Genomic DNA, 72,089 nt, shown 5'->3' on the forward strand with positions numbered 1-72,089 from the left:
ATAGACAGCTTGCTTTCTTCCTGGCTGTATCTCAAAACTCTAATACCTCACCTCGTCTGTCAAGTTTTGTGATTGTCCCACGTTAAAGAACTGTGGTAAACAGAGGTGGAGGTCAAGGGCAAACGTACCTTCTGCCCTTTATAATTTGGAAACCTTGGTAGACGTGTACTAATTAAATAAAATATTGAATTAGAATAAGAATATCACTCACCGCCTTCGGCAAAACCTTGAAAACCACCTTGTTCGCCTGATCACCACACCCCTGCCATGATGGATTTGCTAACCATGCTTGTTTTTATGTATAACATGTACTACATCTCTGCGCTCCAATGTTGTAACTTATGCATATGTAACATGTTTTAATCATTCGTTCCCCAGGTGAAACCAGGCATGTTTCTGTGAGTGAGGCTTTTGATTTTTTCTTTAGCCTTCAGACCAAGGTCTTTGAGATAAATGTATAGCCCAGGTTAACCAGGGAAAGTGTACGATAGTTGTTGGGTAGCATCTTGTCCTTATTTGGTTTTCTGGTGAAGGTCATATACAATGTTTTCATTTCATCCATACATTTTCCTTCGTATTGGACAGAGCTTAAATGTGTGCATTATATCAAAAATACATATGGAACCTTCTTGGCTAGGGGTCTAGCTCTTGCTCAAACTTATTATGGTGTCCCATACTTCCATGATTTTTTTTAAGTGCAATGTTTTTCCCCTTGGCATCTTAACGTTGAAAGAATGTACAAGACATTTTTATGCAAGATAAAGCACGAGATGAGATATTGGGAAAGATAATAAAAGAAAAAAGAAATCATTAAAAGTAGGAATAATCCACTTATTCTATCCTAAAACAATAAGCAGTGAGTACTGAATAGGATCACACGTTCAAGGACCCCACTAGGGTACTATTTGCATAAGGCAGTACCATCCAGAAAAGGGGGCTTTATCAGCACAGCAAATGCCTGATGCATGGAGACCCACGTTTTATAGGAGATTGATCCAGCCGCCCGGTGAACAAGTCTGATGGGATGACTTCGATTGACAGGACCCTAGACCAGCAGCCAGGTAAGGAGCCATTCGCAGATGTTGGCATAGTGGCACCAGTTCAGAGAGATGACACAGGAGAAGCTTCCTTCTATGGGAAGTCAAACCGGTGAGCCATTCACGGGGGCCGCTACTCCTTGATTCCTCTCCAGCTGTTGGCAAGTCTGCACCTGAAATCACCATGGCCCTCAGCACCATCACGAATGAAGATGCCTCACCATTCTGGCAAACAGGGTCTCCACTTAGCAAGTGGTAGGTGGATCACCAGGCTCTGGCACCGTGATTCCTACACTGGCTCCCCGTTCAACCACTACAGCTCTCCAGCTCCCCTTCCTCCTCACCATGTGAGCATTGTTCGGCGTGGAATACTTCAGATACTGCATTTATATCCGTTTTTTTCTTTTTGGTTCATAGAGGTGGACCTAGCTATCAATATGAGGAAAATAATATTTCTATAGGAACTTCTATATTGGGTTGCCACTTTTTTTGGCGGGATCCACATATCTCCATAGCTTCACCAGTGTCCCATTCACTTTATCATTTATATTACTGTCACATTAAGGAAACTTCGAACATAAATTTATCTGTGCAAAGCCTGTTGACTATTTAATAAGCACCTCCCAGTATACTAAAACCTAGGTGTGCCTTCTGCTACTTGATTTCAAGTCAGAATAAATGGGTCTGTGGTCTTCTGACTACATTTCCTAAGCCTGCCCTAAGAGACCGCAGGAACCCTTTCCAGAAAAGAGCACAACGTGACAGGAGAGGGACAGGTTGGGACGGCACATCATGGACCCGAGCTGGAGCAATTAAGCTGGAGGTCTGGGGACCTGGGGTACAAGAGGACTGGGGGTGGTGGCGCAAGGTATCCTGGGGAGTGGGTTGAGGACTGTAAGAGGGTTTGGGGTGGGCCGCAGAGACACAGAGGTGAGGATTACACTGCAGGGGGCAGGGGAATGGGCAGACGATGGGGTTTGTGCAGTGAAACCCCCTCAATTGCGGCTAAACCCCACTTGTTTGATGCTGCTTCAAGTCAGTTTAAAAATTGTGGTCTTATTTTTGTTCAGCAGCCTCCGATAGGGATCGCAAGACATAAAACCGAATTAATGAACTAAATTATCTAAAGTATTTTTCGTTTGTATAGAAAAGGAAACAAGTAGTAACATATTATTGGGCTGATATGTAAAATAAATTCTATGAAGTGAATGCAGCAAGAGGTTAGGGGTAGAAACTTTGGTTTATTCCTGGAGAGAGATTATTTGATTCACAAAAGAATCATTATCAGTAATGGTTACTTATTCTTGACTTAGGCTTTGCTTCTCAATGGTGCACCCTGTGTCTATTTGTACACTGCTGTGGTCAGTGGCATTTCCAAGGCAGTGGTGGTGTGGCGGCTAATTGACTACCTGTGTCTGAGAGAGTGTAGTGTTATTTCCTATTAGGTGTCCATGTAGATTCCTTAATGGCTGCTGCTCTGTGTTGATGCCATCCTGTGCATCAAGATGCACATCTCCCACAGGTTGCAGTAGCTGTAGCATGACATCATTATCCATGCCTTCAGACAGTATCCCCTGTCACCTGAAGGTTAAACATGAGAGCAACATGACAGGTCCTGTGTGACAACAATACACATATGGGGATGCACAACTGATATTTCAGAATTCTTGAAATGCATAATTTAAAGAATTCAGAAATATCAGCTGTGCATCCCCATATGTGTATTGTTGTTCATCTTTCTTGGCGCCATTCAGGATTTGTAGATACATGTGGGGGGTGTACTGAGCATTAGGAATGTCATCTTTGACAACGAATCGTGCTGAAACGCTTGGTCTTTCAGAAGAGGTAGCAGTCAGGATTTTGAATTTGATTAAAGTTACTGAGACCGAGATAACAAACATTAGTAGACCTGAGGAATCAATCCATCAATTGGAGAGATTGATTAGCAGAGAAATTAGCCAAAAGTTACATGTAACAACATTAGCACACTAACATGAAGCTCAGCGAATCCCGAGGGGACTCCGCGTTTCTCTGGGACCGACCCTTTGTAAAGACAACACAGCATTTGTTAAAAGGTGGATTTAAGATCATAAACACATGCTTTGTTTCACCTAATAATTATTTGAAGAGCTAGCAAAGTTCTTAAATTCATTGTAAGAGGAAATTCATCAGATGAAGTCGCGTGTGCCCTCTTTGATGATTCAGGAGGCGATCCAAGGTATTCTTAAATGGTAGGAGTCGAACAAATTAAGAAGGTTTCGCAGGGATATCCTCGACTATAAACTGGAAAGTGTATTCCTGTCAAGAATATTACTAGTCAGATGGTAACCAAACGTTTAGAATGTTTTTGCCTAAAAACAATGATATGATATGAGTCATCTATAACACGCCTGTACACTAGGGGTGACAAGACAAGGTAGGGAGACATAGGGAGGATGAAACAAATGATCTTACTAGGCCATGTGTCATTCAGATTGTGCAAGTGCAGGGGGTGGGAGAAGTGCCAGGGGGAGGAAAGTGGGAAGTGCAATCAGGGCAGCATTGCTCTAAGTGCAGCCGGGGGAGCCGGCTCTGGGTAATGCAAGGTGTCAGGGCACTGTAGGGTTACAGATACAACCCCTAAGTATGCAGAGGCCAGGAGGCAGTGCAGGTGCTCACAGGTCATGGAGGAGCCTGGACCCATGGAGTTCTGAGGGTAGCCATGCAACCAGTTAGTGCAGCAGACAGGTGGATCAACAAGGGAGAGAAAGAGAGAAAGCAGAAACTAAAAGAAAGGTCTTGAGTTGCTTCCGGAACCTGAGGTGGTCCTGCTCGAGTTTGAGAGGGGCAGGGAGGGCATTCCAGAGGGCGACCGCAGCAGAGGAGAGAGATCTACCTCCCACTGTCTGCCTGGAAAAGCATCTGACCATCAGAGAGTTGGAGGCAGCTGAGCGAAGGGCTCAAGAAGGAAGATGTTTAGAAAGAGGGAGTTGGATTTAGTGTGGGCCCCGGCCTCAGAAAGCTTTGTGGGTCTTGAAATTGATCCTTGCAGCCACCGGTAGCCAGTGGAGAGATTTGAGGGCTGGAGAGATATGATCCCTGGGCTTGAGGCCAAGGACAAGTCTTGCAGTCCTGTTCTGCATTAGTTGCATAGGGCGGAGAGTAGAGGAAGGCAGGTTGAGAAAGAGGCTGTTGTAGTAATCCAGCCTAGCGAGAAATAGGGCTCTGGGGACGGTGAGCTTCTGGGGGAACGTGAGAAAAGGAGGAATACCTTCAAGAGTTGTAGCTGGTAGTGGGATTATTAGAGAGGTCAGTAATGTGAGGAGAGAAGAAGAGATTGGTGTCAACAATGACCCTAAGGTTTTTGCTTCACAGGAAGGCGCAGGGAGAGGGCCCAAGGAGGGCGGCCAAAGTGAAAGAGGGAAAGCGGGAGCAGAGGTCCCAATGAGGAGCATCTCGGTCTTGCTGGCATTGAGGCAGAGTTTGTTGAAGATGCACCATTCCTGAATGGCAGGTAGACAGTCAGGAATGAGCGAGTGATGATAGGAGGCAGGGGGGAGCCTGAAGAGAGCTGAGTGTCATCCACATAACACTGAAAGTTAGAGGAGAAGGTAGAGATGCGGTGGGTTAAAGGGGCCGTGTGGATGTTGAAAAGCCAGGGTGAGAGATTGAAGTCCTGGGGAACACCACATGTGGAGAGAGAGGTGGTGGAGAGAAAGAACCCCAGTTGGACCTGAGAGGGCAGGTCCAGGAGTAAGGAGGTCCACCATGAAAGGCCCTGATCTGTGATGCCCAGGTTCTCACAAAGACAATTGAGAAGGATGGCATGATTGACTGTGTCGAAATCAGAGGAAAGATCAAGGAGATTGAGGACTGGGGGAAGGCTGGAGTCGAGATTTTTGAGCAGATCTTCAAGGGTGTTCAGGAGAGCAGGTTCCATGCCTCTGGCTGCTCTGAAGCCAGACTGATGTCCATGGAGGCAAGCAACCGATTCAGTGTGGAGAGTAAGCTGGGAGATGGCCAGCTTTTCCAAGAGTTTGCCCATGAAAGGAGTGATTGAGATCAGGCGGTAGTTTGCCAGAACGGAAGGATCAGGGGAGGGTTTCTTTAGGAGGGGTGAACAAGGGAGTGCTTAAGGGGAGAGGAGAACGTTCCAGTGGCAAAACAGTAATTGTAGAAATCAGCCAAGGCTGGAGCAAGGGTGTCATTGTAGTCCTTGATGGTTCTGGAGGAGCAGGGGAGCACATGCTTGGATGACACCTTCATAGACCAGACTTGTCTAGAAATGTCATCAGGACTCATCACAGAAAAAGAGGAGAAAGGAGAGGGAGAGGCAGCACAAAGGGGGTCAGGAGAGGTAGAGGGAGAGGAACAGGAATGAAAGGAGGCAGAGAGATGACATGATGTCCTGAATTTTAGAGGTGAAGTGAGAAGTCAGAAGTGAAGTGAGAAGTCAGAGCCATGCAAATGAACTGGGGGGGGAACAGGAGAGGTGGAGACTGCAACAGGATTTTACAAAATAACATCTTCAAATTTGAGACACAGTATTTTTTGCAAACAACAGGCACGATGGCCCCTTGTTATGCAAATACTTGAATGTTATTTCTGGAAACAGAGAATGTCTTAAGAAAATGAGATGGATGAAGAATTTGAAGTGCTACTCTCGCTTTATTGATGACATTTTTGGAATTTCGGGAGGTACCTTGGTGGAGTTGTTGCGATTCTTTGAACACATGAATAACCTGCACCCACATATTCAATTTTCGATGGAGTCAAAATTACACTAGAATTCAATTTCTTGATGTGGAGATTTACTGTGGGGTGGGGGCGCTTAATACAATGGTGTATTCAAAACCTACAGACAGGAATAGTATTCTGCTTTCACCCACAAAGGACTTTTGAGAGTATTCCATTTAGTCCGTTGTTGAGGTATAGAATGATCCTCTCTAGGCGTGCTGAATACCAGAAGAAATCTGATGAATTGAAAAACACAATTTAGAGAGAAAATATGATGTACAGGTGATTGACAAGGCTACTCAAAAAGTGGAACAAACTTCTCGTGAGTCATTATTAGTACCAAAAACGAAAATTGGTGGGCCAGAGTTATTTGTTATGACATTCTCTGCACAGAGATTCAAAATTAAGAACATCATTAAACAGCAATGGGATGTTTTGAAATTGGATCCCATATTGGGGTGTAGATTGGTGAGAGTATACATCTCAAATACCTAAGCCCATCCCATATCTTAGTACAATACCCTTTGGGAATTGTCAGCATTGTGGGAATATAATGAGAGATAAATACATTAACCGTACATACACAAGTAAACATATATTCCTGTATCATTCAGTGACATGGGATTCAGTGAACTTGATATATGGTTTGAAATGTCTTTGTGGAATCTATTATGTGGGGATGACGACCAGGAAGGTCAAAATAAGGTAGACAGAACATAAGTACAACATCTGTAACAAAATGAAAAATCACACTTAGCTTTGCATTTTGTGAAAGCTGGACATGCGATCTTCCAGATGAAGTTGTCGTCTTGGAGCTTGTACAAGTGTAAAAAGGAGGTGGTGACTTCAAGATGCTCCAGAAGGAAATGTACTGGATTGATAAACTGGTTGCTATGTCACCAAGGGGATGAATTTGGCTTGGGATCTTGCTTGTTTTTTGTAAGTTATGGATCATGGAGATGCATTACATTCCACATGTCTAAATATTGAGAGGTGGTGAAGAGTAAAGTTGACAAAAGCCTTTATAAACATTTGGGATATTGTAAAAATGGCAAAGTGTCATGTATATACCAGAAGAATAGTGTATACTGTAAGTGATGCTGATTAAATGAACATATGCAGTCATTAATGTGGGAGATTTTGTCAGTGAATGTTTATTACAGAATTGTATGTAAATAACAGAATAACTCTCTCTGGTTTATACATGACACCATCAGAGATTGACTAAGGTTGTTGATGAAATGTGTGATTTATTTTTGTTATGGGATGAAATATTGTATGAGAGCAGATCAGATACTCTTCAACATGGCATGCATTTTATTTCGTATAAGAATTTAGGAAAGTATGTCATTAGGAGTACAGAACTTCTGACAATTGAATTGATTTACCCATATTACTATGAGGGACTGGAAGCATCGCAATATGGTTATCACTAGATTTTACATAGTGATGCATGATCACATTGGTTCCCACCACACCCATGGTCCTTTTGATTAGTCTATAATGTATGTTTACAACCATTAGGATTATTATAAATGATATATGGGGTAGGTGAGTTAACAAGACTAGTTTGTTAGTGTCGTATTGATGGAGACAACGCGCATATGAGTGCAGTGTGGAGATTCATCAAGTAGGCAACCATGAGGTCAACGGAGCATTGCAGGACGTTGTCACAAGATGCGTGATGTCGTCATGGCACGTTCCTGGGCAGATGACCGAGCGGGTCACTTTAAGAACGGCGTGGAGCAGGCAGCTGATTTACCAGCATGTCTGCCCTATTGCTCGTATTGTACAGTTAAGGTAAGATTTAAGAACTTTTTCGGGAGAAGATGGGGAGAAATAGATCATGTGCACTGCTAACATTGCTAGAATAACCATGCCTTTATTTTACTCGGTTTTCTGGTCAGTTTGATGGACTTTTTCACCTTGTGTGATGTGAAACATGTCATGTACCTTCCCTCAATGCGCATATACACATTAAGCTGAATAAGATATGTGTGAGTCTCTCTTTTGGTCTCTGTCATTATCCATGTAGTAATGCCTGGAAGGATTGACGTAGTGTTTTTGCTTGTCTGGTTTCAGGAATTATGTTTTTTTTGTCTAACTGGGGGGCTCAGAATTTGATACAGATCCGTCACTTTACATTGATTCAACTTTTTGAAACTGATTATATACTATTCAGAGTAGCTCTAATCTAGTTTTGTACTTGTCATTTTAGGAGGTATGGTTTTCATCCCCTGAAGAAGGATCTGTGATCCAAAACGCATTGGGCAAGATTTGGATGTAGAACGTATCATTTTTCTGAAATTGTCCTTATACCTAAATGAGAACTTTTGTAAATTGTTATGATTTATATGAGTGTAAGAGTTTGTACAAGAGTGACCTGTGTTAGGGTCTCATTGTCCGTGGAAAATTCAGATGTACATGATAATAATTAATAATTATTATTTTGTTTATTGTGATATAATCCAACATTTGGACTCTACACAACATAACATTCTTAATATACAAAATATAGAAAGTAAAAATACAAATGTGCAAAAATACAGATAAGAATACAAATAAAAGTGTACAGGTAAAAATACAGTTCTGTGCATCACAAAAACATAAACATTTATCACACTGCATCATATGGTGTGATGCTAAACCCTTACAGGCACTTCATCTATATTTAATTCAGCAAACCAGTGCAACAATAAAATAAAAATATATCATTTAAATGTGTCTAAAATGTGATTAGTATGCATTGCACAAATGGACATTTCAATTCCACTGCCAAGTACATTCTACTTCCAAGTACTACCAGACACATCAGGCAATTCAATTCGAACTGTGGATCACATTTATAGAGAAATAAAGGAGGAGGCTCAGGGGAGAAGGGGGGGAATAACTTCTCAAACACCACTGTCTAATTTCATTAATCAGGTAGAAGTGCATTAACATACTGCCAGACTCTAAATAAGGCAAGCTGGACTGAGATAGAATGCAAATTCACACAATAATCCCACAAAAAGTCTGCCTTAATTGCCTCATAGGAGTGGACCAGGCTGCCCAGTGTACACATATATAAAGGCCCAAAGTTCCATGTATTGAGTTAGGACATGTCGTGCTGTCTCCACCTGTTCAGGTTTGCAACATATTCAACAAAACCTAAGTTCCAAGGGTACCTCCAAGCGGGGGCCCAACACTACCATTACTGTTTATTCTGACACCTGCAATATCCCGGTAATACTGGGATATCGGTGGCAGGGAAACGGTAAACCGAGGTTGATGGTAAGCCGCCATCTGGCAGTTGATTTATGCGTAACTTTAGAATTAACTGTCTAACTTCAGGGTGCTGGCAAAGCTGTAAGTAATATGTATATGATAATGTAAATGTAATTGGATATTCAGAAGATTTATTTGAAGTGTAAAGATTGGGGAAGAAAATACATTTATTTTTTGAAATTTCTGTTGAATATAAAGTGTTAAACTCTTTGGGGGTCATTACAAGTATGCCAGTCCAGAAATAAGGTGCCGGTAACAACGTGTACCGGCACCTTACCGGACTGGAATACTCTGAGTCTGCAGGAAGGGGCAGTGAACTACCAACAGGCCTGACCTGCCGGTAGTTCAGGCCCCTACTGCCAGTGAATTCACGGAATCACCGGCACCGTTAACATTGGTGCCCGTGATTCAATGGTTCCCATCCCATGGAGTCCGAATGGACTCCATGGGAATGGGAATTTACCGTTATTCTGACACCTGCAATATCCCGGTAATACTGGGATATCGGTGGCAGGGAAACGGTAAACCGAGGTTGATGGTAAGCCGCCATCTGGCACCTTACCAGCAACCTCGTAATTACCTCCTATGTATCAAGAAGTATTTATGGTTGACCTACCATTAGGAGTGCATATGGGTCTCTCATTAGGGTCTGATGAGATTTGTTTGTCCAGGTCCCATGTGACACCATCTGCAGGTGATGGTGGGTGGCGGGTGTTGCCTATCTAAGTCCTTGGAATCTTTTCTTGGATATGACTCTGGATTACAAGGAATCTGTATAGATTCAAAGACTTAAAAGCAATACCAGTGGCCTTATTATTAAGTGAACTAGAAGAATGGTAAAAACTCTTTCCTCGGTCCATCCAACACAGGTAGAGTTATTCTGCCGTTTACTCACCTCCCATAACTTTATTAAGGTGAAAAACATTTTTAGATTTTCTTCACATAGTTCATATCACAGGGAAACTCTGATGTCTATTTGTAAATTATATTTTATATTCAAGAGTGTAATATGCACATTGTACTAGATTTAAGAATGATTTCAAAGCAAGTAGATAAACAGTGTAAGTGGCCTAAATATCATGTTAATGCATTTGTTGTTATGAATACACCTCTTTAATTATTTAAATTTATCCAGACACACTACACACTGTGTAATGATGAATTTTGAACCTTGCACTGTAGTAATCTATATAGAAGTGCAATAAATATTTACATCGGCCTAACGTTTCAGCTGTTGTGGGAATACTCGTCTGCGCTGCTCACGTTGGGCTAGCGTAGATATGCAAATAACACTGGTATTATCCTTTTAACATTCTAGTTGATGTGAGAGTATGTATCACATACACGCTCTTGCAACGTAATACAAAGAGAACCAAAATACTGCTACAAGATGGAGCCTTGCCGCCACTTCCACATGGCGACGACTTCAGCGTCTCCAGGGACTCATTGAAAGCCATTCCAATAGCGTGGAAAATACATGAATGCACTGACACATGATGTTACAAACTGCGTGAGGTTACTTCCCTTCATGGGTATCCTGAATTTGCGCTTACTGAACTGTCAGCTGAGTGAAGATATTAAGCAACACTGAATGTATGTTCTTGCTTTTTCATCATTTATGGCATTGGAGAAATACAAATTTAATATATCTCTCTCTCTCTATATATATGTACCTCTCGTCCCTTCTCTCTTTCTATACTCCTTCTCGTTCTATCCGTTCTGCAGATCTCTTCCACCTCCCCCTCTTTCTCCCCCCCACCCGTTTCTGCTCCTTCCAACTTCTTGCTCCTCCACTGGAACCGCCTTCCTCTTCCCATCCGCTCCATCAACTCCTATCCCTTATTTGGCACTTCTCTAAAAACCTATCTCTTTCACTCTGCCCCCAGCACCAATTGTTTCCTCTCTCACCACCTAACCCGCCTTCACCCTCTCCTCCTACCTTCTGTCCCTCTATTAGTACTTAGCCTCATCATAAATGTAAATTGTTTGTTGTACTGTTTTCTGGTTTGGATTCATTGTCAAGTATTGCTTGTTGTATTCATGTGTTCCTCTTGTAAAGCGCTTTGGATTAAGGCTCTATATAAATATACAAATACAAAATATATCATTTAATTGGTTTGCCACAATCAACTAGAATCCCGTGCAGTAATCAGAATGATACATTTCTATAACAAAAAAAGATAGCAAAAGTTGGATAATGAGCGCAATGTGTATTCACGTCAGTAGTAGCACCAAAATATACTTATATTATGCTTTCCAAACAGTTTTCGTTAGAGCATTTGAATACTTGTGGGACCCTGAAGCAGGATGAACCCCATCTTGGTCACGCACTTTCAGCCTCTGCACTTTAATCGTGGCTAGCGGTGAGTTAAGCGCTACATCTCACTAAAACTCCAACTACAATGCTATTTTCACTCTGCGTCATTGCATGGATGTCAATTGGGGGTCGCTAGGGGTTGCACTTGCAATCCCTGGCTTTCACCTTGCCACCCCTGGCTTGGTCTTTGAGACCCCTGTTGCTGTGGGCAGACACATTTTCAGTTTTGCTTTACTCTATAACCTTTCTAACCTTTCCCTCATTTAACTAGAAACAAGCCGCATTAGGCTTGTTTCTAGTTAAATAAGGGAAAGGTTAGGTACTGTAACATCTAGTGCTGTTTTGCAGAGCAAGACCTGATGTTGTGGAGTCATGTTTTTCTTTGGTTTACAGCACTGCACCAGGCCGATATGGGAAGAAGGTGCAGATTGTGTGGGGTGCCGAAGGAGAAGGCGCTTAATTCAAATGTATCAGGAAATATGCAATTATCAGCCTCAGAAAAGGTCTATCCACATGTGAAGACATGTGAAAGACATGGGTGGGGGCCTGGTGGAGGCTGCCCCTGGTGGCTGGGGGGTGGGGGTGGTGGGGAACATGAGTTGGACATGGGTGGGGGCCTGCTGGCAGGTGCCCCACAGTGGTGGGGGTGGTGGGAGACATGGGTGGGGGCCTGGTGGAGGCTGCCCCTGGTGGCTGGGGGGTGGGGGTGGTGGGGAACATGAGTTGGACATGGGTGGGGGCCTGCTGGCAGGTGCCCCACAGTGCTGGGGGGCGGGGTGGTGGGAGACATGGGTGGGGGCCTGGTGGAGGCTGCCCCTGGTGGCTGGGGGGTGGGGGTGCTGGGAGACATGGGTGGGGGCCTGGTGGAGGCTGCCCCTGGTGACTGGGTGGTGGGGGTGCTGGGAGACATGGGTGGGGGCCTGGTGGAGGCTGCCCCTGGTGGCTGGGGGGTGGGGGTGCTGGGAGACATGGGTGGGGGCCTGGTGGTGGGTGCCCCTGGTGGCTAGGGGGGTGGGGGTGGTGGGAGACATGGGTGGGGGCCTGGTGGAGGCTGCCCCTGGTGACTGGGGGGTGGGAGTGCTGGGAGACATGGGTGGGGGCCTGGTGGAGGCTGCCCCTGGTGGCTGGGGGGTGGGGGTGCTGGGAGACATGGGTGGGGGCCTGGTGGTGGGTGCCCCTGCACTGCTGGGGGGTGGGGGTGGTGGGAGACATGGGTGGGGGCCTGGTGGAGGGTGCCCCTGGTGGCTGGGGGTGCAGGGGGACATGCGTTGGTGGGCAGTAGTGCAAGTTGACATGTGGGTTGGCTGGTGGGCATGGCCATGGTGGATGGGGTGCCTGCAGGACATGTGCTGGGTAGGCCCCTGTGGTGTGAGCCACCTGCAGGGGCCGTGGAGGGTGTAAAGGGAACACCTGGGAGGACCCACACGTGCAATTCACGTGTGCTGCTCCCCGCGCACCCCTGTAATACACGTACCCTGATGAGATTGCGTGTGGAACTTCCCGCACACCCCTGTAATACACGTACCCTGATGGAATTGCGTGTGGAACTTCCCGCGCACCCCTGGAATACACGTACCCTGCTGATGTTGCGTGGGATACTTCCCCCGCACCCTGAAATACACGTACCCTGATGAGATCGCGTGTGACTTCCTGCGCACCCCAGAAATACACGTACCCCGCTCAATCGCGTATGTAACTTCCCGCGCACCCCCGAAATACACGTACCCCGCTCAATCGCATGTGTAACTTCCCGCGCACCCCCGAAATACACGTACCCCGCTCAATCGCGTGTGTAACTTCCCGCGCACCCCCGAAATACACATACCCCGTTCAATCGCGCATTTAACTTCCGGCGCACCCCCGAAATATACGTACACCGTTCAATCGCGTGTGTAACTTCCCACGCACCCCCGAAATACACGTACCTCGCTCAATCGCGTGTGTAACTTCCCGCGCACCCCCGAAATACACGTACCCCACTCAATCGCGCATTTAACTTCCCGCGCACCCCCGAAATACACGTACCCCGCTCAATCGCGTGTGTAACTTCCCGCTCACCCCCGAAATACACGTACCTCGCTCAATCGCATGTGTAACTTCCCGCGCGCCCCCGAAATACACGTACCCCGCTCGATCGCGTGTGTTGCTTCCCGCGCACCCCCGCAATACAAGTGCCCCGCTCGCACAGGCCCAATTGCTGTATGTTGCCACTTTTGTGATGCGCTGGGACTCTACCGCCTGCCTTCGTGTGGCGGACGTGTTTCAGCTTGTGTGTGTCTTTGGCTGTGCATGGCTTTACCCTATTCGATTCCATGAATACATGTGGTTCGAGTGCGTGTGGGCGTTCCGTCTGCTTCCCTGCAGTGCATCCCCAGTTACGCCCTTATTTTCGCGCGTAGTTCCCCATTCCGCGCGTTACGCCCCGTGTCCCGCCCACTTTCTGGTGTATGCGCCGAGGTTGCGCGCTTTCACTGTGCGCGTCGCGCACGCCTTTCGGGATGTTGCAGTGACTTGTGCGCCATGCACGGGTTTGGCGCACATCCCGAGGTGAACACGCGCAGGGACTTCCATGAATCGCACGCGTGCGCGTGCGCCTATTTTTTTCCGCTTGCGCCTGCTTGCGCCTGCTTGCGCAATGATTTTCGGCGCACGTTTGTTCCATGAATCGGCCCCTTAATGTTGCCAAATAGAAACGTATTCCTTTTGATGCAGTGCACTTCTGCAATAGTACGATGTACCTGCAAATGTCCAGTTTGTGCCGTTTTTCATGTTTGTCAACTCAAATGTGCCCCGGGAGAAATGTTACCACAATCACCATCTTAACCCCTAAACTGCTAAAGCAAAGTACGTTACAGTGGAATGTATTACAGGCCATCACAATGCAGCTGTAATCCAGAAAAGGTAAAAGTCCTAGCTAGCTAAAAGAATGGCTTTATTATGGCTGGCTATGTAAACTGCAGCACTTCCCTAAACAAGTAGTATACGACGCGCTGCATTTATCAGGCAGGACCCATTTAAGATTACAGCCCGCATCACCCATTTGCTGATTTTAATCCATCTATGAATTCACTTGAAAAATAACCATATAGAGTAAATAGCGCAACATAAATAGGATTGCAATTGACTGGGTGATCTACAAGATCAATACAATTTGTCAACATGAAAATTCAACTCAGAAATTGCAACTGTTGGAAAACTCGGACTGGCACAAATCCTGTATTCACAAATTGGTGGCAGTTTAAGATGCGTGGAAAAGAAAAGCACCCATTTGTGCCCATCTCAATATTCACAGAAAAAAAGCACCAATAAAAACCTACAATATTCAGTGAAAATCGGTGTTAAAGGGGCGTTATGGTTACAAGTAAAACCGAAAACCCCAAAAGATTTGCCAGTTATGGTAAACTAAGCAACCATGACTCGCACCGCCACTGTGCACTACTAAGACTAACACCCAGGACATCAAAGATGACATCACAAATGTCATTGATGTCATCACTGATGACATCACATAACTAGGCCACTTGTTTTTGTTCACTGACATATCTAGGCCAGGTGTTTTTGTTCACTGACAGAATATGAAAATTCAAAAGGTGCTATATATCTAGAGGTTAACATTGTCGTATGTTCTTAAAGTACTTGCCTTAGGGTTTGGTCTCAGCTCATGGTGCACAGACACAGGGCACTAACTAGGCTTCAAACACACAATTCATTTGTATACATGAAGATGAACTTTAATGTTATGACATTTTCTGGTGACGTTGTTTCTTTCTTCCTTTTTTTAGTTTCCCTGTATGTGCCTCTGATTTATATGCTTTGTGGGTCTTCATATGTATTGTTTGTACTAACACAAGTATGTAGTACATTTTGAATTGTTTGCTATTATTCCATGTTCAACATTACTCAAAACATTACCAGATTAAAAAATATCGTACTTCTATGGTGCATGCTGCAGCCATTGCCTATGTGTATGTATGATTAGGTTACTATATTAACAACAACACTCCAATATAATGTATTGTTTTGATGAGTACCTTCTTTAATACATTAAGTAGTTCATGATAGGTCTCCCAATCACCTCAGACATCTTGTTACCAACATTATAAACTGAGCCCCTTGTAGGGACTTTTTATCAAAATTAATGTCATATGTGATGTCATCCGTAATTTCCTCAATGACATGTGTGGTGTCATCTGCCCTAGGTGTTGGTTTTAGCAGTGCACAGTGGTGGCGCAAGTTATGGTTGCTTAGCTTACCATAACTGACAAATTTCAGTTTTCTTTCTGGTTTTACTTGTAACCGTAACGTCCCTTTAACAAAGATTTTCCACTGAATTTCATAGGTTTTTATGAGTGAAAATGTTTCATGATGTTACATCACTGTATATAAGTTATCAATAATTCCTCTTTAACATATGTGAAAGAACTGTAAACCTCCTTTAACAAACATATGTTTTGCAAAGCATTCTGATGTGTATCGTTATCAGCAGCGCATGCTGGGGATGCAAGCCATGGTTGAACTGCCTAGGGCATGATGCTCGACCATAACCCCAACCTCACCAAACCACCCCGTTATCCACTGTATCTTCGCACCTTGAAACACTTGTGTATAGGCACGTTATAAATGCCATATCATATCATATATCATATCTACCCTGCTTCCTAGTTCAGTGTCCACTATACCCTCAATGTGACCAATGGCCAGTGCTCATGGCTTGCAGCCATGGCCAGTCCCCAAAATCCATGAGGCATGGGCTTTCGCCATGCCACGTTCCCCAACAGGCAAATCAGAGTAGAGATTTGTCCTTGCTGAGGGTCAGGCCCACTGCCCAGGCAGCAAAGTCATACCACTATTTTTTGTACTTACTTTATGACACTTAAAAAAATTAAAACACAGGACAGATTTGCAAAAGCATGCTTTCAGGTCCTTGCTGATGCTCCCCCCGGAGGCTTGGTGCAATCTCATCCAGCACTTAGGGATGCAGCCGCAAGCAGAATGTGTGTTCCCATTTAAACCTACGGCTTTGGCCATGCCGCACGCCCCAATAAGCAAATCAGAGTAAACATTTGTCCTTGCTCAGGGACAGGTCCATTGCCCAGGCACGAAAGTTATATCACAATTTTCTGTACTTACATTTTGACACTTTAAAAAAATAAAACACAGGACAGATTTGCAAAACCATGCTTTGAGGTCCTTGCTGATGCTCCACGCGAATGTCAGATGCAATCCTGTCCAGCACTTTGGGCTGTAGCCACGAACAGAATTTCTTTTCCCATTCAAACCTAGCCCGATTTCGAAAACCTTTCTCACATAGCCGGTCCTTGTTGGCCATGCCCACTTTTACCCCAATGCCGGTCCCTCGTGATCATGGCCAGTAGCCAGATTGTCCGATTCATGGCCTTTAACTATGGCCACAGGCTATACCTCAGTCACCAAAGGTAAATCACAATTTTTAGTACTGTACCTACATTATGACACTTTTCAAAAAATAAAAAAAGGGCACATTTGCAAAACCATGTTTTTGGGTCCTTGCCAATGCTCCTTGCACGAGTTTCCTGCAAATCAGTCCATGTTTTATTTTTGAAAAGTGTCAAAATGTACGGACAAAAGTACTCACATAACTTCGCACCCACTTCACAAAATCCATTCAGACTTTGCACAAACATTCAAGGTTGTGTCTATCATCTTTCTGAAAACTTTTGTGCAGATTCGTCAAACAGCAACAAAGTTATAAGCCATCTAAAAATATTGAGACCCCCCTCTAATGTTGCCCCCTCTTGACAAAATCCCACCAAACTTTGCAAAAACATTCAAATCTGGGTCTCGAATCTGTTTGAAAACATTTGTACAGATTCATCAAACGGCACCAAATGTATAAGGTTTTCATATATTTTGGGACCCCCCTATAATTTTGCCCCATCTTGGCAAAACAGCACCATACTTTAAAGAACCATTCAGGGTGGGGTCTAAAATTATATTTCAGTTTCATTTAGTGCCGCCAAATGTATAAGCCATCCAAAAACTGCTTTTCACCAACCGTGTAATGCAGAAATATCCATGGATGTCCCCGAACATCTGAGATGTTTGCAGACTAATTAGAAAGAAAACACATTTTTGGGACCAAGCCGCCGCTCCTCACGCAAGTTTGGTGCCAATCGGTCCAGCAGTTTGGGCAGTCGGCACGAGCAATATTTTGTTTTCATTGTGTCTATGAGAATTTCAAATATTTTGGGACCTCACTATAACTTTGCCCCAACCTGACAAAACCGCACCAAACTTTGCAAATTCGATCCAAGGTGGTCATATACTCTTTCTGCAAGGCCTGGCGAGTTTTCGTCCGGGGGGGCAAAGTTATAAACCTCCCAAAAAGTGTTCTTTCTATGAGTTGAGCAACTTAACCATAACTACAGGGCCGCTACCGCAGGCCCTGTAATATACAGGGAAGACTGCTGTTTTGATCGCAAAACAACATACAATGATTAAGATGAGATGCGATGAGCAAAGAATAATTGTAAGGGACCCGATCTGGATGCCTGGGAGACGCCTGCTCCGTGCAGCAATTTAGCAGAAAACAGGCACAAAGCTGGCAAAACCTATCGCTTACTAGCTGACAATCAACCTTCTGGGTTGTCGAAACAGTGTGAGTGTGTGAGATCTCCCATGTGGTGCTCTGGCAGTGCATCACCAATGGTGAGGCAATTGAAGCTGCAGGGTTCCATATTCCAATGATGACACCAGGTGTGGCACTGGAGCTCTGTGAATGGCACTAACCGCAAGATGGCAGCCTCCATATCATGTTGTTCTATGGAGTTGATAACCCCAACATAAAGTCAAAAACCTCATTGCTATGGAAGATGTTTCCTGCCCTTTAACCATTTATAGGATGTGTGGAAGATGTCCCAGATGTTGCAAACTCGTCCGGTTTCTTTTTGCTACTGTGTGTCCTGTATTGCATGAGTCCAGCACTCCTGTGGGGATTCTTAATCTTCCAGCCTGTTCTGGCATAATTGTCCATACTGCCAGCCAGCTTGCCTTCCTGTCCTAAGGACACATTGCATCCTACAATCAAAAGTTTGAGGTTTTTCTAACAAATATTGTATTCTCTATTTAAATAAGTAAATAAATATTCTCTGTTTCCGCCACCTCTCGTAGTTGCAGTACATACACAGACCGGGTTCATTGTGACTGCAGGACAGGCTGGTCTTACATGCAAACCACCAAAAACAGAGACGAAGCGTAGTTAAGGCTCACTAATAAAAGAGAATACTGACCTTTACAGGTGTTCATTTCAATCCAAAGGCAAAGGTATGGACCACTGCTGTCATGCATGCAGGTATCGAAATGCATTTTTGGAATCTTTAATAGAGCTGACATCCCTTAAAAACATGACAGCATTTTGTAATATTTTACTGCCCGTGGAAATGTCATTTGATCGTGTGTGGAGAAAACCTGCAACACTTCTTAGATCCATAAAATGCCACTTCCAATTTTACCACGTATACAGTAATTCAAAAAATACTGCAAACTCGCAATGACCTTTTAAATGAATGTCTTGATGGGACTATGGTGTTTGCTAATGGATCATTTTTTAAACCTATACAAGTGCACTATTTACCGGATGTACAGCAAAGTACTCTATCATTTCATCTGCATGGCTTGTTATTAATTCATTATTGCCTTTGTTTGTCTCTTTATTTTATAATCCTATTTTTACCCGATTTTGCCTAGTCAAATTGGGACATTTACATGTATCACTTCTTCAACGTAGAAGCTAATCGTCTAATCTTTGGCTGATGTCTGTAACAGTTACAGTAGAACTTTGACTGACGATAAATCATTGTGATTGGACAATCTGTTTAGTCGCAGCATGGTTCTTACAATCCAAAGTTTGTTCACAATGGTATATTCTTACATTCTTAGCATACCTCCAGCCAATTCCCAGAGACCGCCCAAATGTATGTACTAACATCAATATACTATATACTATCAAGAGAGATGCAGTTCATAATACCTTTAAAGTCCCTACCAATGGGCCGTACTGGATATTATGAGTCCATAACCCTCTTTAAAGGCCCTTGCTGTTAAATCTGCATGTGCGGATGCATTCAATGATGTTCAATAAAACAATCAAGCGCAATGAAACGCAGAGCCAGAGTAATGTCGTTCTGGCGGTAACCCCACCTACTACAAAGCATGGTGGGCTACAGCCCACAACAAACAGTAAAAGGGGACAGGTGACCGACCACCTGTCTCTGCAGGGAGTATAATCATAGAGATAGGACATTACATCTCCCCCTTGCTTACCAGACAACTAGTACTCTTAACTCATTTCCTCAAACCATCTTGTCGGTTTGCGAGTTGCCCTTCTCGATGAGCTTCGCATGGGAGGAGTGTTGTTGGTGTTCTGGTCAACTTCACTATCATCTGTGTCCACGTCACCATCCATGAAGTCAGAGGCTTCATCAGAAGAATCCTCGAAAGTGGTTGATTCTGCTCTCCGAGGGGGTTGGGTCGCCTCAACCGATCAGAAGAACGACAAGTTCCTTGTGATAGTTCCCGTGGCACTGGCTTCTGTTACCATGGACCCTTTCACATGTGTCACTGTCATAGGATCAGGGTTGAACGCAGGTGTCTCTTCGGACCGTTGGGCTTGACGTGCATCTTGATCTCCTATCTGAAAGTCACTGTTCCTTGCCTTCCTTCTGCGGTCGGCATATTTCTTCATCTTGGCATTAATTACTTGATCGTTTGCTCGGACCTTGGCTTTACTGTTACTGTTAACAGCTACTTCATTTCTGGGATAGTGCGAGAGGGTGGTCCTCATGACACGGCCAAACATCAGTGCTGAGGGACACACACCCGTGGAGCTGTGCAGTGTGTTCTGATAGTCCCAGAGAAGCGTGCAGATGGCCTGCATGAAAGAGCCCCTTGTGATTGAGCAGATTTGCAGAGTTTGTTTTAGGTTGGCCATAACTCTATCTGCTGTTCCATTCGCCTGCGGCCAGAGTGGTGTGATTTTTGGGTATTGGAATCCTAGATACTCTGCGAACATCATAAAGTCATGCCCACTGAATGGTGGTCCATTGTCGGACTGCACGATGGTGGGAGATCCATAGTCTGCAAATGTTTTGTCCTGCGTTGGAATGACTGACTGAGCTCTCGTGAAGTGAATAAGATGCATCTCCAGAATTCTGGACATTTCATCTATTATCACTAGGATGTATTTTTCACTGGAAAGGGGTCCAAACATGTCAATGGTAACCTCATCCCACACTTGTTGTGGCACAGGTGTCCTTTTGAGTGGTTCAAGGAAATTGCGAGGCGCAACTGCCTTGCACGCCATGCATTATCCTAGTGTCTGTTCAATTTTGCCATCCATTTTTTTCTGAGTTATCTCTTGGTGGACACAATTCCACGGTGTCCTGTGTGGGCCATGGCAATTATTTGGTCTTGTAGATTTTTGGGAATGACGATCCTGTTCTCCTATAACGCTAGTCCTTCCGTGGACATAGGCAGGGAGTGTCTTATCAGGTGGCAGGGTCGGAGTTTGTCTTCTCTGCTTCCGAATGCTGCCTCTCACTTCGATTTCTTTGATGCGATTTTCCTGACGTCACGCAGTCTTTACTGTCAAAAGGAAATGGTCTTGCCTCATGCTCTCCAGTATTTGCGGTATTGTCAGTGATTTGGGCAGAGCATTGCTCACAATGTAGTTTAAATATTGATTGGCCTTGATGGATTGTCTTTTGTCTTTGGCAGGTAGCGGATATCGGGACAAGAAATCGGCTTGGTTGCTGTCCTTTCATGGCCAATGTATTATGTTGAATGAGTACTCCTGTAGGCGGAGTCCCCATCTAGCGATGCAAGGTGGCATCTTCGCCATGGGTTTTCCATATATTGTCATGAGAGCCTGATGATCGGTGATGATGGTAAAAGGCCGCCTATATAGGAATAGATGATAGTGTTCACATGCCCATACTACTGCAAGACTCTCCTTCTCAGGTTGAGAATAGGCACACTCCGTTGGGGACAGACTGCAACTTGCATATGCTACTATGCGGTGGGCAGAGGATGATGAAACACCTGGCTTTATTTGTGCCAGAATTGCCCCGAGGCCCACATGGCTGGCGTCACTATTAGCTCAGTTTCTAGTTCCGGGTCAAAGTAGGCCATGCATGAGGTGGAAGCAATGCGTCTTTTGATCTCTTGAAATGTGTCTTTGCAGTCAGCAGACCATGTGAATTCCTATGCTTTGCCGGTGAGTAAGCGTAGGGGTGTACTGACAGAGGCAAAGTCTTGAATGTACCTGGTTCAATAGCTTGCCATCCCTAAGAATGATCTGATGGCTGATGTTGACATTAGTGTGGGTGCTTCAACTAGGGCTTGCACGTTGTCTGGATCCGGTTGTAGCCCTTTGTGTGAAAAAATGTGCCCAAAGAATTTGAGCGTTGATTTGCTTAACTCACATTTTTCAGTGTTGAGGGTCAGGTTTGCTTCTTTGAGGGCCATGCACACTCTCCTCAGATTATCATCATGTGCCTCTTGCATTGCCCCAAAGATTAAAATGTCATCGCTGTAGTTCAAACATTGAGGGATATGTTTGATGTCCTGATGTGTTTCGTTTTGAAAAATCTCTGCAGCGGAAGATACTCCAAAGCTGAGGAATTTGTACCGGAAAAGCCATAGATGTGTGGAGAAAGTAGTTATGTAGCGGAAGTCCAGGTGTAGCTCAAGTTGATTATACCCCTTATTTAAATCTAATTTGAAGAAGACTTTTGCTCAGTGTAACAAGTGCATCAGGTCCGTCATTCTTGGTGACATGTGACGCTCTCTTTCAATGGCAACATTTGGTGCTCTCATGTCCACACAGATGCAAATGCTTTTGTTGCTTTCCTTCTTAGGCACTGGTACTATAGGTGACACCCAGGGTGTGGGACCCTTTGCATGTTCTATGATGTCCTGGTCTAGTAATTACTGTATTTCATCCTCAACTTGTTTTTGAAAGTTGAGGGGTATTCCACGGTAGTGCTGGGCTACCGGCTTGACATGTTTGTTAATATGCAGCTTGATTTGTTTTCCTTTTAACTTGCCTAGGTCCTTGAATAACAATTGGAACATCTTTGTCATCATTTCTGTCAGACTGGTTGTGTACGCCGACATGATTTGGTACATCACATGCGCCAGTCCCAGCTTTATGGCCGACCACAACCTGAGAATGTTTCCTCCTGGAGCTTCCCCTTTGACTACGTACATTGTAGCTTTCATGCTCTTTTCTTTGTACGTGCAGGTAGCCTTGAACAGCCCTTAGCATTCTAACGGTGTGTGTACGTGCCATATGGCAATGTCTGCTGATGTTAGTGGTTTCTTGTCATCAAGGTACTTGTAGGTCTCCTCATTGATCACGTTGACCGTGGCTCCTATATCTATTAAGAATTCCCGGTTATGGCCATTGATTTGCAGAAGCAGAGCTGGTCTGTATTGGACCACTGTGGCATTATCTATGGCATGTACGTAGCCCCTTTTTCGATCCCCACTAGATGACGACGAGTCGGATTCATTGTGGCGCCTTGTTGAAAACTCTAAATATGGTATCTTCTGTCGAGTAGATCTTCTTTTTGAATCCTCTGAGGAATGTGTGTCTGACACCTTCCTTCCTTTCTCTGTGCCATCTGTCTCTGTGTGACAATTCTCTGTTTCTAACGTGTGAGCTGTGACGACTGGTGGCAGGAGACCGCCATGTTCTGGAGTGGGGGCTTTCCTGCCTCGGACAGTGCCTCTCCCGGCTCCTGGTGTCGTAGAGGTTTTCTGCCTTCTAGAAGTATCTGATGTTTTAGCACACTGATTGGAAGTGGTTCTCACCTCCGCATTTGTCGCATGTATATCCTACGGCCTGGCACGGGCCGATGTGTGGAAAATTGTATCCACACCAATAGCATTTTTTTGTTCCTGGCTGCGTTCAGAATATCGGACTTGACACAGGGATGTCGGGGAGGCTGCTTGCGTAATTTTAATATTGCTCAATTATTCAGTCTGCATGGATAGGGCTGTGTTGCTTTTTTTCCTAAATCCAGCTGATTTGCATCCCGCTTTTGCTTGTTACTTCAGAGCTTCATCTGTCGTTTAGCAGTCACAATCAAAGTATGCTCTTTGGCGCAGCCTCATAATGAAATTGTCCATCATTTCCCCTTTCTCCTTTGTAGACGTGTGAAATATGTGGCGCTCATAATCTACATTCTTTAAGGGAGCAAAATAATTATTCAGCGAATCGATGATGCCTTGTAATGTATCAGTCGAGGTTTCTGGCATTTCTGTCTCTAGCAATTGGGCCTAGCTAGTGCATTAATATGCTTCTGAGGCAGCACTCTTCAATGATGCCTGTCGCGTCAATGAAAAAATGAGTTCCTTCAGCCACCTGTTCCACCGAGGTGCCAGGCTGCTTGTGTCTTAGATATCAAAATGCTGTATGGCCTGTAGCTGCAATTATTCATGTCCCACAGCCTCCCTGGGTACCGGGTTTCTATTGGCTAAACTGGAGGTTGGGCCCATAGAGCTGCTAGCTCCTTCATTGTTTGACATGACGGCAGGGGCCTGGAACACTCTCACCTTGACTTTGTGATGGATGTGTTGCCCTGGTCCTGCTACTTGCAGGCTGGTGGAGTTGGGGCCTTCCTGGGTCCTGTACACATTCCTTTTCGTTCACTTAGATTTCCCCCGTGGCTGTGCAGAGTTCATTAGACATGATCCGTGGGCACTTTGCATGCTAGCTGCGCTAGCAGGAGAGGCATATGTGAGCTGGCAGGGCCTGCTTGTTGTCCGCCCTCTGCACCTTCTTTGTGTAATGCAGTGTCCTTCTGCGCCTGCTTTATCATTGCCTACATGATGCGGGCAGTCTTTCCGGACCTGGAGACACTGTGGAGCCCCAACACAGGAATTTGCGGGCAACGCTGAGATGGCGATGGTGCTACAGGCACCAGTATGGGCCCAGCTTTTAAATGGGCCGCAGCTCTGTTGTGGGCAAGCCAGTATTCCGGGAATAATTTTCGCCAGCCTTTGTGAAGAAAATGCCTCGTCACCAATGTTAAATCTGCCTGTGCGGATGCATTGAAATATGTTGAATAAAACAATCAAACGCAATGAAACGCGGAGCCCAGAATAATGCGTTGCACCTTCTTTATTTTCTAAGCACGAACTGGCATTCTGGCAGTAACCCCGCCTACTACAAAGCATGGTGGGCTATGTTATGTGGTCCCCAGAGTCTCGGGGAACTGTCAGGCAAATCATACGGCCCCACTCGCATACACACACAAGGAGACACCGGACGCGCTGCTGGTCTCTGCGCGTCCCGGCGCGAACTGCCGCACGGGCGCGGTTTATTGTAACTGCGCATGCGTGGCCGAGAACGAGGCCCACGCCTGCGCGATAGTGGCGCTGGGACGTCACATCCCTTCTTTTTCCCCAACAACAGAACAAAACAAAACTTTGGTGCATAACATGTTACAGTAGGTTGGCGAGGCCTGGAGCTCAAGGTGGCAGGAGGCTAACGCGCCGAGCTCTGGCCGAGACGCCGTAATACGATCCTTATTGACCGCGAGCAGGGAACCCGCAACCGGCAAAATCATCCAGCAGTCGGCTGAACCCTTTGCCGACTAACTGACGGCTATCCCGAGAAGAATCGCTCCTGGGAACCGTGAGATATCCTCCGCGAGACACCCTCCCCCCCTCCGCCTTCCCCGGTGATCCAAGATGGCGGACTCCAAACAACTCTGAAGCTGCCTCATTCCCTACCGAAGACCGTTGAAAGTGCGACCAACCAGGAGAGGAGGCAGGAGGCAACGAACATTGCCCCGGTCCTGGAAGAGAAGCGCCCGAGGCCCCAACAACAACACCCAAGACTCCACCGCCCGTTACGGGGTCCCGGCGAGCGGAGGAGGGGTCAGACCCTGAACTGCGACCGGGCTGCAGCCGCGGCTCCACAGACACTCCCCAAGCCCGCCTGTGCTCCACAGCGAAAGTCGCTGGCGGAAGACGAGCCTGATTCCTGAAGGCTCCGGATACACTACAGCACCGGAGGGGGGTGCAGGAGGCCCCATACACCCCTACGAGATACCCTCCCCCCTCGCCGGGGTTCAGGACGGTGGACTCCAGATCCAGCTGAAACCCCCTCTTTCCCCACCGGAGACCGTCGCAAGCCCGACCGACTACAAGAGGAGGCAGAATACATTGAACACTGCTCTGGGCCTGGGGAAGAAGCGCCCGAGGCCCCAACAACACCACCCAAGACTCCGCCGCTCGCCACGGGGTACCGGCAGGCGGAGGAGGGGCCGGATCCCGAACTGCGACCAGACTGCAGCCGCGGCTCCACAGACACTTCCCGCACCTGCCTGAGCCCCACAGCGAGGGTCGCTGGCGGGAGACGAGCCTGATCCCTGGAGCTCCGGAGACACTTCAGCGCCAGAGGGAGGTGCAGGAGGCCCCATACGCCCCCGCCTCTCCACCAACTGTGCAACGCCATAACGGCGAGCCAGCACGAAGGGCAGCTGATCCTCCTCCTTCGCCTGGGGACTGCGCCGGAGCACCTGCGGCGGAGAACAGCTCCATTTGGGGTAAGGAGACCGGGGGGCCCTGCATACACACCACGGAGGCGGCATTAGCTGTTCCCCCGGCTCTAACCCCAATGACAATCGACTCCCCATAGACTACATCATCCCCCGCTCCTGCCCTGTGAAGACTACCCAACTCCTAATTGGAGACAGGCAATCCCAGCCCCCCTACCCAAAAGAAGGAAGCGCCCCAGTGGGAGCACTAACTAAGCCCTGGCTCCGACTCAGCGGGCCATTGTAGCCCGATACACCAGCGGGCACCATCACTAAAAAGCCTTAGGGGCATAAATAAAGCGCGGGGCAGTAACGACTTAAGCCCACCTCATCTCAGCACCGCAGACCCACAGAACAAGCATGTCCTCTAGAAACAAGACAAAACCTATCACAATGGATAACTACGTATCCACGAAGCCCATGAAAACGGCTGAGCCGCGCCCCTCTACCCCTGGATCCGCTCAATCGGGAAACGCAAACCCCCCTGAGAGCCAAGCACAAGTCTTGGAAGCTATAGCTTCCCTACGCTCGTTCATCGACTCCAAGATAGACGAATTTCACTCGGATATCCAACTTGTGCGGCAGGATGCCAGGAACCTAACAGAAAGGGTCACCGTCACCGAAGCAAACATAAAAGAAACAACTGAAAACACGATTGAACTGAAAGCCAAAGTGGCAGACCTAGAAAGGAAGGTTGCTTTCCTCGAGGCGAGGGCTGAAGATGCGGAGGGGCGCGCAAGAAGAGGCAACATTAGAGTACTAGGTATCCCCGAAGGCGCAGAGGGCCCGGACCCCACTGCATATATAGAAACCCTACTGCAACAAGAAATTGGTCCCGAAAAACTCACGCAAGCCTTCGCCGTCGAACGGGCACACAGATCCCTTCAAAAGAAACCCCCTCCAGGATCCCACCCCCGCCCTATAATCGCCAAAATACTTAACTTCCAAGACAGGGAAGTTGTCCTGAGACATTCCAGAGAAAAAGGCCCAATAGAGCGAGGCAACTCAAAGATCTCCATTTACCCAGATTACACTCCGAAGGTACAGAGGGAGAGAAATTCATTTATCCCAATCAAGGCCAGGCTGCGGCACCTGAACTTAAAATATATGCTCCTTTACCCATCCAGGCTAAAGATTATCTTCAAGGGCCGGTCAATTTTCCTGGAATCACCAGCAGCCGCCAACATGTGGCTAGAAGACAACAACCTAGCTCAGGGCGAAGACCCACACCCCGGAGGTGAATGACCGAAATCACAAATCGGGACGAAAAAAGTACTCCCACTTACCGGAATGAGACCTCACCGTGCACACAAGCACCCTGCATCGCGTAAGCACCCTACACTACAGTTAGCTATTTAAAATCGGCTCTCGCTTGGCCCCTCACCAGACACAGGACTTCGCCCCCGCGAACGGATCAGAATAGGCCAGTTGCCTATCCGACCCCACTCGAGCCCGACGCCCGGATGGGCCCCGAAGGCGCGAGAGCGCCTGAGCACCGCGACGAAGTTGCAGTCGCTAGGCGCACCAGTTCCAGTTACGTTCATAGTTACATTAGAAGCACAGTTTTCATAATACCAAATCTGAAAGGGCAGCAGATGAAGCAGACACAACACCTAAACGCACGCAGAAGTGAGACCCGGACACCGCACCGAACTCCCACAAGTCTAGTGTTAGCGACTAGACCCAATGAGAGGGAGCCCCTAAAGAACACCTACACACCCGAATGGCTTCACAACTAAGGATAATGACATGGAATGTGCGAGGGATGAACACGTACCTGAGAAGAAACCGAATTCAATCATATCTTCGCAGGAAAAAGATCTCTATCGCACTGCTCCAAGAAACCCACTTGACAGCTGAATCCACATCCAAACTGGCGGATAGATGGGGAGGCACGGGCAAAGGGGCGTCCTACTCCAAATATGCAAGAGGAGTCTTCACGTGGATAAACCCAAATGTCCCGTTCTGCCTGCTGGGAGTGGAAGCCGACAAAGAAGGAAGATACCTGATACTATGGGGGACCATTGAACACACCACAGTGTGCCTGGTCAACTCCTACTTTCCCCAACACGGTATACCATCGCACATCGCAATGCTGTGCTCCAAAATGGCACACCACAGAGAGAGCACCTTTATTTGGGGCGGCGACTTTAACTGCATCAGAAATAGCGCAATGGACAGATCGGTACCCCCCCAACAGCCACACAACCCCTCCACCAGGGCCCTCAATTCCGCCCTGGAGCACTTAGACCTGGAGGACATCTGGCGAATACAACACCCAGAAGAAAGGAGTTACTCGTATTACTCGGCCCCACACAAGATCCATACGAGAATCGACTACCTGTTTATAGACAAGGAACAAGTTGCATCCATAGACTCCACCTCTTACCTAGGCAGGTCGATATCGGACCATTCACCATTATTTATGAACTGGAAACTAAGAGGCCCAAGGCCTCCTATACCGACGTGGAGACTCCCGCCCATGGCACTCACCGATCAGGTGTTCAAGGAAGATCTTGCCATTAGACTCGAAGACTACGTCAACAACAACAAAGGATCGGTATCGAGCTGGGGCACTCTCTGGGAGGCAATGAAGGTGGTAACACGTGGCGAAGCCATATCTGGAGCGGGTGGCATTCGGAGACAACTGAAGGAATCGCTAGAAGCATACGAAAATGAAATAACGCGCCTCGAAGCTGACACAGACGCCACACCGGCATCAGAGGAGACCATGAGGGGACTACGAGAGGAATCCCAAATAGCCTGGGACCGACTAGCGAAATTCGACTCTATAGCCAATACAACCAGAGCCCACAAAGAGGCTGATAAACCAGGCAGACTTCTATCATGGTTGTGCAAACGCGAGCACCCGAGACACCTCCCCACGGAGATCATAGATGCACGAGGCGCAACGCACAAATCCCAACTCGACATCAACGCCACATTTGCTGAGTTTTACTCTGAACTTTACTCTCACGAAATACAAGTACCCAGGGAAGAAATCAGAGCCACCCTCGACGAGATCGGCCTCCCAAAAATAACGGATGAACAGAGAGAAGCACTAGACTCTGAGATTACCGCCGAAGACATCACAGACGCGATCCGATCCCTAGCTACCAGCAAAACCCCAGGGAGCGACAGCCTCCCACCCGAATTTTACAAGGCTTACGAAGACATCATCCCTCCTATACTATTTGAGGTCTACACGGAAGCATATGAAGAAGGGATTCTCCCCTGCACCATGAGGGAAACCATCATAATCCCCATGCTTAAACCAAACAAGCCCCCTAAATGCTGCGATTCCTACCGCCCGTTGGCAATGCTCAACTATGACAGCAAGATCCTGACTACCATCCTTGCCAAAAGGCTTGCAAGAGTGGTGGGGACTATTATACACGAGGATCAAAATGGCTTTGTCCCGGGGCGCAACACCACGGCCAACCTCCGGAGACTACAACATGTCATGGCCGAAACCCAAACAAGAGACGAGGACCTGGCGGTGCTGTCACTGGATGCCATCAAGGCCTTCGATTCCATCTTCTGGGAATGGCTGATTGAGGAACTGAAGGAGTTTGGAATCGGCAGAGGCTTGGTGAGGTGGATCAAGGTCTTATACAACTCTCCCATGGCTAGAGTGAAAACTGGAAGAATAGTATCCGAAGCCTGGGCAATACAACGGGGCACCAGACAGGGGTGTCCACTCTCCCCCATGTTGTATATCCTGGGACTAGAACCGATTGCCATCTACTGCAGAAAACAGTTCTTCGATGCGGGCATAAAACTAGGTAACCGGCATTTCATAATCTCCCTGTATGCAGACGATGTATTGTTATACCTAAAGGACCCACATGTAAATGCGCAAGTACTGCTAGATGTCCTGGACAACTACGCTCGCTACTCCGGGATTGAATTCAGCAGGTCAAAATCTTGTGCGTTCCCGATGGCCAAGCTCACTGAAGTGGGAGAAGCTGACTTACCAGACGTGGGCATAAAGTGGCAACCAAAAATGTTTCGATACCTGGGAATTAACTTCAGACATACCCCAGAGCTCACACACGACCACAACACCGAAAAAGTAACAAATGCACTCCGCAACTCCATAAAGTTCTGGTCAAAACTACCACTTGCTATGATGGGCAGAGCAGCTATCACGAAAATGATCATCCTCCCGAGACTCTTGTATCACTTTACAAACATCTGCCACTACATCCCCACATCCTTCTTCAGAAAACTGGACTCGATAATAAGGGACTTCATATGGGGTACATCCAGACACAAACTACCCCTGCAGATTCTCACGTTGCGACATAAAGCAGGGGGGATACAACTTCCCGATTTCCAAATGTACTATTTGGCCGCTCAGCTGGGCCACGTGACGAAGTGGCTACAAGACGATCCAAACGCAGAATCAGAATTACTGAGGCTAACACCCTCTAACCTGCACCCCAAGGAGGCACTGTGGGACCCGCTGAAACAAACACGAGATGCCCCAATGATCCTACAACTGGGGAGACAGGTCTGGGCCAAAACCCACTCCACCCTCCAACTGAACCACCCATACTCCCCCGATACTCCCATCCTTGTTGACACATGTAGATCGGAAGCAGACCTCAGGGTGGCGAGAATCTGGGAGCGTGCTGGGATCTATGCATGGGGCGACATGTACGAGGACGCCAAATTCAGGGAATTCGAATCGATCCTAGAGTCAGAGGAGCTTGGTAAAGGCCAATTCCTATGGTACCACCGCATCAGACAAACTGCAAAGAAGAAGTGGCCTAAATGGCCTGAAGAACCCGGCTCGGACCCCCTCCTCAATGAGATGCACCAACTCTCGGATGGTTGGAAGCCAGTGACCCGAATTTACAGCCGTCTGATGGACAGACCCAATCCTAAAAGTGCAGCATTAAAAGGGAAGTGGGAGACGGACTTGGGGGTCACGTTCACGGACGCTGAATGGGAAAGAATACTGCTCTACCCCAAAGAGGTCTCCAGGAACACCAGATTTCACCAAATTCAACTCAATGTTTTATACAGGACATACATGACCCCAAAGAGGGTGGCCAGCTTCAATAAAAAGACGACATCACACTGCCCATGGTGCGGCAGCGAAGCAGCGGACTTACAGCACATGTTCTGGACCTGCAACAAGGTGGCGCAATTCTGGTTTAAAGTGAAGCACGCTTGCGTAACCGCTGGCATCACCAGATACAACTGGGAACCAAAAGAGTGCCTGCTGGGGGCGTATCCCAGGGTTAGCAAATTCAAACATGTGCTCAAGATAATGGACATTTCTTGCATCCTAGCCAAAAGGGCCATAGCAATGGCCTGGAAGTCGAAAGGAGGCCCGAGATACGAGAACTGGATCAAAGAACTAGACAGATGGACCACAGCCGAAACGAGAGCCTGGCAGGACGGAGCAAACACCGGAGCGGGTGACACGAACAACTCCCTTGAAGCATGGAGGGCTCTCCTACGCGACATTCCATTCTCTGCTGATCACAAGCTCCCCTGAAGCCCAAGCCCCACCCAACTTAATACAAGACAGGGAGACACCGAAACCCGGACTTGGACTCCCATGAAGGCACCAAACTCTCACTTCTACACTTTCCTGCCCTGGAACTTAACCCATAAAACGACACCAATACAGATGAAGACTGTGCAGTTTATTGTTACGTTGTTATGTTGTTATTCTCTGTTGCAGACTATTACATACAGCTGATGAGTACCAACATCCAGCACAATTTGTAATATGCACTGAAAAAATAAAAATACCAATAAAATGCTTTTAAAAAAAACATGTTACAGTAGAACATAACAGTAACCAACTATGGTGAGCCGGTGACCCCACACGTAACTCACCCCTCGCTCAGTCCCCTGAGTCCATGACATAGTCTTTCAGATGAGCTGGAAGCCTCCGACTCCCACGCACCGGATATCTCGATGTGACCGTTGGCAAAACCCGGTCAGCCTCCGTTGTGGGGCCGGGATCCGATGAGGGGACGCCATCCTGGTCCTCTGATGTTCCTTCCTGACTCGAGGAGTCATTCGCTACCTGCGGTTCTGCCGGGACATCCACTTTCTTGAAAAAAGATCTATTTCGGGTAACGGTACCCCGTTCACTGGCTGCGGTCACCATCGTGCCTTTCACGTGAGTCACTGTCCATGGGCGTGGTTCAAACGGTAGGGACAACTTTCCTTCTGGATGTCTATTCTTTACTAGTACGTAATCTCCAACTCTTACTTCTTTTTCTTGTAGTCCTCTACGTTCACTCTCCTGGTTGCGTACCGCTCTGTCCTCACGAACTTTATCGTTGTCTATAACCCCCGGCCTCCTGTCTTCCATTTCTGGAAGCATCCCTCTCGGGCACCGCCCGAAAAGCGCCTCAGCTGGGGCAACCCCTGTGGATTGATGGGGGTTTGAGCGATACACTCGAAGGAATTCCACCACTCTTTGGACCAGATCCTCACCCCTGCTGGCCGAGATCCGCGTTACCTTGTTGAGCGTTCTCATCATCCTTTCGGCTTCGCCATTGGATTCGCGGCCATAGCGGGGAGACTCTCCTGTGTTTTATTCCCCTTTCTTGTAGATACTGCGCAAACTGGCTGCCGGTGAACGGTGGCCCATTGTCCGAGCAGATGATCTCCGGGAATCCATGTGCCGCAAACATCTTGTCCAATGCCTCCGTGGTGAACTCAGTCGCCGTCGATTCAACCACCTCTACTTCCGGGTACCGTGACCATTGGTCGACAGCCACCAAAAAGTATCGTCCACGGCCCGTCGACCCAAAATCCACATGGACCGTACCCCATGGCTTTTCACTGCGCTCCATCGAACTGATGGGTGGCGCTTTGTCACCCGGTGTTGCCGCCTGGCAGGCCAGACACCTCTTCACAAAGCTTTCCACTCTCCCTTCCAGATCGGGAAACCAGACTTTTGGCCTTAACCTGGCCTTCGTCGTGACGACGCCCTAGTGTCCAATGTACGCCAGCTCCAGCACGCGCATCCTTAGTTCCCTCGGAATGACGATTTGCTGCCCCCTGAGAAGCAGTCCATCCTCGGAAATCGACAACTCATCTCTCACTCTCCAGAGCGCCTGTAAGTCCTTCTGTGCTTCCTCCTGGCGCCTTGAGTTGTTCCGTAGCACTTCTCTCCAGTCCCCGCTCCTCACTGCTGCCTTGATGATGCGGAAGACTTCATAATTGGAGGACTCCGTCGCTACGGTGAGCCTCGAGAGCGCCATGGGAAGTGCATTTTCTACCACTTGACACAGCAGACCCTTACAGTCCACTTCTCCATTTTCCACTTCGGCATTCTCTTTGTTCGGGTGACGCGACAAATCGTCTGCGGGGTTGTTGGTTCCGGGCCTATACACGAGCTTTACCCCATATTCCATTAGAGCCAGCATCCACCTCTCGATCCGGGGCGGCGGCTTTGATGATGCTCCCGCCAGTATCGGCAGCAAAGGCTTGTGGTCAGTGACCACCACGACTGGCTTGCCCAAAATGTACAGGCGGAAGTGCCGACAACCCCATAGGATGGCCAGTGCTTCCCTTTCGATCTGAGAATATCTCATCTCAGTATTGGACAGCGCTTTGCTGGCGTAGGCAATGGGTCTCATCTCGCCACGCTCATCGGGTTGCAGCAACACCGCACCTACACCCACGGGGCTGGCGTCTACCACCACTTCCGACTCCACGGCCGGGTTGAAGTACGCCATGGTGTCTGTGTCTGACAAAGCATTCTTGAGGGCCTGAAACGCCTCTTGTTCTCGGGATTCCCATTTCCATACCGCGTCATTTCGTGTCAGAGCCCTGAGAGGCTCCGCCATCGACGCTAACCCCCTGATGAACCGCCCACAATAAGTCACCATTCCTAGGAAGCTCCTTACTTCCGTGGGGGATTGTGGTGCTGCAGCCTCCTTTATGTCTCTGACTTTTGCCGGGTCTGGTGACACGCCTGCAGCCTGAAAAATGAAACCGAAGAATCCTATCCGGTCTTTGAAAAATTCGCATTTCTGGCGATGTAAAGTGAGACCCAGTTCTTTCAACCTCCTTAACTTACCTTCCAACCTTCTCAGGTGCTCCGCCTCAGAATCTGCGAACACTAAAATGTCATCACTCATGTTTATAACGCCTGGAAGGCCGGCCAGCGCCCCCCTTATGGTGTTCTGAAAGACCTCAGCCGCCGATGAGATGCCAAAGCTTAGTCGCTTAAACTGGTAGAGGCCTTCGTGTGTGGTGAAGGTCGTAATAAATCTGGAGTCCGGGTGAAGTTCCAATTGGTGATAGCCGGCTCGTAGATCCAGCTTTGAGAACACACGTGCCCCTTGGAGTTCCCCCACAATGTCATCAAGTGTCGGTGTTAAGTGTCTCTCCCCCTTAATCGCAGCATTGGGGAGGCGCATATCAACACAGATCCTTACCGCTCCTGGCTGCTTAGGTTTGGGAGCGACCACTATAGGCGATACCCAGGGTGTGGGCCCCTCCACCCTTTCAATTATATCCATGCTGATGAGCGACCTCAGTTCTTCCTCAACCTTCTCCCTGAGATGAAACGGGATTCTCCTATGCTTGAGGGCCACTGGTCTAATAGTGTTGTCGATGTGTAGCCTTATCGGGGGCACTTTCAACTTCCCGACCCCTTCAAATATGTCCGCATACTTGTCGAGTAAGCCCACAATGTCTACTTGATACACCTCCCATGCAAAATGCACCAAATCGAGGGCTTCAGACGCGGCACAGCTGAGCAACGAATGGGGACTCACATCTGTGACAAAGAATCGCGCTCTGATGACCCTGTCCCCCTTCGCGACTGGCGTGATAAACACCCCTTTGATAGGCAGTGGGGCATCCCCACCAAAAGTGAATATCTTTGCTGCCGAACTGTCCAGTGGGGGAGGACCTGGCAGCTTCTGATAGTGGTCCTCAGCCAACACACATACTGATGCGCCTGTATCAATCAGGACCTGTGTCGGCACCCCTTGAATGTCCACCATGCATTTAGGTTGTCTTTTCTTCTTAGCCACAGAGGCCAGGTTTGAGATGAAGAACACCTCTTCTTCGTCCTCATCCCCCTCCTCTTCGGCCAGCTGCAGTCGCTGTAGTTCTTGTTCCAGTGCCGCAATGCTCCTTAGTCTTCTGGTCCCACTGCTCCTGCTTCGTGCAGGGCCTCTCGGCACCGGAATGGGAACCGGAGCGCGACACATCCGGGCGTAGTGCCCTGGCTTGCCGCACCGGCCGCACGACCTCGACACGGCTGGGCATTCCTCTACATGGGGCAGGTCGTACCCGCAAGCCGGACACATCGACCCCGACTCGGGAGGATGACGAGTCTCTTGCCTTTTTTTGTCCCCACTTGTCCTTTGTTCCGGGCCGTCTACTTATGGCAAATGCATCTTCGGACGTGCTTGGGTGCCTTGCAGCATCCATCTTGGCTCCTCTCACATCCGCCAGCTCATATATTCTGCCACTATCTAGGATCTGCAGCAGAGTCCACCCCGGTTCCCTTAGCACTTGCCTTCTTAATTTTCCGGAGTTGCAGCCTTGGATGAGTTGGTTCCGTATCATTAACTCGTCATTGTCCCACTGACACGTGGTGGCCATCGACCTCAACCTGGCGCAGAACTGATCAAGGGATTCTCCTTCTCTCTGCTTCTCACCACAAAACAGGAACCTCTCGTAGTCAACATTTGAGAGAGGAATGAAGTGGTTCTCCAGCGCAGTTTTGACAGTATTGTACGTCACCACCTGCAGGTTGCATGATTCGAAAATACGTAAGACATCCAACCCCGCAGGGTATAGCAGCGTAGCCCTCTTCGCATTATCATCGGTAATGCCAGTTGCAGTAAAGTACATCTCAAGTTTCTTAATCCATAGCAACCACCTAGGCCCCAGCTTGGATGGGGGGCCAGACACATCAAACTCTTGCATTGGTAGCAGAGACCCTTGTTGTGGCATGACTGTACCTGCCGCAGTTCCTTCCTCCCCATCGCTTTCCGCCATGATTACAGGTCGCACAGGCACCTCCTAGTGGTATAGAGGCCGCAACCTTACTTGGGGATCTTGAACCTGCTGCCAGACGGATGCCCACTGTGTCTCTTCACTTCTTTCTTTCCAGGAGGCGTCAGCGTTCCAGAGGGAAAAGAGAAGAAAAAAAAATCGTCCCCGTGTGCTGGGGGACAACCAACGTTCCAAAAATTTGAGCTAATTAGCTGTACAGCGGCGCACGAGCACCTGTTCAGGCTGCACGTGTCTCATGGGATCATCCGCGTCGGGTCTGTGACACGCTGCGACACAAGAGCACTGCCGATCACTCTCTCTCGCAGCTGCAGTGCGTACATGCACGACGTTGCCGTGGCGATCGTTCCCCCTCGTCGCCAGTTGTTATGTGGTCCCCAGGGTCTCGGGGAACTGTCAGGCAAATCATACGGCCCCACTCGCATACACACACAAGGAGACACGGGACGCGCTGCTGGTCTCTGCGCGTCCCGGCGCGAACTGCCGCACGGGCGCGGTTTATTGTAACTGCGCATGCGTGGCCGAGAACGAGGCCCACGCCTGCGCTATAGTGGCGCTGGGACGTCACAGGCTACAGCCCCCAACAAACAATAAAAGGGAACAGGTGACCACCTGTCCCTGCATGGAGTATAGTCATAGAGATGGGACATTACACTTGCTACGCTCAGGCCCTTAACTTGGTTGTTATGTCCCCTAGCGCGTGACACAGCCTTCAGACTAGTTCACTAAAGCTTAATTATAACCCTTGCAATCTTGAGGAAGTTCAGCCATTGGCTGATCTGTGAGATATGTGTGCCGGTGTTATCCAGAATTTCTCATCTAGCCACAGATTTGCAGGGGGCCCAGCTTGCTCAACTTTGTCACAGAACGCGGCTGCCGTTCATGCAACAGTACACGCAGTACAGTGCTCCCTGTCATCGCGGGAGTGCTGCTGTGAGACCTGCCATCGCCCCCCCCTCCAGCGTTTGCCCAGGCCACTACAGGCTGATGCTACCTGGAACTTTACTCTGCACTTACCCCGCCACGCCCCACATTCACCCTAGATCGCTGTGTTGATAGACGTAATCCGGTACCTTGACTCCATCCCCACTGCCAACCTTGTTGCACAGGCCACACCTGGCAGACGTGGCCTGGGATTGCAGTGCAGCTGCCCCTCAAAGCCTATGCCCCTTCTGGCTTCCCTCTCCCACATCACCAGCTTCATGTTCTCCCTTCTCACAGCCAATTCTCTGCAACCACCTAAGCGAATGACTCTAGCCCCAGGCTGTTGCTTCCTCATGGTTTATTTATTCCCAAACTCTGAATATTATAGTTTTATTGACCCTGGCCGAGAGCCATACATGAGGTTAGGAGCCTGTATACCTCATACAACTCCCTCCAGGGGTGTTGCTAGGGGGGCGCTAAGGGGGCTATAGCCCCTGATCTTTTGGTTGTAGCCCTGGATAGAATCTCAGGAGCTACAGCCAAAAGACTAGCTAGCCCCCAGTCCCAACAGTTCCGACATCAGCGTAGCCCCGGGTCTTTTCCAGACCTAGCAACTCCCCTGACTCCCTCACTGCACTCAGGTTTCTAACTTGGTCTTCCGGGTCAAACTCTATAGGCACCCTCTCAAACAATCAGATTGTCAGGAATGAAACCTATGATTCCTGGTTAGAGGCCTCATTCCAAACATTCTGGCGCCAGTAGCAGCCAGAGAAGCAGCACAGAAAAAATTGTTATCAGCACTTTAAATGCACAGTGGAGTATGCGCTGTTCAATTCCTCAAACAGCAATGGACTACAACATGTAAAAAGTGTGTTATCAGTTGCAGGTTTATTAAATTAACACTCGAAGTTTCTTGCGTGTAGTCGTTTTCCCCTACACGTGCTAATAGCATTGTAGACTCCGGGAGGGGGTCACTAGCGCTTTCGCTAAGGACCATTCCCCAATGTATAGACCTGAGTTTTGGCTCAGGCAATAACTTGGGAGCAAGTCATTTTTCTGCAATAATGACCCTTACTTTGGTCTATAAGATTTAATGATCGGAGCCAGAGTGGGCAGGACGTGCAACAGCCATCGGGTATAATAAAGTTATTACATCACAACATCCCACACACTGATGGCAAAATATTCTAAAGAAAATCGGGAGAGGCAAGTGAGAATCAATAAAATGAGGAGGCGGCAGACATGCGCCTTCCAATGCATTCCTCTGCCAGTCATGTGCCATTAATGGAGCTCTCAAAGATCCAATGACTTCTGACACTAAACTATAGAACATGGTTGTGGCCCTGAGAAGTTAAGATGAAGCTATGGCAAGTATTCACCCCCTTACATCATCACATTTAAAACTCTCCTTCGACCTCTATGTTCTTGACCTTGGCCAAATTATGTGTTGCTTAACAAAATGGTCTTTGCTTAACTCTGTCTTCACAGGTATTAAAAAATGAAGGGTTAGAGTATTCGCTATATTCAAATGCATTGATTATATTTGCTGATGACTTCCATTATTAATCGTAAAAAATGTACTTCTGTTTTAATGTATATTAAATCTGCACAGATTTACGGGAAGGGGGTGACGACGGTTATCTACCTGATAATATTTTTATGTTACCATGGCCTCTTTCTAGAACCTCTTTCACCATATACTTTACTCAGGTTTATGTTGTATGTGGTGATTTTTTCTTAAATTCCTTTTTAGATGTATTACATTTGACCTTACACCTAACTTTTGGTTTAAACGTTAGAAGAGCTATTTTGACCACGTTAGAAGAGCTATTTTGACCAAAGTAATACACCCAGCGATAGAACCAGGTTCTGGTGAGCGGAAGGTCTGTCGGGTTAAAGATAGCAAAATGCAGTTGTGATTGGTGCAGGTGTAATGAGATGCACATGATGTGGTTGGCTACAGTGGAAGGAAAATAAACTCGAGGAATTGTGCAGGGGAGGGGCCTCCCATAACCAACTAATGGAATAATAAAGATAAAATGCAGTTTTATGCAGAAATATTCGGATTTTGCTCGGGAGAATTGGCTTAAACAGGGCTCTAACCAGCTAGAGAAAGTATGATTTTGCAGTCAGTGCTCCAAGAACCATACCGTGTTCCAGAGTGCATAATTCCCTGCAATTCAGCTGAGAGAAAAGGGTCGACCAATGGCAAAAGGGTCTGTTCAGTTCAGTAGTGCATTCTCCTCCCCCGTGAGCAAAAGGTGAAGTGCAGGGTCTGAGTTGGGGCCTTATTTCTTCATGCACAATGTTAGAAAAAGTGAGACACTGCAAAGTTTGTAGAAAGAGGTATGAGATGATGGAGCTTCTCTTTGTTTCGGTTTGCTTTTCTTTGGGGGTAATCCTTACGTAGCTCATAAAATGAATACCTTTTAGTTGGGTAATAGTAACACATGTTGTTTACAATTCGGCGGCGCGTAAATACTGGGGTGCCAGAATTCTTACATATTGTCATGACCACTGTGGGGGGGCACAAGTTGTGCCACAAGCAGGCTCCCACCAGAACCTAGAGGGCCTTAAAACCACTGCAAAAGGGCTCCTGGAGCCAGTCCTGGCACCTTTGGCACCAGGCTCATATGTAGGAAGGAAGGGCTGTTCAAAATATGTCCCATTTATGTACATGGGCCTTTAAATCCACCATGGAAGCATCCACACAGTCTAGTTCTAAGAACCAAGCCATGCGGTCTAGTGTTTTGGGTGTGGCAGGCCTGGAACTACTTTCCCTGGTACTACTTTACCTGGGCTATATAAACCACACCCTGACTGCAGAACACACTTCGTGTTATTCTGCAACCCGCAGCGGGACGCTCACTGTGTCCAGCACCTGGTCTTTAGCATTTTCCTGTAATCCTGCAAGAACAAGATTATTCGGTTTTACCTGAGAAAACACTATCCAGCACTCAGCATCTCAACTGGGCTGAATCTGTGGAAACCGAGAGAAGAAACATCACTCACCTGTGAGTACTAGTTTAAGGACTTCTGGCAAAACTGCTACCACAGCAGCTGTTCGAACATTGCGACCTGCAATAACGAGAAAGGGAAAAACAATATTAGAACGCGTGCTTCTAAAACATCGAATTCCATCAGTCTTACCTGAATTCCATCACGCTACGCCACGCTTCAATCCGGAGCACCACAGCAACATCTGCAAAGGAGAAGAGAAATATTCAGGTTGGCTTTCAATATTAAACAACCGTACAGCTCTGTACTTACCTTAATGGATTCCGGGGGCCTGTTTTTCATCACGCTCTCATCCACTCGCAGTAGCACAGCAGCCTGTGAGGAGAAGAAGAAGAAAACACAGGTTAGCTTTAAAAGACAATAAAGGCGCTGTGCTTCGCGCTTTCTCTTACCTAGAAAACATGCCTCTCCATCCGGCACGCCAGCATCAAGACCTTCCCACCTGAAAACAAGGAGATAAAGACATTTACCGAATTCCCACCATAAACAGAACAAAGACTTAGAATTAACAAACCTACCTGCCTACCAGCAGACTCGGGGTCACTGCAGGCCTGGGCCCAAGGAAGGCGTACTGCACCAGTGAAGCAACTCTGGAAGCTCGCCAGCAAACGTCAAGCGCCCCTGCACAAGAAACGCAGGATAGATAGCTCAGCCTACAAATAACTAAGGTGAAAAAAGAACCCAGTGGGAAGGGAATCGGTCAGAGGGAGGTGGGAGATTCACCCATTAGAGACAGTTATCACAAATCCTCCCTTCTGTAATTGCAGATTCATTATTCAGCACTGGGCAATTACGCATCCAAGGTTCCAGATCTCAGAGCCTTCCAGACACCCCCGGGAATATCAGGTGAGCGTGACACATATGCATACAAGTTGTGAGATCTACGTATATTTGTGCCTGGCACCCAGTCAATGTTTGCTCTTCCGCTGCACAATAATAATCTGCATGGAAAGAAACTGCTAATAATGCAGTTGGTATTCATTTTATTGGCTTTTAGTTGGGTAATAGTAACATCTGTCATTTACAATGCCATGAAACTAAGGCCACTCACTGTGATGCAGTGAATTCTATTCCTTGTGCAAGGTTCCTTCTAGACAAAGATTGACCAACATACAACAGTGACAAAAATGAAGTCTTCTAAGCAAACATTTGTCCAGGGAGTTTCCCTCCGCCATTTCTCTCACCCTGGCTTTTCAAATGTCGTCCCTACCTTCCCCTCTAACTTTCAGTGTTATGCGGATGACACTCAGCTCTCCTTCAGGCTCCCCTCTGTCTCCTCTCCTCTCTTGCTTATTCCTGACTGTGTATTCGCTAATATGGAATGGTGCACCTTCAACGATCTCTGCCTCAATGCCAGCAAGACTGAGATCCTCCTAATATGGACCCCTGCTCCCGCTTTCCCTCTCTCACTCTGGCACCCCTTCTTGGTCCCTCTCCCTGCACCTTGCTGCGAGGCAAAGAACCTTGGGGTCATTTTGGACTCCACTCTCTCCTTCTCTCCTCACATCACAGACTTCTCCAAGAAGTCCCACTACCAGGTGCACCTCTTCAGAGGTAGTCTTCCTTTTCTCACTTTACCCCAGAAGCTCACTGTCTCCAGAACACAGGTTCTCTCGAGGCTGGACTACTGCAATGACAACTTTCTCAACCTTCTTTCCTCTACTCTCTGCCCTCTGCAACAAATCCAGAACAGGACTGCGGGACTGTAAGACTTGTTTTTGGCCTCAAGCCTAGGGATCATATCTCTCCAGCCTTGAAACCTCTCCACTGGGTCCCAGTGGCTGCAAGGATCAAGTTCAATACCATGCAGAGTAATCCTGCAACTATATTTAGATTGTTGTGCTTACTTTCTGCAGTTCCAGCACCTCCTGGCTTCCCCAGATGAATATAAACTTCATAAAAGCTCCTGGGGGGATAGTTAAGAGAGGATAGGCAGAAAATCCTCTTTCCGCCTTCACTTCATCAGCAGGATGTTGCTGAAGCTATGTGCATGGGACCAAGAAAAGCCCTAAAAAGCATGGGTGACTGCCATCTGAGCCAGAGAACTGTGTGTAGGTGCAGCTGTCAGAGGACACATCTGAGCTACAACCCTTGCATATGTGGGGGATACCTTATACAAGCGCAGTCTCGGGGGTAACATCTGTGGGGTGTAAGGAAGGCATGGTATCAAACAGTGAGGACAGACACAAGTGATCTCAGTTCAATGGTGTATATAGAACCTCAATGGGTTGGTTTAACATCTATCTAACCTAAATCTAAGGGTGGGAGCAAGCTATGACCACCAAATAATTATAACGCAGTCATAGTGGAGTCTCTGTCAAAATAAAAGGGCCTATACTAATAAATCTATTGCCAATCCTTACTTTTAATACAAGAGGATATGGGACAATAATGTATGCAACAAAGAAAAGTGTTCAAGAAATAATACGTCAGGATGGTGGAGTAGTTGGCTTCCCTTCCCCCCATGTTCAGAGGACACACTTCAAAGCATAGAAATCAGGGCCTTCTGCCAAAGTCTATTTTCTAATAAACGTCTCTTACTGCAGAGAGCCTGTCATAATAAACAAATATCAAAGTTCAATTTCTATTCGGATCGTCACATGCAGAAGTTCTCGCCTTCAGTATTTATCATGGGTCTCCCTCCTTCAGGCTTCGACCCTTTTGTACCACAATGTTTACTCTTGGTCTCCCCTTTTTCGGGCTCGGACCATGGATCTCCCTTGTTCAGGCTTGGATCACAAAGGCTTGGTCTCCCTCGTTCGGGCTCGGATCCACTTGATATCAAAATCGAAGACTTTTGAATGTGCGATGGGTTTTGCTTAAACCGTCGCAGTACCACTTCGATTCACTTCATACAATTGTTCATCAATCTTTTGGCTTTTGTTTCTTTTGGCAGGATACCTTACAGAGACCTTCGATTGAGCACACTCACGGTGTTGGACCACTCTGTTAACGGTATCATATCTTCCCCTCTCAAGTTCAATCATTCATCAGCCATTTACCTTTACTTGTGTCTTTCACTACAGGCATTTAACAATGTTGGTTTCAGAACTTTTATACAATGTTGTCGCTTGCAACCTTGACTTCAACATAGACCGGTCTTGCATTGGTCTCCCCAACTCACTGGCTGTGTTGATCTCTCTAATGAATTTTTGTTCTTGGAGCCAAGGACGATAATCCAAAGGCTGCTGCTCCTCCCCACATTGGTTGGTTACGCAGGATGGCCTTCGGTATCTCTGACACACAATGCAGGAGTCTTCAGTCTGGTTTCCTGGCCCTATGCTTTCTTCTTCTAAGGTTTCTGGAAAGTAACAGTGACTTGCCGAAAAGGTCAGGCATATTTCGCTCCTTGCAAACCCTTCCTGGTTTCCTGTCTTTCTCCCCTGGTTCAACTGCCGACCAGAAACTGCTGTTCCTTCGTGTGCTTTGCCTCGCTCAGAGTGTGCTCTCATGCTTTGCCTTTTATCCGTGTGGGGAAGTTTTTTGGAAGTCAGGTGTGAGTGATTGTCAGTAATTGCCTGACTTCGCCTGACCATAGTAGCGGGACATGTTAGGTACACTGCTCGGGTGTGAGTCTGTATTCTCCCAGAGCGGGCTGTCCGTGCGGAAGTGTTTGTGAAGGGAAAGGGGTGTGGTAAAGTTTCCACGTATCATACTTGATAGGATGTGGTAAACGTGTTACAGGGGGAGGGGTACTGCATCTTGTCATCCGGTGTCCCACTCCCCAAAGACCCCTCACACTGGTGATCCTCTGGACTGGTTCACCCCCGGGAACTGGATCCAAAGGTGATGATCGTGTCCATGCCATTTGGATGACAGATCCCTGGGGACTAGCGGGTAAGACACCTTCTGGTTTCTCACATACCCTTCCCCTATGCAAGGTGGTTATGCTTGGTCTTTTCTGGGGTCATTTAATTTTAGGACCCTGGAGAGAGCAAGGAAAAGATGTGTCCAGGTGCTCTCGCATATTCCACAAGATTCTTCTCCTTCGGTTTGGTAAAGGTGGGATGTTCATATTTGTCTCCCTAATATATCCTATAAATTGGGATCGAGGTGGTGTACCTGTTATTAGGTGTTCTTTATGCTTGGTGGTAAGCTTTTGGTGAATGGTAGGCTTGTGAGGTTCTGTCTCCGTCCACTGCCACACCGGAGAGGTTTGCAAGTAACAGTCATATTGCCAACAATTTTGGGGTATAAATTCCCTGTGGGGATTTGGGAGACCTTGTAAGAGGATAGAAAATGAAGGGAAGTCTCATCCCACAATGACTTCTTCATGGAGCCCAGGAATAATGGTGGATGACACCAGCCGTGATTCTCCCCTGATGTCAATGTACATGGGTATCTTGGGATAGACTTCATTATCTCTGTGTAAACATGTGGCTCTAAATAGAGTCGCATTTTCTAGGTCTGCTGTTGTCACCAAATTAGCCCTTATGGCGGTCTGTATGCTTCCTGAATCAATTAGGGCCTTTACAGGCCTTCCATATGTACGGTCAGTTGAAGACTGGCATAGACATATGTTGAAGGTTTCTAGATCAGCCTCTGTTTCTTTTTTAGATTTTTAGGGCAGTGTCGAGCTAGTTGGCAAGTTTCTTTACATGAAAAACAAATAGGGGGTGATGGTGTAATTCCTTTAAGTTCTTTTTTCCTACTTTCCTCTCCACCCTTCGGGTCTGGTCTTCTGATTTCTATTCTTTCCTTCGGATCCACTCTTAGGGTATAGAGAGCGCTGCCCCTCTATCTTGCACCTGGGATTGGAAACGGTATACGGGTTATTGATCCCTCCATTCTTCACCTCTGTTTACAGAGTGAAAATGTTTTACTGCGTCTGAGTGATTTTGGGCAGTTTCAATAGCCATGACTATGGTAGGTCGGTTTAGATGCAATACTGCTTTCTGTAAAAAGGGAGGTAAAGAATTTTTGAATTGCTCCAGAATGATGATTTTGATCAATTTTACCATGGTCTTGTTGTTAATCCAGAGGGATACCGTGTTCTTAATTTGTTCCCCCAATTCGAGGGGGGTTTTACCAGGGTTTAATATAATAGCCCTTAATTTCTGTTGATAGAAGTTACAGGTTTGGCCCACCCTTTTAACAAGTCCCTTTTTTATGGATATAGAGGTAGCCCCCTGGGCAAGGTTCAATAGCTGGTATGTGGTTAGTAGCGTGCCTTTTAATTGGTGCGCCAGTATTTTAAAAAATTGGTTTTCTTACCATCCCAATTGCTCAGCTATTCACTCAAAATTCAAAAAGAAGTTCCCTAGGTGTTCACCCTCCTGATAAGTTTGTAGTATCTCTTGAGGTAGTAGAGGTCTTGCCTGTAACTCCACTAATTTTGTTAAATTCTCTTGAAGACAGGCTTTGGCCTGAATCCGATGGGTAGCTAGTTGGGTCATGATATCTTCAAGGGTAGCCATGTATTCGAGGGGAGGAAGTGTACCCTCTGTGTCTCAACTTCTGTGTCTCAACTTCTTTGAAGAGGGTTTTGAAGTCATCTGACTCCTCTGAACTTGATCTTGATGGAGGGGAAGACCTAGGTAGGTTGATCTCTACACCAAATGGACCAGGAACCGGCATTCTGGTACCAAAAAGAAACGGTTCATGGGAAGGCAGATTCAGGGTGCTAGGTCTAATGAAGATGTGTGCAGCTCTTATTTTTAAGACTATTCAATCACATTTTTGGATATTATAGTGGAAGAGCGGAAGGGTAACTAATAATAATTGGGTTTTGAAAAACAAATCTGGTCAGAGGACAAAGCCGAGAGATGGGGGTGACTGGGAGGTAGCCTGAAAAAAACCAAGACAAAAAGAGTTAAGGAGGTGAGGGATGGAAGATAAATGAGGCGGCAGGGGGAATCAGAACCAAGGAAGCTAATTGGTCCATGCCCCCCATACTAAGGGGATTTCTGATACATGTGTGACTTCACTTCAAATATCATCCGATCATGTTAAGTCTGCACTGTACCTATGTGACTATCTGGGAGATGAGATATTAACAGGTGCCAGATGACACTACGGAGGCATCTGAAATCACACTTGGCATATGCCATGCCCTGCAACAGTGAGGCCGAACCTTGGAAATGGTTATTCTACCACTAATAGGAGGGCTGAACTGGCATTAGCGTCACAACCCTGGGAGCCAATCAGAATCCTGCCATTTTGGGCAATATTCTGCAATGTGGCCATGGTTCTCAGGAACCAACCACATGGTGCTCCGAAGGCCTCCTGCTGTTAGGGCTCCCTCCTGTCTCTCCCATGCTGCCCACCCCATCCAATCCCATCACTTACCAAACCATCCTCATCTTAACACCACTACATCCTTCCCTTGACCCTCCACAGGGCTCTTATTCACCACAGTTGTCGGCAATACAATGAAAGGAAGAAATCCCCAAGGCCACCAAGTGTCAGTTTCTCATCAGCCAACCTTGAGTGACCTTGAGAAACTTTCAGGCTTTTTTGGTGAAAACTGCGAAACACCCATCAGCCGGACCCCTGTCTAAGGTCAAACGATGCATTGCCATTCCTCCAGGGGTAGTAGAGTCAGTTATGTGCCCCAAACCTTCCTTATGCACCCTTGCTGCAATAAGGTTATATAGATCAGACTTCCGGGCATTTAACTACCCGCGTTGCCCACAGGAATGGGCAATAATACTAATTAGACAGCAGTACTGAAGAATTTGCAGCTGCACTTGGGATTTGATCGCTGCATCTGCACATGTATGGCTGTACTATTTCGCTGTTCCTTTCACATTGTTTATATTTTGGATATTAATTGATACGTACAGGTATTGTTGGTACCTGGGATGTCATTGGTATCAAACATCATACCACAGTACTTCCAGTGATGACATTGGTGTCAAAGGTCTTTAGACATCTTTTCCAGACTTTGGGCCTCATTACGACCCAGGCGGTAAGTTACCGCCTGGGCCGTGACTTTACCACCATGGCGTAAACTACGTTTACGCCATGGTGGTTGGCGGACTTACCGCCCCATTCCGACCTTGGCGGGGCGGTAAGTCCCCAATCCCCATTTACCCTTCCCCATTCCCATTTTTGCCCCATAGGGCATAATGGGAGTGGGGAAGGCGTTAATTACGCCACCGTAAATTACGGTGGCGTAATTAACTCCATGGTCCCTTAGCGCCATGGATTTTAACACCTGCTAAAAGCAGGTGTTAAAAGCGCCATGGCGCTAGGGGACCTCGTAATTGGCGGTAAGGGGTCGGCGCAGCTAACGCTGGCGTAAACCCCTTACCGCCAGGGTCGTAATGAGGCCCTTTGTATTGTTTTCTATGATGTCTGAGTTTGGCTCACCTACATAAAATAAATTTTTTTTACTGCACTTTTTTTTGCCAGTTTTTTCCTGCAAAAAGTCGAGATGTATTCCCTTTGCCCCCATCCAATATTGCCTCACCGAAATCTCCCTCTATTTTTTTGTGGGAAAGTTCAGTAAAAAATATTCATTTTCGTTTGGTAAAAAGACTGGATCCCACGCCTGACACAATCAGACAAAATGCATGAATAGCTTAAGTAGACGGAATGCACAGCAACAATCCAATGCGTTTTATGCACCAAGATAAATTGGGCTGTATCCCTGTTGATCTCTAATCCTAGGATGCACCTTCTTACTAGGCTTTCCCCATACCATCACCTCTCCAATGTGTTTCAATCTTGCTAGGCTTTCCCCATACCATCACGTCTCCAATGTATTGCAGTCTTGCTTCTTGCGAGGATTTCCCCATACCATCCCCTCTCCAATTCATTGCAGTCTTGCTAGGGTTTCCCCATACCCTCACCTCTCCAATGTATTTCAGTCTTGCTAGGCTTTCCCCCATACCATTTCCTCTCCAATTTATTGCAGTCTTGCTAGGCTTTCCCCCATACCATCACCTCTCCAATTTATTGCAGTCTTGCTAGGCTTTCCCCATGCCATCACTTCTCCAATTTATTGCAGTTTTGCTAGGCTTTCCCCATACCATCACTTCTCTAATTTATTACAGTTTTGCTAGGCTTTCCCCATACCATCACCTCTCCAATTTTTTGCAGTCTTTTAGCAGTCACTTCGCTTGATGACAGAGCCAACAGGAAGATGTCCAAACTGATATCCGAACGATCATGTCAAATCTTATTTTTTAATTATTTTTTTTATTGGGTTTATATGGTTACACAACACAGATAACATTTTTACCAATATTTTAAGAAAACCTAAAACAAACAATCTCCATTACATTTCTGCATTTTCGAGTTGACTAGTTCATATTTTACTTTGCTTCCTTAATGTATGCAAAGAGTATTAAAAGTAGTTTTACCAATGCCACAGTAAATGGTATATGATTTCCTCCCAACAGTTAGATCCACCACTCTTCCATCATGCAAGAGCCGTGTTTCATGGTAAATTCAGTGAATAAAATCAATCTGGTTCTACTCATTTCTGGGCAGAATAATACGAAGTGTTTCAGGGTTTCATATCAATCCTCTTTCTTGCACAATCTACAGGTCGTTGTACCTTCATTACCCTTTCTTCGGCTAAGAATCTCTGTCGTTGGTAGTAAATTCAGCCGGAATCTCATGAACTGGTCCTTGAAGTACCAATTCGGAAACAGCACAAGGTATTTAGGAAGGCTGTTCAGCTTTCTTGCTTCTTGAATGGGCATTCCGTACAATTTGAATTGGTGGTGCTCTTGTTGGGCTGCTATCCAGTCATGGATGTACAATTTTCTTTTAAGCTTGTCTGGGTTATCCAACAAGGTAACTTCAGATTCACCCAGTTGTCCTACGATTGTGTGGCACAACACACGCCATTCTGTCATTGTTGTTTCGTCATTGGTCACAAGCGCTTTCCTTAAGACCGCAAAGCCTCCTGTTTTAGAATCATCCATACACTTCCTGTACAAGCATAACGATTTCCAAACAACTATTGTTTTCATGCTGTAAGGCCCAACTCCATCGGGATTGCTTGGACCTGAGTGCTCTTGGGCAAGCAGAGCACACTCTTCCAAAATAAACCTTCAATCTTCGACCAGTTTTCGGAATCGAATGTAAAAGATGTTTCCGTCCCATACGATAGTATAGGGAGTGCCTTCATACGATAGAAAGATATTAGTAGAGACATAGAAAATCCGCAGAATTTCTTCAACAGTATTCTCCCCTGGTTTGCCAGGTTGAATGCTTTTTCTTTGAGAAGTTCCACTATCGGAATGTCCTTTTTGATGGTATTCAGACACATTCCCAGGTATATTAGTGATTTCACCTCCAGAATCTTTTGTCCCTGCATGAACCATGTATTAAGTCTCTTAGGCTGCCTCTCGTTGACTGGTCAAAAAGACATAACCCGTGACTTTGCTGGATTGATCTCTAGATCATTGATCTCCACGTACTTCTGGAGGGCTTCAAGCAGTCTCTGTAGTCCCACTGGTGTCTGATCCACAAGAACTACAGCATCTTCATATAAGATTTGTCCTATCTTGGCTGTGCCGATTTTTGGTGGGAAACGTCTAATGTCAGAGAAGGAGGCTTCAATATCGGAGATGTACAGATTAAATAATTTGGGCGCCAGTGGGCAACCCTGTTCAAGGCCCTTGTTGGTCGAAATTTCCTACGTCAGCGTACCCTATCTATCCAATCTCACTTGTAGGAATGTCTCAGAGTACAAATCTTCAATTACTTCTAGCGTGTTCACAGGACATCCTCATCCCCATAGTGTTGGCCGGCTAATGGTGTCAAATGCCTGAGAAAGATCTATAAAGGCTACAAAGACATGCCTTTCTTTATTTCTGTTGAATTGCGATTTTAGAATATTTATGATAAATGTGTTCAAAGAGGTTCCCACACCTTTAACAAAACCGGCTTGCCATTTGTCCCTTCTGTTCGCTTCCGTACTCCATTTCACCAGCGTCTTCAGCATGAGCGAAGCGAATACCTTCCCGGTCACATCCAGCAACACGATTGGGCTTTAATTTTCGGGATTTGATCAAGATCCTTTTTGTAAATAGGTACGATCACAGCTTTTTTCCACAAAACTGGAATTCTTGAGCAAATCATTTGTCATCCCACCGGACCCTGGAGCTCTCGAGTTTTTCAATTTAGCTATGATCTGACTCACAGACTCCACATTGATATCTAACTGGTCGCAGTGTCCCCCGGCCCTTTCCCTTGTCGACTGGACACCAATGTTATTGTCAAATATTTTTGAGAAATGTTCCGTCCATTGTGCTGCAGAAACCGGATTAGCTGTTAGGGCTTGCTGAGGCACGTCCAGGCCGTTAATCATTCACCAAATTTTGGCTGTGTTCTTTTGTCTTATGTTGTTTAACATATTCTCTGCGTCCTGTAACATTAGCCTTTTTTGTGCAGTTTGCACCAATTTCTATATTGTTGTTTTAATTTATGGATTCTTAGTCTCCAATGTAGGTTGTTTCTTCAGAATACGGATCAAGCTGTTCATTCGCTTCTTTTTTTCATAACAGCTAGGTCGAATGCATGCCGATGATGAATAATAAGATTGGTAACTGTTTTTTTATTTATTCACAGGCTTTCGAAAATCCAACAGTAGTTAACAGTGTTAGTGTCTTCTGCTATGGTTGCCTGCAATATTTTCAATTTGAGACTTTCTATAAGGTCTGTTAGTTTCTTCCCCTTAATCCTTAATCTGTTCCTTCCGGATGTGACTTCCAGGTCAGCTGCGTAGTTATGTTCTCCAGCCAGTTTGTTAACATTCCAGGTCATATTTAATAAGTTGTGGTCGCTACGGTGTTTTTCTTCCACCCGCAGTGTTTGAACCAACATAAGCAGATTACGAGACACACAGATGTAGTCAATAGTGAGACCTCCAGTTTTTCCTCTCCATGTTGCCTTCGCCGGGATGTCCCCTTCGGTCATACCATTGAGGATCTGGATGTCTCGAGTTCAGGGCTGTGGCCCAATATTGACCTCTAATCTTAGATTGTGTTGTAAATCCACAAGTAATTCCTGTCCGTTCTTGTCAAGACATTGGGAGTTCGAGTCTCCACATATCAAAAAAGGTGGGTCACTCCATTTTCCTCTAAGGTTGTCAATAAGGTCAATTACCTGTTCAGGGAAATTGTTCACTTCCCGCTGCTTCAGGTTCCAATATAAGTTCATAAGTACTAAGATCTTTTCTAGTCGATCTTGGTTTGTGGGTAGCCTGCCCACCAGCACTTGTACGTATGGACTTGGATTAAGGCCTTCTATCAGGGTAAATTGCAGCTGGTTGTTGACTGCTGTCAGCAGGCCAGACATTGGTCGACCTTTTGTGCCTTTGATTTCCGGGTTCAGATGGATCATATAGCCAACCAGTGATGGGGGGTCTCTCAACCATGTTTCTTGTAGATATCTCAAGTCATATTTTTCCATAAACAGATCTTTGTTTACAAACAAGTGAGAAAACCCCCGGATGTTCCAACTTGCCACTTTCCTAAGCCTGCTCTCTGTACTTGTTTGGATCTATGGTTTCCAGACTTTTTTGGCCAAAAGGCTTGCTAACCATTTCCAATTCTCTTCTCCCCCTTCGTTCCCTTTTGATCTGTTCTCGCTTTCGTTGTGTGTCCGTCTTGATGTTTTTCGCCCTGTATTAGATCCTCTCTCACTTGCCACAAGTTCAAAGGATCTTCTTGTACAGGGCTCTTTATGCCTTAAAACTCTAAGTTGCTCACCCTTCAGTCGAACTAGTGTTTGTTGTACTGGCACTTCATCTGGATACGCCATAACATCGAATTCCATTGGTCTCAGTAGAGAGGCTTTTTCCATTAGCAACTGAGATATTCATGGGGTTGCCAGGTGCAGAATCACCTTGTCCATCATCTCCTCTTCTGGGAATTCGATTGTTAACAAGTCATTCGTAGAGAAGGGTCTCCAGCAAGGCACATGATGGAGAAGCCTGATGACATTGGCCCTGTTCAAAATAATTCCATCATTCACCCATATCATCTACTCCAGAACCAGTTTTGTAGACAAATTGCTTTCTTTTTTGGTTTAAAGTCTATTAAGTTTCTCCTGCCTGTTATTGTGGTTGTCCTCTTCTTTATTGATGTTCTCCTCTGGTCTATTCCTTGGTTTAAGGATTCTCAAAGGAGATATCCTATATTGGTTTTTGTTGCTAACTGTGTCACATTCAACTAGTTGATATTGAACTTTCAATGGCTGAAGTCTGTCTTCTCTATCGGTTATCAGTGTCTTATTTGTTTGTTTCTGACGTGGTTGGTTTATTTGATGGCTTTTGTCTAAATCGTCTTTGGTCCTTCGATCCACAGCATTAGCCAATGTAGCGGAAGTATGCCTGCTCTTTTGTTCTATTGTGTCAAGTTTCTCATGGTCAACGTCACAGGTATGTAGGCGTGTGGTTCTAAATGGTGCTTTAATTTCACCGGGAATTTAACTGTTTCCAGACTGTTTTGGTCTCACGCTTAAAATTTGTTTTTTTCCCATACACTAGATGTTGACTTTCCTGTTTGGTTTATGAATTTTGGACCGAGCAGCTTCTTGGACCATCTTGGTTGTTGTAGTTCGCACTGTTTTACATCACTTTCTGATGATGCGGAGTTATAAGTGGGATCTTCCACTTCAGATATTTCTCCCTCCGCCTGGTCATTTTCTGAGATGGTTTAAATTGAAATGTACATTAAATCTATTGACACCGACTCATTTTTAGCTTCAGGTATTTGCAATGTGTGCTTCTCAGGTAATGATTGCAGTCTTGTAAAGATATGTTGCTGATTGACAATGACTCTCTCATGGTGGACCTTGCGGGTGCAATACAGTTAGATGGTAATAAAGTGATGTTTTTGATAAATGTTCTACTACCATTTGATTTCAATTTGTGATTGAGAGGTTGATTCTTTGTTTTTTTAAAAAAAAAATATTTTATCTTTCAGGCTGCCTTTATTGGTTGTTTTGAATGCTATGGATGGCATTTGGTTTGAAGGTACTTTCCCATTTACTTTATCACATTTTGTCCTTACAAAGATCTCGCACAGCTTAGATGGATGGACAGTTTTCTGGGCTTCCTCTTCCCTCGTGGTTCGTTCAGCAATCAGCGTGCCAATTTCTACGTCCTCCGGAACAGTTATAGCTTTTGCTGCTGCATGATGTATTGCACGAGTAGGCACTGCACTAGATCAGACACTTTCCTGGTCTCGTTCTTTGAGATCTCGTGTTTATCATTTAAGCAGTCCGGTGTTGGGACTGGTATGGCTATTGTTGGGCCCTTATTCATGATCATGTCTCGTGTGATGTTTTCATTGTAGTTGGAGAATGTTTCGGATACGCATAAGGACTCAATGTTTAAATTCGCTTGGACTGTCTGGTTCATTTTGGTGCCATTCGAGCTACGCACAGGGTTAATTAGTGCCGTCATAATTGGTTGTTGCATTAATGATGATTCAAAATCCCTTGAGATTCCCCTGTGTTGCTTGTCTTTAATGATAGGATTGAGTATCATATGCAATAAGCTCGCAAATTTGGCTGGGCTATTGTCTAGGTTAGATGGAATTCCTGAAATAAAACCTTCTACATAGATCATTTTTGAATGAAGCATGGCCAGCATAGTAGTTTGGTCTTTCATTTGGTCCCCCATTTGCTCATGTAGCTTCATGAATGGGGCCAATATTGTTTTCAATGTAGATAAGCAATAGAAAGTTGGTCTTGCTTGTTTGTTCTTTAAATGGATCAGTTTGCGTAGCGTCATCCATTGTCATGATGCCTACCCCCGGAGCATCAGGCCAGGCCCAGCACCCCCGGAAGCAGGCATCATGCCCTCAGGTAAAAGCTCAGCAGCCCCTTATAGGGACTCTTTGGACTCAGTCCTGGCGCCTTTGGCGCCAGGCTAATGTTGGACATCAGTCCTGGCGCCATAGGCGCCAGGCTCATAAAGGGAGGTGTTTTGTGCACTTACCTGATGCAGACCATGCTGCACGCTTCAGGCCTCCCTGAGACCTGAAAGGGACTATTTTTTCATAGGGACTATTTTTTCACTCGGGCGTGGCCAGGGAAGGATACATACCTAGTTGGGGAAGGATACATACCTGGGACTTCTTTGGAAGCTATTTAAGCCACGCCCAGACAGCAGCTCATGCTTCGCGTTGTTCTGCTTCCTGCAGCTTAACGCTCACTGTGTCTGCTCCTGCTCCTGGACTACAGCCACGCCCGTCTTGAACCTGGAAGACCTGCAAGGAAGGAAGAGAAGAGAAAGGTGAAAACCAAGGATTATTTCAAGCTTCTTACCTGCATCCGGAATCTTCTCGCCAGCATCCCTGAAGGAAGACTTCAATTTAAAAGCATCGCGTTGCTCGCTGCAGCGCCACGCTTCACTCACCTGTCCTGTCCTCGAGACATCTCCCGGCTCCATCGCGGCTGTCAGCATCGGACGCCACATCTCTGCACCTAGGGGAGAGAGGAAGAAACAAAAGGTGAGCAGAAGGACACACAGAAGGAAAGCCTGATTAACAGCCATAATACTTACCGGCTTTTCTTCCACATTTCGGGTCGGCGCCGCCCCGTTGGCAGGTACCGTACCCCGGCCCCTATGGGGAAAGGACTAGAGACATTTCAGAGGAATGATAAGGACATCTAGAGGGATCGCCCTCATTACTACTCACCTCGGCAGGTTAACCCCTCAACGCATCGCCTTCATTCTGCACCTGAAATAAAGGACAGATCACAGGTGAGAAAGACAGCATAAAGGAGGCCTCACTTGAACTTTGAACTTTCATACTTACGGCGCATCGCTCAGGAAAGTCAAGTGGATTTTGCCAGCGCCATTCTGAAAACCAGTGAAGTAACTGGACGAACGCGCGCCCCTGCACCAGAAGCAGGATGGAGAATTCAACCTTCCAAACCATAAGGTGAGCTTAAACCGGGTTTGGAGGAATAGAGAGGAACGGAGGGGGGAAGGGGGGAGCTAGCACACCATTCTGCAGACTGTTAATCCCCTTTCTCATCTGCAGAAGGATATTCCTACGGGCCAAGGAAGCACGATTTGGAGGTCCTGTCCAATCGGTGTTCCGGGTCCTGCGCATCACGCTAGAAGAGGCCGCAGTAATCCAGACTAGATCAGCGCCCCCGTGGGAACCAGGTGGGCATTACATCCATGTCTTCAACTGGTTTGTCCAATTGTGTAGTTTTGAGGCATGTGTATTAGTTTGACCGGGCTCTCAGGTTGCTCATTATTGGTCTCAAGCCTCCATCTCTTCACAGGTCCTTGATGGTCACTTGTAAATGCAGTAGTCTTAACCCTCTGATTTGGTTCATTTGATACAGTTCTAACCATCTGATTTGGCTCATTTGATACAGTCCCAGCTGTATAAGCCTTGACTGGGAGCTGTTTTATATTGTTAAGACCACGCTCCGGGTCTACATCACCCATGTTGGCTGTTTCATGCTGGGTGTTGACACATATTGCTCGAGGTTGAAGATTCTCTTCAGATTCAACCGTCCACGATGTCTCCAACAAGAGTTGATCTGAGATTTCGTTAGTTATGCTCCTATGTAGGGTCGTTGCGCCTCCAGATGCAAATAGAGATTGTGGGACTGCCTTGTCGTCCTGTACAGAGTTCCTTGCCCCATAGAAGAATCTCTGACTTTTTATACCTTCATAAAGGTTTAGGCCTATCGGCTTCCAGATGTTTCTTCCTCCTTGATCACTTACTGCTAGATATTTTCCCCCTCCTTTGCTTTGCATTGACTTCATGCGTGCTTCCTTAAAGGCTTGCATGTCATGTTGGCTATCAGGCTGATTTCCCAGTATCAGACCTTTAGCCAATGTTTGAGGGAACAAGGTTCTCGCTTTTAGGTCATTTTGCTTTATTTTTAATGGGGAGGTGAAACGAGGTACCTCTAGGGTATTTTGTTTCCAGTCTGATGTTTTAGGCAAACTAACTTGGTTTGCTGCTTCTGTGTCTATGTTTGTTGTAGGGGGGATATCACAATCATGTGGTGGTTCAGACACGTTGTTATCCTCTTCCACTTCCGGTTCCGGTACTGTTGATTTTGGTTCTTCCGAGGTCAAGGTAATAGCAGCGTTACCTGCCCTCTCGTCCAATGACTTTATTATCTGGATGTCACGTTCCTCTTCTCCCACTCCCCCATTCGAACAACAATTAGAGGTGACTTCTACCTCTGGTAGCTGCGCCTGCAAAGCATCCATGGCGTCTATGTATTGCGCGGTGCTCGCCGCAAAAGTTACTTTCACGTTTAGAGGCTGCGGTTGGGGCTGGGGGAACCTCTCATCAGTCCAACCTTGCAAAAGAAATTGATCACCCAGTTTCTACCTAAGGCTTACAGCTTCAGGGGAGGGCACAATTTCCTGTCTATTCAATGATGCGTCTCTAGGGCGACACTTTCGTTCAACGGGGGATCAGTGTTCACACGGCAAGCTTCTGTCCTGCCGATACAGTCATCTCTATCCCTCGAGTACAGTGGTGTACCTGCACCACGTTCCTCCTTGCCGGTTAAATCGCCCATCTTTTTTCTGAACTCCAACAAGGTCCAACAGAGTCCCACTGAGACAGTGAGCTGAAGACTGCAAGGCTGTTGGGTAACGGGGCTCGCCTTTCCTGCTCATCTCTCACTCTCGCTAACACCCGCCAACACTCCACATTCACTCCGCATTCGCGGAAGCAGTATGTTTTATGTGGATTGCGTTCAGCTCCTCCTCCTCAGCAACCAGGTAAAGGGCCACTGTAGACAGACTACAGTTTGGTCGCCACACTCGCCAACACTCCACATTCAAACTTTGAAGGGCCATGGAACTCGGCGATACAATCACAGCCCAGAATATATTCCAATAGTCTCTTGGACAGCACGTGTAGCGCTAGTGGCATTCCAAACTCCACACATTCAAGCCCTAGTTCAGCATGTACAGAATGAACAGGATAAAATTTGGGTAAGGCGAATAATCCTACAAAAAATACGGTCAACCGTGTCTTTGCTGTGATAAATTGCGATCAGCTTAATAATTATCTCCAGTAAGTTCCGTGTTGGGCAGACTTCATTTTAATTTAGTGTTTAGGTCTGGTAAAAAAGAGATTACGCGCTCTCGCAGAATTCTTGCAGATCACAGGGAAATTGATGTGAGTCATCAGCCCCTTTGAGCCAAAAAGCATTGCTGACGCCGTATATTCTTGCATTGCTGCATCTTACATATAGTGCTAATGAGTTGCACTACACTAGTATCCTGCCACCAACTCCTACGCGTCTCCCCCCACCCTCACAGCACAGCTGATATTTATCACAACAGTAATGTATTTATTTAGGCAACCTCCTCTATCCAGACATATCCATAAAAAATGTATTATTTGCCCTGCCGAAGTTGGAGAAAGCAAGACGAGACAAATACTAAAAGCAAAAGCATAGCTACTGCACTGTTGGGGACTCCATAGTTGTTGTCCTCCGTCTCTTTTTACTACTTTCTGCAGAAGAAACATGGCTGCCATATTTGAATTTTTTAGGACACCCCTAACAATGTTATTTATTTGTCTGTGTCTGGAGTGGCGGGGTACAGAGACAACATTCATGGTGTTAGTGTTTTGGTGAAGAGTGAATGGAAATCACTCAATCTCTCTCTCCCTCATTTTGCTTCTGTAGTGAGTTCATGTTCTGCCCTTCCCCACCTTCATTCCCTCCCACTGTGAGCTCTGCCTGTTGCACAGTCTTGCACACAGCCGCGTCTTGTGTGTACCCTACTGCGTGGACTGCAGCAAGGGCATGCCTCGGGACTTAAGGTGGGTCCCTGGATGTTGATAACCTATGAGTGAGCATCACCTTTCTGTGGATGGCTTTATAAGAGCCTGTACTCAGCAGTATCAAGAGAAAACACGGAGCCCCCCAAAAACATGGTATCAGAAGGACGGAGGCTGAGGGAGGCACCTCATTTGTGCGCTGCTGCGAGTGGAGATTGCATGAGCACAGGGTCACTCTGCCGCTATCCAGGCAGAGAGCGACAGGGCCCGGGGACATTGGGCACATGGAGCCCAGACCCGCCATAGGCATTGCCACCCCATTGAGCTGTGAGATGAGTGGTTTGGATATGAGAAATGTGTGAATTTTGTGCCTGTATATGTTGGGACTGTGGCTGCCTGAGCCTCTTCTGCAGAGAGCACTGAGGGCTTTGTGGAGGGGTGAGGTTCAAGATGTTTGCCATCTCTGGAAGAGATTTAGCGTCAGTGTTGGGGTGACTTGGTAGGCTGTGCTCTGCGGATCCTAGTGACTCTGCACAGTGAGGAGCCTTGCTGCGAGAGTTATGCTGCAGCAAGCTGACATTATCTGTGTAGCTGTCTAGATGTAGGCATAGGATGGGCATACATGGCAGCAGTTTCCTCCCTTTCCTTTTGTAATAAGTCTGATTTTAGGGGGTACAGGGAAAGGGAGGTAGAAAAAAACGGCCAGTTATTCCCAAAGATAACACTAGTACTTTTGTGACAAACACAAGCCAGCTGTCCTGATTTCCAGATAAGAAATTAGTCGTGTTTATGTGGTGTATAGCCTCCAAATTATGTTTCATTTGGGACCTCCACCCTTTTTTCTGACTAAGAATGTTCCTTTTAAAATGATTGGTGTTGAGAGTTAGTGTGGTGAGGCAGGATGTGGGTGCCCAGCCCTTTGTCAACATTCATAACAGATTGTGGTGGATGGTGACATACTGTGTCTAAATAACATCTGGGCGTTTCAAAAGTATAGTGGCCGAGGAAAACATAGCATCTTCAAAGAAAAATATCTTTGTCCTTCACCCACTTACATGGACACATAGAGTCACAGTGTGCTCGGGAGCTTGGGGTTCAGCCCTCTCAATTCCTTGACTCTCCGAAGAGGGTTAACTCAGATGCTTGGAAAGGGGCCCCATCAGTCATTAGGGAAGTAAACTATTCCCAGTTAGTGTTACCACTCCGAAAGGGAGATCCTATTGAGTTCAGTGCAAGTTAATCACTCTGAGGCAGGTGATACAGAGAAGTGGGCAGATCAGTTTACTGATCTCAAACAAGATAAACTTGTTCCAAATGGAGCCAGTCTAAGATGGGGATGCTACTGTAGTTATTGTATGATATCAAGAAAGAAACACATATACACCATGAGTTCCATATATATGTTTTTGTACTCTGTGAATGCGTAGTGTGTTACTGAGCTTACTGTATCGTTCGACTATCATGAAGTAGACACTACCCTTCTACAGGAGAGGCATGCAGCCAAGGACAATGGCCAGGTTACCCCTGTCCGTGGATGATGGACTGACCGTGTAGGGGAAGAGCAACAGACAGGGACAGAAACACTTATTAAGGGAAATGGAAAGGACTAAAATAAGAGTGGGGGAGCAGTTTGGTGTTGTTATTCCCTGGGGGTGGTGGCCTCGAGAGTTCCATGCGCTTTAATCGAGGACATTGGCCCTCATTACGACCCTGGCTGTAATTGAAAAACGATGCCGGTAAAGGATTCCGGCATCGCTTACCGCTACGACCGATCATGACCTGAGATAGCACCATTAGTGGCACCATAATCAACGGTGGCGGCAAAAGCACCAAGGGCGCGGGCACGTGACCCCCATGCCGTAAATACCGCCATGGCGCTAAGTGGGGAACATTACAAGTCATGCGGACATGCAAATAACGCCTTTGTGAAGGCTGTAAAGTACCTTACCGCCATGGTGCTAATACCGCCATCGCGAACCAACCGTAAATGGCCATGTGCAGTGTTGCCAGCTGCCACAGGTGCTCTCAATCAGCATAGGTGGAGGCAATACAGACTGGGCAAGCACAAAAGGAGCACACCCCACCCCACCCCACCCCTTCCCACACCCAGTCACACTCCACAATGAATGCAATACTACTAGCAATGATGGGGCTGGAGGACCTGATTGCAGTGGAAGTGCTACACAACAACTACAAGAAGAACAACAACAGGCAGCACAGAGGAGACGCAGGAGGAGAAGGAGGGCAAGGCAGGGCCAGCATGCCCCACCAGCACAGCTAGTGCCACCACGCAGGTAGCCCCCAATCCCACGCATCAGAGCCAATCCATTCAACCTAACCGCTGAGCAGATCCATACCCTGTACCGCCTAGACCGGGACACCATCACCACCATTGTGGACATGATACATGATGACATTGTCAGCCTCATTGAAACACGCACCACCATCCCACCCCTACTGAAGGTAGTGTCTGTGCTCCACTTCCTGGCCACAGGCACCTACCAACACACAGTGGGGCAACTGCATGGCATTTCACAACCATTATTCTCACGTACGTTGAACCAAGTGCTTGATGCCCTCCTCAAGCACACAGATGAACACATTTTCTTACCACGGACTGCCAAGGAGATCTCAAACACCAAAGTGGGTTTCTATTCACTGGCTGGCATACCTGGTTGCATTGGCGCCATCAACTGCACCCATGTGGAATTGGTGGTCCCACATGCCATGGAGGTAGCGTACTGCAACCGTAAGCTATACCACTCAATCAACGTGCAAATGGTATGTGACTCAAACAAGATCATCACACATTGTTGTGCTCGATACCCCGGATCAACCCATGATTCAATGGTCCTGCGGAACTCCACGATTCCACACTACATGGAGCGACATGCAGGGCAGAGATCCTGGCTTCTCGGTGAGTTGCATGTTAGGCTCATGGAAATGTGATGTGGGTAGGTGATTGAGGCATAGATGCATACTTCACCTGGCTGAGATGGGGGGGAGAGATGCATACTTCACCTGGCTGAGATGGGGGGGGGGGAGATGCATACTTCACTGGCTGAGATGGGAGGGAGAGATGCATACTTCACCTGGCTGAGATGGGGGGGAGAGATGCATACTTCACCTGGCTGAGATGGGGGGGGAGATGCATACATAACCTAGCTGCGAGTGCCAGAGGGAATGGAGCAAGCTCATACCCCAAAAGCAGCCCAGACTGGACCTGACACCTGACCACATAATGCAAGATGTAAGCAGCCCTACCATGCGAATGAAGTGGTGTCCCAACCATCCCACAGACATCTGTATGTGCACTGTACCAAATCAGACAGCATCCCCCTCAACAAAATGCAGCTCCAAGCAACGACTATAGCCAATACACAGCACAAAACACCATGAACTGAAAGGCCAGTCCCCCATTACTGCATACAAAGGAGTCACATGAGGGGCAAATACATCAATACACCACCACACTGACACAGAGGCCCAACAAAATTGCATGACACCATTTGTTGTGCGTAGTGAGTGCATCATGAGGCTGACATCAACGTTGCCAGGATGAAAGCATACAAATAACTGGACATCTGCAAGATCACAGAAACAACGGTCGTGGACTGACACAGTGCATGTGCACTCACAAGCCACTGGACCCCCCCAGCGCACACTAATCGATGACATGCAAAACAGTCCATTAGAGGAATACACACATAGCAGTCACATCGTTTGACTCCATTCATGCATGGAAATGGGGTTGAGATGAAGAAATAAATGCATGCCATGGTTTCACTTAATGAAGTCAAACATGATGAGTTGACTTACACATACATTGTTGCCCACATGCAGGTGATGCAGGTTATCCCTTGAAGCGGTGGCTCCTTACCCCAGTCCGGAACCCACAGAACAGGCACGAGGAGGACTATAATCGTGCCCATACACAAACCCGTGTGGTGATTGAGCAGACATTTGGCCTCTTGAAGGCACGGTTTCGCTGCCTCAGCAGGTCTGGTGGGGCACTCCTGTACCGCCATGAGAAGGTGGCAAAGATCGTCATGGCATGTGTCATGCTACACAATATGTGCATCAGACGGAATGTGCCCCTGCCCCCTGACGCAGAACAGCAACCACCTGACGAAGAGGATGAGGAGGGTGGGGAGGAAGCGATGCACAGGTGGGACGTGACATGCATCGGACTCTGATCAACCAAATCTTCTAGCACACATGGATGGTGTGTGTCACATGGAGATGGCACTTGGGGCACTGGGTGTGTCAGGGACATGGACACTGTAGACTGTTAACCAATAAAGCACACGTACGCAATAAGCAATGTCCACACATGTGATTTCTGCATAACCAAAAAGTGTATTGAAAAGGTAAATCTAAGTGAACACACCCACTCCCCCCTCCCACCTCTACTCCCCAACACACCCACTCCCCTCTTCCCCCTCTACTCCCCAACACACCCAATCCCCCCTCCCCCTTCTACTCCCCAACACACCCAATCCCCCCTCCCCCCTCTACTCCCCAAAACATGGTGTGGATGACTGTGCACAAGTGCATCATGTGGCACCAGTTCACAAGACTGTGCCTATTGGCATCCCCTGCTCCCAGCACCCGGTGCACCCCTGTCGGAACGCCGCAGGTTCCTGCCCGATCTGCGCACGGGGCTGGTTCTGGTTGAACTGGCAGCCGAGGAAGAACGGGGTTGCTCACTTGGATGCATGTCCCGCACTGTTTGTACTAACTCAGAAAGTACGTGCCGCACCGCGGCCAGTTCAGCACATATGTCCTTAGAACTGGACTCGATAGCAGACCTAAGAGTAGCAGCACAATCACGCATTTCCTCCCTAGTGCTGGTGCATTCTGTGACATGCTGTGTCAACAGGGCTGTAAGTTGCTGTTGGCGCATAATGATTTCCTGCATTGCCTCTTGGGTGTTGTGGCCTGTGGCTGATGGTTGTGGCATGTCCATTATACTGCTGCCCTCCTGCACATGTGCGGTTGGGCTGGGAGTAACCAGCAAAGAGTTTCCAGGAGATAGCCCCTGTATGATGTTGTCATGCTGGCTGCACGGGGACAGGTAGGGGGAATGCAGGGGGCCAGTGGGGGGACTCACAACATTATCAACATCCCCTTCCTCGTTGTCGGAGATCGCTGCGGTGGCAGCAGTTTCACCGATGGTGCTGCTTTCTGCGGATCCAGTGCCTTCGGCGGACAACACTGGGCAGATGGTGGATGTCGGTGGCGCCGAAGTGGTGGACTTGGTTGCCATTGGTGCCGTGGCCTGTGCTGTGCTGTGGGACATTTCCTGTTGTTGGGGTTTCCTTGTTCCCCCTGAGGTGGAGGGACGGTGTTGTGCCTCTTCGGCCCTGGCCCTCTTGGCAGTGGTTGCACCTGAGTCATCATCGGCGCTGTCCGAATGTGAGCCTGTGGTGGACCAAAGGAGGGAGAGGGTTAGTGATGGGCCTACGGGCATTGAGCAGGCATTGTGATGGCTGCATTCATTTTGATTGTTGGATGGTTCACATTGGAGGCAGTGACATACAGGTAGTCTCACTCTTAGGTGGTTGATGCATGGAGGCATGTGGGTAGCTACAGAAACGGGGAGCATTATGCATGTGTACAAGGTCGAGGTCAGCACTGCCTGTAGGCAGTCTTGTGCTAATGTGTCCGGTGGACCCTGGTATGAATCATTGTACTTCCCAATCATCTGGACATCATCGTGGTGAGATTGGCATAGTTGGACTTGAAGCACCTACCTGCATCGCCTGAGGTCCGGGCTCCTCTCTCCATGTCCCCAACTCCCTCAATGCTCTCCGTGCCTATGGTGGCAGCACATATCTCCTCCCACGGCTGTAGTTTTAGGGGCGACTCAGCACCTCCATTCCGATTTGCTGCCAGTATGCTTCTGACGCGTAAATGTAGATCGTCCCACCGCTTGCGGCATTGTTTGGCAGTGCAGGGTGTTGTGCCAACGGCACTGACCCTCTGGGCGACCATGGCCCATATTGCCTTTTTTTCTCTGCAGCGCTGGTCTGGTCATCTCTGTGGAGAACACAACATCAGCATGCTCTTGGAGTGTTTCGGCTAACATTGTTAGCTCCTCCCTTGAAAAGCACTCCTGGCGCAGCCGATCTCCGCTCTTTTTCAAAACTTTAGGCATTGTGATGTCAAAGGGGTGGTGTAGGAGGTTTGTGGAAGTTGTGGGGGCCAGGTGTCTACTGGTAACAGAGGATGGCAATGGATTGTGTTTTTAAAGATTAAAGATGGCCGCCGTGCTCTTTCCCGTTCCTGTGCAGTGACGCTACTTCCGGATCCCCTTATTTACGATCACCGCTAATAGCGATTCCCGCTAATTGCGGTTACCGCTATTAGCGGTGACCACTAATGTCGATGGCTAGGGTGGCGAAGGTACTATTTGCATGGCATACGATGCCGGTAAGTGGGATTTTACGCCCTTTAGCGGCATGGCGCTGATTCCATTACCGGCATGGCGCAATGGTCGTGCCCGAGAACTCGTAATGTACCGCTTTTAGCAGTCTCTGGCCAGCACGGACACGTTATTTGCACCACGCCGGTAATGGCCGATACCTATCGCCAGGGTCGTAATGAGGGCCATTGGATTTAATCCAAATCCATCAAATTTATTTTTTTCTTTTAAGCCATTTTGCCGCAAATCTATGTGGGGGGAGACCCCCTTGCAGCCCCACTTTGCCCAACCACCTTCACTATTACCCTTAACCACCGCCCACATATATTTGCGACCGATTCGGCCAAAGAAATTAGATGGATTTGACTTTCGACCAAATCTCCTGTAATGAAACCTTCCTATCATGGCCTCAAGCAGCCCCCCTGGGCCTCAAGGATGGACTTTGTAGTACACCTTCATTAATCAAAGTCAGTGCCACGTCTGTGAAGTGTGGCCGTTGTGAGGTAAGGCCATGGATTGACCCCGCAGGATCAAAGGACCAGGCCATATGAGCCAAGCAGCCTGGGTGCTGGGTGAGGGGGGAGCCTGTTGTTGACACCCGCTCACCCCAGGACAGATAGGTGATAGGCAGTGGTTAACATGTGTGACCCACTGTGTGCCAGTAGGTGAAGGGAGCAGAGTGCTGTGGGCCACCACTGTGAGGATCTTTTGTATCCTGTATCTGCCAGCCTGACTGAGAGAAGCAGACTGTTTTCCTAGTAATGTCACCTGTAGTCAGGTTCTATGACCAGCTGTTGGATGGGTAAGACCTGAAGGAGAGATGTAAGTAGATGGATGACCGGCGTCTGTACTCCACTGCGTAACTCTGTACTATTTATGCTGCAGCATGCACTACCGGAATCTACACGAATAAACATTCCTACAATGATGTGTTTGTTGTCTGCGAGTAATCTCTGCATGCTACCTTGACCTAAAACAAGATGGCTCACTAGGAGACCAAACAGCTCTATTACCAAGCCACCTAGGAGGAGGGGACAGCCTGTGTGAACGACCTGAAATGATGCCACTCCGTGCTGTGAGGAAAACCTCAGCAACAATGCACTAGAGGCATACAGTGGCCATCAGAAGAAATTAGCCTGGCCATGACCGAGTGGCCCATGGTGGACCACAGCATAGAGATAGAGTGGGTCCATACAGTAGGCTCGCTCAACCCAGTGCAACTCTGACTCATGTCCATGCGGGGAGCAAGCCCTACATAGTAGAGCGACAAGCATGTGAGAGCACGGGGGTGTGGCAACCTGAACGTGTCACCAGCCAGGAGTAGTGGACTGGGTGGGGCTCGGGAGACCTATGCCATGGAGAGTGCCCTCAGAGTGAAGTGTAAGTGCACCGGCAGAGGTGCGGCAGAGCGCAATGCAGGTGCACTCAATACTGAAAAAAGACAGGAACAAGGATTGTTGTGTTCTGGTTTATGAAGGCTATGTCAGTGCACTGGCATGATGATATTGGGGCCCCATCCACAGACATCAAGTAGTGAGGTGGGTAGAGTCTGACTGCAGCAGTGGGTTAGGTGATTTATTAAAGTTATGGCATATTATGTTGATGTTCATTCAAACAGGCATACTATCAGGAAATTAATTGTACTATTTTTGGGTTCACTAAGGGGTTATAGTACTATTCCCAACATCCTATCCTGTGAGCTCACTTAGAGTTCTGTATATGGGAGATGGGGTTGGGGTGAAACTGATCGCGATAGAGGGTGTCTGTGCATTACATACACACCCCAGTTGTACCCTTCTGCTCCCATAGAGCCCCCAAATTGGGTATGGGCTGAGGTGGGGGAATGTGGGCAGAGTCCTGCAAGGAGGCAGTAATATGGCAATATATATACAAAAGCAATGATATCATTTTTGATTTAATTATTTGTGTTATGGTTTTATATTAAAACCTTTCACAAATTCATTCACCATTGATTATAACATTTCATAAAATACAGCAAATCATTCCCATTATATTTCATCGATAAAACATGAAGCACCCCCACAACAATCCCTAGAAATGCTAAGAAAAAAAGGAAAACATTACAAACTAATACAATAATCACTCATCAGTACTCACAAGTACTTTGTTTAGTGTGGGGATATCACCTAATAATTCAAGAATCTCTGTTAAAAATGCTAAAAGAGCAATGAATAACGATAAATGCAATGTACTCATCAAACGTCTCCACAAATTCCACACAGCTGTTGAATGAACAATAAATGATAAATAAATAATGAAAAAAATAATAACCGTCTAGGTAATAGAGGCACACAATTTAAAACTAAATATTTCCAAAGATTCCACCTCCTCCGATGAACAGAGCCTACAGGTCCTCTTGGGAAATTCTTAGCCAAGACGAGGATCTAATACCTGTAGGGTGTGGAAGCAATTCAACCTAAATCTTAATAACCTTGATCTAAAAGCATGAGAAGACGCTTAAATAACATATGGTTGTGGTATATATCCCGGAAAGGCCCCATTCACAGTATTAACGTAAAGCCTATAAAGCTTGAGCTTACACAAACTACCCAAGTTTTCACTATGATCCCATAATCTTAGTTTTTTCTTTATTGTGGATGGCTCAGAATCCGGAGATATAGCAGCCTCAATTAATAAAATGCTCACACACATTCATAAAATCACTCAAGGTTTTATCTGCGTCATCCCAGAAGGTATCCCCTAGTTTAGGGAACAATGTATTCCACTTACATAAATACCACAATGAGTTGAGTCCCAGTTCAAAACAAATTGTTTCAATGGGGGCGGATAGAGGAAGATTCAATACCTCACGCCAAATTTTCCCTTCGTAGATATTCAACCATTTTCTTATATAAATCAGGAATAAGGCCATACAAAATTGTCGCCTTAACTTTCACATTATAACATTCTAGTGCTGGAAGTCAAGAATGATAACCGAATTTCCTCTGAAACAACCTCATTTGGACAATAAAAGCCTCAATTTTGTGTCTAATCTGTCTTTAACATATTTTAAATATGTCTTAGTGGCAAAGTGATAGCCCAAATAAACTAGGTTGTCAACCACTTAAATTGTCTTAGCATTGACAACCATGAAGATTTCTTACCCTTTGTGATTCAATGATAACACATTGCATGAGATTCAGGTTGATGTATCAATACATTATTTTCCTTCATATAAGCCTCAATCCTATCCAACCTTCTTTGAAGCCCAATGGGCGTCACATCCATTAGAATCAAGTCAACGGCCTAAGCTAGCCAACCCACTCCTAGTGACCCTTTATGTGTAGGAAAACATGAAGCATATAGGAAGGCCAGAGACGAATCTGACATAAATTAAAAAGAGTTGAGACCAGCACACACCCCTGCCTTAGACCAATGTCCACTGAAAGATCGCCCAATAACAAACCTTAGGAATTCAGCCTCTCCCTTAATTTATTGTTAGAGTAAAACAAGAGGAGCATATTTAATAACCCAGATGGAATGCCCCAATTTCTCAATTTAAACCACAGCCTTCCTCTCTCAACTCTGTCAAATGCTGATGACATTTCCAAATTTGAAAGGTAGAGGGGCTTTTTCCTAACAGTTTAAATTGGTTCTATGTCAGCATGCCTGTTACTGTTGTGAGATGCAAGTGCCTAACATCAATGCATGCCCCTTGGGACAGACCCTCATCTAGGAGCTGTGCTATCATTTCCTACTCAACATGCCCGCCCAGCTCCTGTTACAGGATGCCTACCATTACTAACATTTCTTTTCTTTCATCTGGACCGAAAAAAGGTTGGACAGTGGTCCTTCCCAGGCCTGGTGGCAAACACTAAGCTCCCAGGCCTAACCAAAAAATACATGGCCTACAAGGGTATACATATTACCTGTGAGGTTGATTCTACTATTATCAATGAAGGCAGTGATCCCAGTTTGAATGGAGTGTGATCCTGTTTCATTTATTGGAATGCTGAGGAGGTTTGTGATGAATCAAGGGAATTTGTCCCTTCTCCTCAAGGGAGAGCCCCCCCCCTCCGTGGCTAGGGATATTAGCCCCCTCCGCTATCCCCGCCCTAGGGGTCGAGGCAATCGTGTGGCAGGCTTCCCATTCAACGAAGCCTATATCAACCTACAGAGGAAGCAATGAACTGACCGGTTATCACGAATGGACCGATTAACCATAGCAGTGTAATAAAGATGCAAGTTTAACACAGTATAAAGGAATGCACTTATAAGCTGTGAGAGTAGTACTGTAAAAGGGGTGGGGGCTCTTTCTGATATCTGTGAAATATAATCCCTAATAAACCGAATCCATAAATACAGGGGCGCAGGTAAGTACTACCAAACTTAGTGGTAGAAGGAAACGTGGTAAATAGGCCTTAAAAGAGTGTTTTCACTTTAAACTTGTGTTAGCATTTTGTGTGCGGCAAAGGCCTCTGTAGCTGGTGATTTAGTGCAGAGACTATGTTCCCAGGCCAGCATTGACAGAAGGACGCTGTGGTTGTTAATTTTCAAGATCACAGATAAGAGCTCACAGGTTCTGCCAACGAATAAGTAATACATGACCATTTTATAATTCAAAAGCATTTATGAAATACGATTTTCTAATGGAGCCAAAAAGAACCACAGTGGTTTCAAATTGCCCTGTAGAACATTTTCCCAGGGAAAATGGTTAGAATGTCACTGATATGCAACATTTGTATAGCAGTATGTCTGTGGTTTAAGGCTCTGGTGGTGTCATGGTTGAAAGCAATTCTCATGAGAATCAGGATGAGGTGACCTGGGCATTTGATTAAAGTTCCGCTGGTCATCTCAAATGTTTTAATGACTTAACTTTGTGCTGTGGGAATTGGGGTGGGTTGTGATGACACAGGTGGTAATTGAGGGTGGTGTGGGAAGGTTTGTGTCCCAATTATTGAACGCAATGTATGCTTTTCTATAAGGGTTCAAAGTGCGAAGTCCAATCAGCTTTGTGTGGAGAGATGTTTTCATGTCGAACGATCATGAATACTAATTACTTGCATTGTATATAAAAGTTCTGACTTTAGGGCATTTTTTTGACAGCTCCTTTTCATGCAGTTATCTTCCGTGATCTGTTTGACTTTGCTGTCCAAGCTGCCTCTGGGGTCCTGAATAAAACTGTGTTAATTCTTGCACTGGCAGACACTCCTTTTTGCCTACTTTTGTAATATTTTGATGAATTTTACAAGGTGCCCCCGGTACATTTTTGGAGGCCCCAGCAAGATATCTCTGCAGTTCGACCGAGGCTTGGGAATTCCAGCCGTGCTCCTCGGAGGAGTGTGGCACAGCGCCTGTTGGCCAGTATTAAGAGCTCGAGCCAGGCGAGGCCCGCAGACGCCACTTCCCGAAGATGTGCATGGTCCGGCACTGCCTTCACTCTGACTGAAGGGCAGGCCTACACAGGGAGACCCTGAGGTCGAGAGAAGTAAAGGATCTCCTAACAGGATACGTGAGTGTATCCGTGCATGAAAGTGCTTGAGGCGGGAGGGACTATTTTTATGGTGTATAGCATGCACCCTCATTAGTGGTGGAGGGCGATTGATCGTAGCAATCCTAGATGTTAAGGCTGCCATTCCAATAGGGAGCAGGTAGACAGTGGCACATCTGAGCTAGAGCAGAGGGTTGCAGAGTAAGTGGCGGACCTTGTTAGATAAGAGTTGCGCATAGTGCAGGAAATTGGTATAGTTGCGTCATATTATCTTTCTTTGGGGGAAAATTATTTTGAGATACATGCACGCACGTGTCTTGTGAGTATCTGTAGTTTGTTTTCTGTGTTGCAGAAAGTGGTCGTAGTATTCATTTTATGTGGCTGTGGAAAACACAGAAGAGCCAGAGCCCAAATAACTTGGAAATAGCTCAGAGCTGTGTTGTGCCAGTAACTGATGCAGTTGATTAAGGAGAAGAGTAACTGCTTTTTCTAACATAATAACACAGGGCTTTGTTGTTAAGGTGGTTGGCCCAGGACGAAGGCCATTTCTGTACTAACACGATATATCAAGGCGGACCTGCGGAGAAGGCCATTGTGTGCTATCATTGAGTGCGAGGTGTGAAAGTGCGGGGCCTGCGGAGAAGGCCGGAGTGAGTGAAACTAGGGTCATCGAGCGAAGTGGTGAGTATAAAAATTGAGCAAGTGGGATTGTTTGGAGAGGAAGTGAGAGTTTAATGGTTTAAATTAATAAGGGGAGGAAAAGGGAAGTGAGAGAAGTATATTTCAATAGAAAGGAATAAGGCAGAGACAATGACGTCCTATTTGATTGATTCTCCGTTTAATCACATGTGAAAAAAGTTGCCCCGATATCGTGATGAAATAGCAAAGTACCATTTTGAGTGGCTACACAATACAGTGGAAAAGTGTTATAAAGCATGGGCCGGAGAGAGAACATTCGATAAAGATATCATAGAAAGTATGTATTCATATTTAGCAGCCACATACAAAGGAACAAAGCTTAAAAAGAGACAGGACAATCTGGGGCTTTGGAAATTGTGCAACGAGAGGAAAAAGAGACAGAAAGGGAAGGAGGAGGAGGAGGAGGAGCAGGGAAGTGCACAGCCCCCTCCCTATACAATATACCCATTATTAAAACCAGCTGCCGGGCATACGAATGCTAAACGAGTGTCTCAAGACAAGGAAGGAACACATATAAAGAAAGATGAGAGCGAAACAAGCATTGTTGGCAAAGACGAGAAAGGGAGTAGGAAATATTTAAATGACATACAAAAAGAGCGTGCAGCGACAACTTGACAGTGTGTTCAAGGAAGCAGAAAAACCAATGGAAAGGGAAATAGAAGAAAAGGAAAGGAACACGAGAAGGGAGCCAACGAACAGGGGCGGACAGCAGGACAAAAAGTTAAAAATAGACAATTGGGGACAGGACTCAGACCATAGTGAAACTGATACGGCAGAAGAAGGGCACACCATATCGGACTAGATAGACAGTGGTGACAGCGATCATGGGGATGACGAAACAGACACAGGTAATTTGACAGACGGGAGAAGGGAAAGGAGAAGAAATGAGAGAGAAGAGGAGGACATAGCCACTGGGAGACTGGGGAAATAGGCTTCAGAGCAGGAAAACCAGTAAAGAGGTAGCCAAGGGACCACAACTTGGCAATAAATGCAGAGCTCAAACAAAAGCCCGTTTTACAGAAAGTGATGGGAGAGGTTCATTGCATACCATGGAAGACGATGGACAGGGACAACATAGTTTACAGTTTACCTTGATTGATGGAGGGGGCGAGCAAGTGGATTTAGGTTTACGAAAGGTAAACAGCAGGAATCCCATTGGCCTTAGGAGACATAAAATGTTTATTGGCAGTATTGGTCGGGGAAAGAAGTGACAAAATATGGCAACAGGCTGGATACGCAGGGGTAAAATGAAACTCTAACATACACAATGGAGCACCCTGCAACATCTATCAAGCACATGTTTGGAGGCTCTAAGGGAGCTGCATCCGGGTACGCCAGACATGGGGTCTATATTGGCTCGTAAAATGAAGCCTGATGAGGATCCTGCAGAATACATACAATCCATACAATCCAGAAAATACCCTTGTTCTGAGATGTGCAGGTCTCTTTAGAAAATATAGTGGGAATTGTGGCAAAGAGGTGTCCTGAGATACAGGCGACAATTGTATTCTATTGCAAAAGTGAAGGAGAAGGACAAGGAGACAGTCGATAATGCAACCAAAGCAGAAAACAAATTGGTTCAGAAAAAACTGGTGAAAATACATATGGAGGGAGCAGTACTCACAGGGCCAGTTGTCATTCCACAATCTCAGCAAGGAGGGCTTCCAGTGGCTGCAGTAATGCAGCCGGGAGGTTATACTGAGGTGCCACCGAACCAGTAGTAGGGAACGGTACAGATGCAGCAGCAACCCGCATTTATAAACATGGAGCAGCAGCAGCCAGGGGTCATGCAGGCAGGAGGGGGAAATGGGTACATTGGACAGTATCAGAATGGGAGAGGATATATATATATATATATTTTCATTTATTTTACTTGCATTAAAATTGAATCAACAATTTCTGTTAGCAAAACAGGAATAGGATTTTTTCCAAAT

The sequence above is a fragment of the Ambystoma mexicanum genome, chromosome 6q, assembly GCF_040938575.1.
Source record: "Ambystoma mexicanum isolate Mex_15411 chromosome 6q, UKY_AmexF1_1, whole genome shotgun sequence".
NCBI classification, from domain to species: domain Eukaryota; kingdom Metazoa; phylum Chordata; class Amphibia; order Caudata; family Ambystomatidae; genus Ambystoma; species Ambystoma mexicanum.